General features: G+C 37.6%; 1 protein-coding gene across 6 annotated transcripts; it reads left to right on the top strand.

Moving 5' to 3' along the window:
- Positions 1 to 1121: 1121 nt before the first annotated feature.
- PAPOLA (poly(A) polymerase alpha) lies at positions 1122 to 59296 on the top strand. Of its 6 annotated transcripts, none has more exons than XM_004754724.2 (22): positions 1122 to 1362; positions 15228 to 15401; positions 15991 to 16057; positions 20172 to 20253; positions 22044 to 22153; positions 22600 to 22653; positions 25257 to 25368; positions 26046 to 26135; positions 26226 to 26364; positions 27909 to 27981; positions 29304 to 29424; positions 30347 to 30431; positions 35399 to 35452; positions 35968 to 36087; positions 37762 to 37871; positions 41838 to 41959; positions 45713 to 45855; positions 48689 to 48789; positions 49014 to 49234; positions 52863 to 52925; positions 54976 to 55050; positions 57118 to 59296. In XM_004754724.2, the coding sequence occupies exons 1-22, from the start codon at positions 1355 to 1357 to the stop codon at positions 57211 to 57213; spliced, it is 2220 nt and encodes a 739-aa protein (XP_004754781.1). In that variant the 5' UTR covers positions 1122 to 1354; the 3' UTR covers positions 57214 to 59296. The 6 variants fall into 6 exon arrangements, with proteins under 6 accessions (XP_004754781.1, XP_012912866.1, XP_012912867.1 ...); XM_013057412.2 differs by having other exon boundaries at positions 48692 to 48789; XM_013057413.2 differs by lacking the exon at positions 52863 to 52925.
- The last annotated feature ends 12793 nt before the right edge of the window (positions 59297 to 72089 follow it).

The raw sequence follows: 72089 nt of genomic DNA on the forward strand, positions 1-72089 counted from the left end.
TAGACGGGACAGTACAGGTTTAGGTCCTGTGCTTCCTCCACTCAGTCTTTATGCCTCCACCGCCTGTCAGACTAGATGTTCTGTGAAAGCAGGTAAGTCCTTTGCCCAATTTCCCGAGGTTATACAAGTCCATATTAACCTACTTAAATACTTTAGAACTTGATCCTTGCCGTGTTTATTTAATTCCTTCCCGCCCCTCCGTAAACCCTCCGTGTGACACTTTAGAACACGTTCTAATTAGCAGAGGGAAGGGCTGAGTGCCAGAGTCGGGCTCAGGCACCAACACTCCAGCTTTGGCTGGGGGTGGCGAATACGCTCCTAGGTCCCACCCCGGGGACGGATGAGGGCTGCAGGATGGTCTGGGCTAAACCCCCCAGGGTTCCTGCCCTCGGTCCTTCCACTTCAGGGCAGCTTTACCCGGAGGTTCCAGGACACCACCCGCTGGTAAAATCAGCTCGTGTTCCAGAACTCGGTGTCATCATAGCGCTGCCCCGCACATCCATTCATTCAACAAACACTTGTTGAGCGCCTGCGTACACACTTAGGCGGACAGGTCGGCCAACAGCCCGAGAGGGGTGGACCTCGCTCCAACAGGGGAGGGGGAGTCCCAACGACCAGCCCGTGCTAAGCGCTGCCCTGCATCAACCAACACATGCAGCAGTCCACACGGCCCCCGGAGGCGGGTCTTAGTCTCAGGACCCAGGACACTTCGCAGGACAACAGGAAGAGGCCGAGTAACTTGCGGCCCGGCAAGGCGCCGACCTGAGCGGCCGCGCCCCAAGCCCAGCGCTCGGGCGGCTCACCGGGCACGCATGGGCGCCTGGGTCCCCGCCGAGCGCCGCCGATGACGCCGTTCGAGGGGAGGTGCGGCAGCTGCGACCTCGGCCGCGACTCACTGTGAGGTGCCGCGTGGTGCTCCTCGGCGACAGGAGCGTCGCCGCTCGAGGAACGGACAGCCACCGGAGCCTCCCGCGCCTCTGCTAGCCGACACGTCACACCCACCGCGGAAGCGCGACGGCTTTGGGGCGGAAATTACCGGACCTCCGGCCGCCTCACGAACTACCATTCCCGTGAAGCTGCGCGGCGCCGGGTGGCCTTTGCGCAGGCGCGCGCACGGCGTGCGTGGCGGCGTCAGCGGTTCTAGAACGTTGCTGTGGTAGCGCTCGGGCGCCATGTTAGGACGAAGGGGAAGGAGGAGAAGCGCTTAAAGCGGCGGGAGCGGTGCGGGAGTGGGGTTGGACCCAGGGCTGAGGCAGGCCCCCCCCCTCCCTCCCGCCTCAGTGGATCATGCCCAGGGCGGCAGCGGCGGCGGTTGCGGGGGGGAAGTGACTGGGCGGTGCCGGCGCAGGAGACGATGCCGTTGTAAGTGATTTGTATTCTGTTTTCTCTCGCACGCCGGCGGGGCCTTGGGGGCGTCGGGGGAGGGGGGAAGGGGTGGCGCGAGAGCCGGGCCGTCGCCCCGTTGGGGAGGCAGGCGGGAACGGGGCTCTTCCTGTTTCCTCACCCGCTCGCCGCCGCACTTCCCCTTGTGCTCGGTTCCCGCTTCCCCCCACCCCTTCCTGGCTCCGCGGCCGTGGGGCCGGGGGCCTTCCCCTTCCGGAACGGGCGGGGGAACCCGAACCTGAGTGCCCTCGCTTCTCCGCCCCGTGCGGGGGGTGGGGGGGAAAAAAAAAAAAGAAAGAAAGAAAAAACAATGCCCGGCGGCGGGGAAGGCAGGCCCGGCCGGTTGCGGGGTCTGCACACAGCGCTCAGGTCCACTCTCGGCGTCTGTCCGGCTCCTTCCTGGTCTGCCTGCGCTGCGTCCCTCTCCCTCCCGTCTCCGGGATGCCCACCTCGTGCGCAGAGGGAACCCACTTCCACGCCCGAGCTCGCACGAGCACTAGCTAAAAGCCCAGTTGGGAGCGACGAGCCTCGCTCTCTGGAAGCCTCGCCGCCGCCCCCCCCGCCCGCCCCCGGAACCAGCCCAGTCCTCCCCAGGCTTCCCACCGTCGGCAAAGGGGCGCTTGCCGGGGGGTCCTCCGCAGCGCGCTGGGTTAGGTATTGCTGTTTCGGTGCTGCTTTGATAGGCTGGTCGGAGGGGTCCTGCCTGCTTCGCTCCCCGTCTCCAGTGGTGCTTGGGATTTTTCGGATGGTTAGACGGAAGGCTGGTCCGTGCTTGCCTTCTCATCCCACTCGGTGTGCGTCTTACACTTTGTTACTCTTGCAGCATTTTTTAAAAAGTTTCTGTTCTGTTTCAAAGAATGAGATGTAATCTGAGTACTCGTTGTTGGGATCGAAAGTAGATTACAGCTTTTTTTTTTTCCCTGCGTGTATCCAGCCGTGGAGAGGCCTAAATGTGAGACTGCATTTCTTCCATTTTTGAACATTCTGGTGTAAGCGTGCTCCTTGGAGACGAGGGACCGAATTTTCTTCTTTGTAGGCCCCAAATGAACCATGTAATTGACACTCCAAGTTTTCTTTATGTACAAAATAAAGGTTTTATGATTTCTAGACACCTAGCACAGCACCTCAGGTTTATCTGTTTTTTTAAAGTTTCATTTTTCGCATATATTACTGGTTATAGTTTTAGTTTTATTTATGTGTCTCTGTACGTGTACGTGTGTGCGCGCGCGTGCAGGTGAGGATCTAACTTCGACACAGGCTTTAAGATACCTATTGCTGTTTACACGGTATTTAAAAGAAGAATTTCATGCTCCTCCTTAACCACTCCTGTCATTTTTAAGAGGCCTGTCAACATATTTCTGTAAATGACAATATTGCTTAGTTTTAAATAAATATGCAGATATAAAATCTTATAATCTACAAGTTCCCTGTTAATTGATTCATTCATCCTTTTGTGAGTAGAAAGACACTGGGGATACTGATTTTTTTTGTGTGTGGCATTTTTCACTTCAGCTGAATTTAAAATAAATAAATGTTTTTTAGTGATGCCATGTGACTTCTTTGTGTTAGCTCACATTTTATGGCTGTGCTTGAAAAGCAACTTTGTGATGATCGTGTCAGTAGTAAAATGATCAGTGATAGGAAATATACAACTTAACAGTTGTATTTTAATTAGAGTTAAAAGATAATTATATCATTTTCTCTAGAAAATAAAAATACTTTTATATCTACCCTTTCCCAGCCTTCTTTGAGGAAGGGAGGTGTACATTTTCTATAAAGACCTAAGAGCATAAATTTTCTTGGAAGTTCAAATATATGGAATGGAAGACAGTTTAGACAGCACATTGACACATAGATAATTGGCTTTCCAGTGTGTTTTTTGAAATGTGAACAGTATGCCCAGTTTTTTGTTAGCTGTCCCTCTCATTTTTAACGCTAAGTATACTATATTTTTAAGTAAACAACAAAAAGACCACACTGCCTAGGTAAATAGGCCTTTTCCCTCATTAATCAGCTTTCTTTGTTTTTCATTTTCTGGTGTCACATTGCCTTTCCTTTCATTTCTTTGGAGTTTTGAATTTTGATTTCCAGGCTTATCGTGCTTGCTTTTTAGTATGCCTGTCCTGTTAAATTTGGGTGGGATTGTGGAGTTGGCCATAGTTGAGCTGTCAGAATGGGTTAAATCAAAATAGATTGTTGAAGTTCTGGTCATGACAATATTATGAACAAGTACTCATATTTTGTCTGAAACTCATATGTAATATGTATAATTTTGAAAGGCTGGTATGATTTAAGAGCCATGGTGATGAAACTTCCAAAAATTTGGGTAGTCTTTAGGATCCATTAATACAGGGCTTTTCTGGTAGGTACTGTTGACAGTTACGGCCAGATAATTCTTTGAAGGGGGGCGTTTCTGTGTTGTAAGGTGTTTATTAGCATTCCTGGCCTTTACCCACTAGATTTCAGGACCCCCACACCCCCATCTCTCCAGTAGTGACAACCAAAAAATGTCTCCAGATGTTGCCAGATGTATCCTGCCAAGATTATCCTTCTTGAGAGTCACATGGCATTGATAGAGTGTAAGGCCTTTCTGCTTTCTGCCCTACTGTGCTGGAGAGATCCATTATTTGCATCAGCTGAGTTCTGACTGTCACAAGTTGAAGTTAAAGATTTTGAGGAGAGTAACCATCCTCAGTGACCTAGTGCTTATACCACATTCATAGAATGTTTAAGTTACTAGAAGAGATATTTAGCAAGACTTGGGGGAGACAGTAGCTTTTCTCCCAAATATTTCAGGCTGTTAGGAAAAAAGAATCAGTTTCATGAAGTCATAGCAGGTAGAACTGGGACCTCTTGGTGGATGGTAATGGGTACCAGTGATTCCCACATTGTGATCTGTGGAACCCCGGGGATCTCAGATCGCTTTAAGGAGTACAAAAAAATGGAAACTGTTTTCATAGTAGTGCTGAAATGTTATGTCTTTTTTACTTGAATAACATTGCATCGATGGTGTGAAGGCAGTAGTAGATGATGGCTGTTCTTGCCTTAGGACAAATCAAGGCAGAAGCACCATATTGTACTAGTCATTGTCCTTGAGGGGCAAGGGCGATGTCGGAGGCAGGCCCCTGGCCAGGGCGGGCCTCCGCCAGTCATTGTATTTCTTCATTACACACATAACACACACTTTAAAAGTTTCTCGATGAAACAGTAAAACACATTAATTTTAATGAATCCTGACTCGAATTTATGTTTTACATAAGCCATGATAAAATGGGAAGTACACATAAAACTCTATACAAAGTACAGTGGTTGTTTTGAAAAAAGCACATGTCTGATTTGTGAGCTAAACTAGTATTTTTCTTGTGGAGTTCTTTCATCTAAAAAACAGATGATGTACCCACCGTGGGTATTGACACTTGGACCATTTATCAGTTTCCTGAAAATGACGTGAGCCTGTCTCTTTTTAAGGAAACAGCTGACAGCATTGGTGGCCAGTAAATTTGAAGATAAAAACTAAAAATTTGGAAGGCTTGTTTCTGCCAATTGTGGGCTTGATAGCTTCTTGGTAGTTAAAAAATGTTTCTGATTAGATTGGTAGTGTGATATTAATGATACCATTAAAAAAATATATTTTGTAATAATGTGTCAATATTTGGAAGATAAGCTTAATTTTTTTTTTAAAGATTTTATTTATTTATCAGAGAGAGGGGGGGAGAGAGCGAGCACAGGCAGGCAGAATGGCAGGCAGAAGCAGAGGGAGAAGCAGGCTCCCTGCCGAGCAAGGAGCCCGATGCGGGACTCGATCCCAGGACGCTGGGATCATGACCTGAGCTGAAGGCAGCTGCTTAACCAACTGAGTCACCCAGGCGTCCCGATAAGCTTAATTTTGATGAAATAAAAAAAAGTACATCGGTGAAATTTATATTCAAAGTGCAGTGTAGATCAGTGGATTTTTTTTTTTTTAATTTTAGTTTTAAGTAATCTGTACACCCAAAATGGGGCTCGAACCCACAACCCTGAGATCAAGAGTCACAGGCTCCACCTTTAAAGCGCCCCTAGACCAATGGATTTTCATGCAGCAGTATAAGGGATTTATTGATAGGGTTTCAACTTTGATACTGTAATTAATCTTCAAAAAAATACCACTTGTGGAGTTTTGGTGTAGCATCATAGAGGAATATCTACAGTTATTTGTACAGGTTATTGAACTACTCTTCCAGTTAGGAGGGTGGTCTGCCAGGTTTTCTTTCATACGTGTCTACCAAAACTACTTGTCAAAGGGATTAATTGCAGAAGCAGATAGAGAAATATAGCTGTCTTTGATTAAGTGATGATTAAAGAGATTTGCAAAAATGTAAAACAGGGAGATTAGTATCTAAATTTTTTGTTTTGGAAAACAGTCTTAAGTTATTTATGTTAACATGTAATAGAGTTCTTGTTACTTAAGTACATAAACATTTTAAGAATTTATTCCAGTTATAATTCCAATGCAGTAAATATTGGCAGATATAATCCATATAAGCAGAAGATCTTTGGGGTCCTCAATGAATCTTAAGAGTTGTAAAAGGAGTCTGTGACCAAAAAGTTTGAGACCTTGAGAATTGCTGCCTGACAGGAGCAGCTAACTGCTGCTCCAAGCCGCTGTTTGCAGTGGTGGTGTCACTGTAGCATTTCTGGGTGGCTTTTGGATAGTCTGGAGGGATGGACACACATGTGGTTTAAAGATTTATTTTGTTGTTGTTATCAATGCAAAATAATGCATTGGATAACCTTTAGGGAAGATAACTTCTAACAGCGATTTTGGTTTTCAGATTGCAGTATTAGAGATTTTGTAATGAATTGCTTGTTGCCAAATTAATGTTGGCTATGGTTTTGGAATATGTTCTATTACCTTAAGTCTGTTCTCAGTTCATGCTTTTTGATGGAGAAGTTAGGAGGTAGGTATTGGAATCGAATACATTTATGAACCTCTTCAGTTCCTGTTCCCTAGTCACGCCCATCCCCTGCCCCACCCCTCCCAGGTGAAAACGCTTTCTGGCCAGAATGAAGCCATTTGGATTCCTAGTATTTCCCGTTTTGGTGGGGTGGGAGGCATTTTTTGGTTTGTTTGTTCTGTATGTTCATTGTTCTGATTATTCAGCAGCTTTTAAATGATTGCACATTCTCAGTTTATTATTTACAGAACAGCATTGTAGGAGGTATTAGTTCCCTTTAAAGTTGGTTAAGTTGAGGGGTGCCTGGGTGGTTCAGTCTTTTAAGTGTCTGCCTTCAGCGCAGGTCATGATGAGCTTGGGGTTGAGCCCCGCATCTGGCTCCCTGCTAAGCGGGGAGTATGCTTCTCCCTCTGCTGTTCCCCCTGCTTGTGCTCGCTTGCTCTCTCCCTGCTGAATAAAATAAATAAAAATAAAGTTGGTTAAATTAAGGCTTGAAGTAGTCACCTGTCCATGGTCTTCAGTGTGCTTAAGTTGTAGATTACAACTTACTTCAGCTTACTTCAGCTAGGGTTCCATGTTCTGTTCTCATTCTAGTACTATACACCATCTCCTTTGCGCTTTATTGGGAACTATGTTTCATCAGCTCAGTTGGAGTCTGTTTAAATGTCTTAAGTAGAGGGGCACCTGGGTGGCTCAGGTGCCCCTGGGTTAAGCCTCTGCCTTTGGCTCAGGTCATGATCCCAGAGTCCTGGGATCAAGCCCCGCATCAGGCTCTCTGCTCAGCGGGGAGCCTAGTTCCCCCCCACCCCTGCCTCTCTGCCTACGTGTGATCTATCTCTCTCTCTGTCAAATAAATAAATAAAATCTTTAAAAAAAAATAAATCTTAAGTAGAATTAGTTTTTAAGATCACGTTTCTTGTGTGTAGAATATTTGAATCAGTTTTTTTTTAACTGGTGACATGTATCATATACATATAGTACATGTAAAGTGATAAGACTACAAAACCTAAAATCTTAGAATGTATTTTTAGCTTTATTTAAAGTCACATACAGATTTATCACTCTACACTCTCATTTTGTGACCACTGCCTTCTGTGGAATGTGATATTTTTTAATCTTTGTATGTTTGCAAAATTATATATTCTCATTTGTGGAAATTTAAGGATTTGGGAAAGGAAAAAAAACTAGGGGTTTTGCTGGATATCTTTATTTTCTACCTCTTACAGAATGGTCTTTCAAATTTGTATTCTATGTTTTGTCCAGAAACCAGCTTCTTGCATTCTCTGACGGCTTTTATAGTTTTGGGGTTGTTAAAGAATAGTATTTTTGTCATTTTGGTCATCAGAAACATCTTGCTTTTCCTGGAATTAATGTGTTACAGTACTATGACAACATATTTTTGACTATTCTGATACATCTTTGTGCTTTTTCAGATTCTCTTGGATTTTCTTCATTTTCAAGTTGTATTTGGCAAACTGATGCATGAGTACTGTGGTCTTGCTGGTTTTTTACTTCTTCTAGCCCCTTGGGAGAAAGAGGGCAAGGGGGCAGTTGGAAGTGCCCTTAGGAAGGAAGGAAGAATAACTTGGTCATTTTTATAACTGAATAAAAGTACGCTTTCCCTGCATAATCAATCAACCTTGCATTTCCAGAGTTCTGCCTTGGGAGTCACCATAATGTAGTCCCCTTGAGCATAAATTACTACTGCACCCTCTACTGCTGCCTACTAAATACTGGCTGATTGAACTGGAATACATATTTTAAGAATATAGTGAGGTTGTAGATATGTTTGGTATCACACAGAGCACGTGGCAGGTGAATTAGTGTTCTTTGTATATAATTCCTTAGTGATCAGATAGGTTGTTTTGGTTATAGCCTGGACTAAGCTACTAGTAAAATTAAAACATCCTATGTTAAACTTCTTGTGAAAGAGATATTATTTCTGTTAAGAATTAATGTCGAATACACATTCAGACCCTTAATCTTTTTCTGTCTTGTTGTCCCAGTGGGCACATTATGTTTAAGGTTAAAGCCTCTTTACAGCAAATTCTATTGTGGTGAATTGTTACATTAAATATGTTTTTGTGATTTATCTGATTTTTTCCAAAGAAGACCGTCAGACAGGTTAAGCTTTCAATTCTAACTTAAGTAAAACTGGAAAGAAATGATAAAAGTGTTTTCAGTTGGCTGGTAGCTATGAGTTTTCACTTTGTTGCTAGCTTTAGGCCAGAGCATATTCCATGTGCCTAATAATGGGAGACAGGGGTTCATTAGTAGTATGAGCTTTGTTTAAATTGGAATGCAAAGTCATTAAACATTAACTATTTGAGAAAACACCATTGGTGATTTGTTGTCCTTTCCTTTTCTGTGTTTGTCATCTGCCTAGACTGCCCTTCCTCCTACCCTTCATTAAAGCCGTTTGCAGTACACACCTCCTTACTGATTTTGTTTGGCATAGCCTTAATTCTTTGGTTCTGTAGTATTTATTTTAAGCTTTTACTTTGCACTTGTTTAAGGATCGGAATCTCAGACCAAATCTGAGATTGTCACTGAGAACAGAGACGGTCTTTGTATTCCTGATTTTAGTGTTGTCTTTCATATATATTTAGGAGTTCCGTAAATTTCAACCTAATAAATGCTATACTTTCTGGCAAAATTAAGTTATATGAGGCAAAGGTGCTTTGTGAAAAACTGGATTGATGCAGTTTTATAACCTTGATAACTGCCTTAGCAGTTTTCTGGAGCAATAAATAAAGCATGGTTTGCTTTGTATTTAATATTTCTCATTGCAGGATTGCATGGGGGAAAAAAATCCATTTTTTAAAGTCTTGTTTATTTCACTTTTAGATAATGTGCTTTGATTAGCATAAACTGATTTTTTTTTTTTAAAGATTTTATTTATTTGACAGAGATCACGAGTAGGCAGAGAGCCAGGCAGAGAGAGAGAGGAGGAAGCAGGCTCCTGCTGAGCAGACAGCCTGATGCGGGACTTGATCCCAGGACCCCGAGATCATGACCTGAGCCGAAGGCAGTGGCCTAACCCACTGAGCCACCCAGGCGCCCAGCATAAACTGATTTTTTAAGCCCAGTCATCAAAATGCTAATTACTGTTTTAAATTGAACATTTATTTGGTGTGACTTGCTGCCAGGGAGTAATTTTAGGGCATGATTTTGGGCTCCTTACTATCACTAACCTAATTTAATGGTGAATACATAGTAGAATTAGATGATGTTCACCTTTTGTACATCATCATTAATATTTAATTAAAAATAATTTAACAAGTTGAAACCTTTATAAAGTATGAAGTGGAAATTCTATCAGTTCTTCTTGGTGCATTTTTATGTAGGTATAAAAACAAATAATTTTTAAATATATAAAACTGTACATTGTGAAAGATGTATACAGGCACTTCAGCATAGAGGGTTAGGTGCCTGGGTTCTTACCCTGGCACAGGAAATTTAGATCAGCCATTGTTTCCCCACTTTGTTCATCTGTAATATGGTGACAGTTAATAGTACAGTTGTTACGAACAATTGGGACAGTTGTAAAGTGCTTGACATGCTACCTGGAATATTTTGAGGTTTCAGTAAATACTGTTATCATAATTATATTCCACAGCTTTTTTCAGCTGATATATTGTGTGCATCTTTCTTTGCTACTACATGTAATAATCACCTCATTCTTTTTATATGGCATAGTGTTATATTTCAAGAATTTACTGTAATTAACCAGTCACATTATATTAATGGATATTTAGGTGGCTTCCACTTAGTACATTGTATATAAGTGGTCCAGTGAACAACCTTGGACATCTTTTTGTGTTATTCCTAGGAGAAGGGTGAAATTCTAGAACCTGTGGAGTCAGAGATATTTACACATACCAAGCATGCTACTTGCCCCCCGCCCACACATAGGGGATAACCTTGGGATAGGCACTGCTCATTTCAAGTTTATTGTACATATTTGACTTGACTTAATTGTATCCCTGTCCCACAAGCATCTAAAAACTTGGATTTTTGTGTTACATTTCATGTATTGAAACTGTGTTGTGAATTAAAAAGATCATGTCTCCCAACTTCAGGGTTTTGGTTTGACTCCTGTGTCCTACTATTTCTGTAAGATAGATTGCTAGAGGTGAAGTCGTGGAACATAAACTTTTAAAATTGATACATGCATTTTTAAATTTTAATGAATATTGCCAGATTGCTTTTTAAAATTATGTTCATTTCCATTGTGATGGATAAGAGTGCTCATTTTCTTAAACCATTATCAATATTGTAGGTTTATAATCTTTTATTTTTACCATATGTATATCAGCTTTGTTTTTCTGCAGTCTGACAGGAAAATAGTTGTCCTAATTTGCTTGCATGATGTGCAAGGAAACTTTTTTTTTAGTTGGTTTAAGAACTCTATGCATTGAGACTATACTCTTTGGGATAGGTTGCATGTATTTTCTTCACTTGTTAATTTGTTTTAACTTCGCTTATGATATATTTTTATTATATAAAAGCTGGAATACTTTTATGTAGGTAAATTTTTTTCTGTATGGCTTTTGAGTTTTGTGTGTCTTAAATATGGTTCTGTAAATAGTGTTCAGTACCATGGCATCTGGAATTTAGATTTTGCAATGGATAACCAAATCTATTTGAGTGTTCTGTACTTTCCTCAATGACTTGAAATGGTTATTAGTATCATTTATCTGAAGATTGATCATACTTTGACTGGATATATGGCCACTAAACTGCAGTCAACAAATCATGGGAACTTACACTATACTATTTGAGTTAGCTTTAAATTACTGTACCAGAGTGGTTCTCGGTACTTCAGAGTACACTTTTACTAAGTTAGATGCCTAGACTTTTGAAATACATATATAGCTGAAATAAGCAACTGCAGTCATACACTAATTTCACAAAAATGTTGCTATTCTAAGTATCTTTATCCTAATTAGAGTCCTGTTATGCACATCGTAACATGGGGAAAGAGTGGACTTTTCTCTGAGCATTGGATTAAAGCTTCCTATGCTTGGAAACTGTTCTTCAGTGTTACAGATGTGCTAAAGTTTTTAGATTCCTAGTTTACCATCTGGTGTAGAGGAGAGAGATAAATTCTAAGGTAAATCCTTGGAGGTACAACTTAGAGATAATAATATAACAATAACAGAAGTGAAACCAGAGTGATATATAACTAGTAGTTGTGAAATCAGGCCCGCTTTCTGTCTGCTACTTTATCATGCTTCTGAATTGAGAGCAAGCTTTGTAGACAAGAGTTTTGAATTCCGCTACCAGAAATCATGGAGGTTTCTGTGCTTGGTAGCAGAATGAATGGTGGCACGGTAAGGGAGAAAGGAGGAGTGAGAACAAGGTGCCAGGAGTTAAAACTAGAGTAGTTGGAATGGAATTGTTACACAGAATGTTAAAACTTAAGAAAAAAAAAGTAAGAATAATAAAATTAAATTAAAAAAAAAAGGGAAAACGGGTATGTGTCTTGTGTAAGCCTTTCTGTAATGAAAATATTTTAAATATTTTAAATGTTGTAAAGAAAATATCCTGTGTTCCATGATTGAGAGAAGAATTCTGAAAATATTAAACATTGTGGGCCCCCAGGTGCCACTCTTCTACTCACCAAAACACTTGGGATGGGGGAAGTAATGTTTTGCTGTGGGGTTTTTTGGTGTGTGATTTTGAGAGGGGGGCAAAATTCATATATGTACTGTAATTGTAGTTATGTATTTACATCTTATTCCAATCCAGAAAGGATTAAGACAGAATGCTTTAGTCAGATGTTAGAAACCAGCAAAATATTTTGCCTTAAAGGTTGGGTGAAAAGGAAAAGTAAGGATAGAGATATAAAGCAGCAAGAAATTAGGGTACAAGTTCTTACATAGTGATAATTGCATTGTTGTAGAGTGGAGAACTTGCTGGATGGCCACCAGTTTCACCCAGAGAATTCATAGAGTATCCTGAAAGTAAAGATAAATCGTGTTCATGAGATGGAAAATCTCAGGCACAGGAAAAGCACACGTAGAACGTTCTTCATAGTAAAAGCCCCAAAAGAAATTTTAATAAATCACAAATACTGTAGCTCTGTATCTAGTCTGTTTTTTCTTTGTTTTGTTTAATTGTAGGATTTCATTGTTAAAATAGAGTCATGTCTAAAGAAAACTAAATGCTGGTTAAAAAATGACTGTAGAAAGTGATAGATAGGAAGGATATCTAATGTGTGTGAGAATGGGAGGAAGAAGGTGCATTCTTGGGGTTGATAGCTGTGTGGTGTATTGTTCTAGGAGAGGCTCTATAAAGCAGAATCCTTTAAATTACTCAGTATTGAATGTGTATTTTTGTTTTGTTAGAATAGCAAATAAAAGATCCTTAAATTGTTTTATCACTCCACTTGATTTCTAATACTAAAATTGAATGGAAAACTTCACTTTCTCCATTTACAGTCATGGTTAGCTTTTCTATTTGGGACATTTTGGACACTGACAGTGCATATGGTAGCTTGTAATTTCTAGTCCAGATATTTAAGTTAAAATTAAGCCATTTTTATTGGAGGCACAGCTATCTTGTGACTTTTAGAATATGTATTTCTTTCCTCTTACTTGATTTTGACTCATTTTTATTTTTTGATAAGTGTTCTTGAATTAGTGTATGTTTTATACATGTACTTGAGTTAGATACATGTTCTGTATGTATACATGTGTAGACATATGCTGTATATGTAATTCTTTCCTGAAATAGATGGGGCAAATAAATATGATTTTATTTTAGATTATGTGATGATATTTTGAATAAAGTAAATAAAAAGCTGTAATTTGCATCTAATTTGTTTCCCCATCAAAATGTTAATGTGGAAACTTCTAGAAATCAACATATTTTTCAAATTAGGGTGAACAGACTTGGTGTGGATTTAGAAATATGAGTTGGTATCCTAATATTCTGGTGATATTTTTGAAGTAGATAGGACCTTTCCAAGTATTGTTACTTTGTGTGACAGTGAAAGACCTGAATATTTGAGAAAGAAAAACTGGGAAAGAGAACTGAGCCTTAACCTCACAGAAAATGAGTACTCCTATTTTGTTGATGACCCAACTCAACTGGTAATAGATATAACCCCTTCAGAAAGGAATGAATGTAGAGAAATGTATTACTTGCTCAAAACAAAAACCATTCCACTAGAGTGGATTATTTTACCTGAAGTTAATGAAAACAAATCCAGTTCACACTTGACTTGAAATCTCGCCTTGCTTGAACCAAGTCTAGCTAGAATGAACTTGTATTTGTTTTCATTTCTGGCTCTACTCATGTTAAAATCATTTATTAAGGTATTCATAATCCTGTGGTAGTCACAAAGGGTTCTAGTTTACTTGGAGAAACTCATATGAAGCAGTGAAAAATATGAGAGAATATAATCACTTTGGGATATGTGGTAAGTGTGCTGTTTGCATTTAATACCTCATATATCTGAAATCAGTATGTATAGTGTGAAGAATTCTCAAATGGTTAGGCAGTTTTGAGGGCTACTTTTTTTTTTTTTTAAAGATTTTATTTAATAGAGCACAAGCAGCTGTAGCGGCAGGGAGAGGGAAAAGGGAGAAGCAGGCTCCCCCCTGAGCGGGGAGCCCAGTGCCATGCGGGATCATGACCTGAGCTGAAGGCAGAGGCTTAACCAGCTGAGCCATGCAGGTGCCCTGAGGGCTACCCCCCCCCCCTTTAAAAAAGATTTTATTTATTAGAGAGAGTGCATGAGAGGAGAGAGGTCAGCAGGACAAGCAGACTCCCCAAAGAGTAGGGAGCCCGATGTGGGATCCTGATGTGGGATCCTGGGACTTCAGAATCATGACCTGAGCTGAAGGTAGCCGCTTAACCAACTGAGCCACCCAGGCGCCCAAGAACTACCTTTTTGAGGTCACTTTTTTTTTTTTTAATTTTATTTATGTATTTGACAGACAGAGATCACAAGTAGGCAGAGAGGCAGGCGGGGGGGGGGGGGGGAAGTAGGCTCCTTGCGGAGCAGAGAGCCCAATGTGGGGCTTGATCCTAGGACCCTGGGAATCATTACCTGAGCTGAAGGCAGAGGCTTTAACCCACTGAGCCACCCAGGCGCCCCTGACTTGTTAGTTTTTAAATAATAATTGTGCTTCTTATCTATAGAGCTCTTGTCCATTGACTTACAATTATTTTAACAGAGAATAAGAGACAAGAATGAGTTTCATCAAAAAATACTCGAGTCTAATTTTCTAAAGCGTTTCAAGCATGCCATGCCTTTTTGTATTTAACTAGTTACAGTAAAATCCCACTGATTGTAAAAAATCTGGAATTTCTCTAAAAGTGGGGGAAAACTACTTCTAGATTAGCATCACTGTTAAGTGCCAGTCTGTCACCAGAAATGTGTAATAACTTTAAGTGTGTGACTACAGTGCCCCCCATTCCGCAAGTTATCTTTGTTATTTGCTCTGTATTTTATAAATTTTTTTCACTGTGAGTCAGATACTAAATTCTATTTGTGGGGGGTCTCTTGTATTGGTAAATAGTGTGTGTTTTTTTACTATATTAATTGTAGTGTGTTTATCATTGCTCTAGAAATAACAATACATCAGATTATGGCTCCTTTTCAAGAAGTAGTTTCTCAGTTCAACGTATTCTAGATTGTGTTTATTTAGGTATTTAGTCAATGACAAAGATAAAAGTCCTTGGAGTGGGAAGAGATAAAGAGTTTTCTCTTGGGTCACTTGCTTTTGGTTGGTTACTTTTTGTTCTAAGATGTCTTTTGAAAGGAGTCTTTTTGAGTATGGCAGGGAACCAACTGTGTTTAGAAATGCATTTTATTAAAGCAGTTTTTCTAGTCAAATGGTTTGTTTCAAATTGTAGAAATTCTTCGGCAGTAATTTTATCTAATTTTGTTTGTAGTCCAGTTACAACGCAGGGATCACAACAAACACAGCCGCCCCAGAAGCACTATGGCATCACCTCTCCTATCAGCTTAGCAGCCCCCAAGGAGACGGACTGCCTGCTTACACAGAAACTGATTGAGACTCTGAAGCCCTTTGGGGTTTTTGAAGAGGAAGAGGAACTGCAGCGCAGGTGAATACACACATATGTATTTTTCTTTTAATTTATAATTTTTCATCAGTGTAATAAACTAATTTTTTTAAGAGTTTACTTTATTAGAGCGAGAGATCACAAGTAGGCAGAGAAGCAGGCAGAGAGAGAGGGAAGCAGGCTCCCTGCTCAACAGAGAGCCCGATACCAGGGCTCGATCCCAGGACCCTGAGACCATGACCTGAGCTAAAGGCAGAGGCATAACCCACTGAGCCACCCAAGCACCTCAGTAAACTAATTTCTGAGGCATTATCTACTCAGTCAGAATATTCCCTGAAATCTGTCTTGTACAAGAGCAAAGCTTAGAAACTTTTTTCCTACAGTGAATTTTATTCCCTTTTGATTTTTTGATGCTTTTAGTTATTACAGTACAGAATTGTCAGAAGGAAAATTCTTACTCAGCTAAAAGAATGCTTTACCCAGTGTAATGGTGCCTGTAGTAAACTACTGTATACTTTCTGATAACTTAAAAACTGGTTAAAATTTAGGGATCCACCTATTGAAAACTGATTTTCATTTTAATTAGTAATGAAACAACTTGATACTTGATTGATATTTGCTCTATCAACAGGATTTTAATTTTGGGAAAATTAAATAACCTGGTAAAAGAGTGGATACGAGAAATCAGTGAAAGCAAGGTAAGGCGACTTATTTGTATATGAAATGATTTGTCAGCTGAGCAGCAGCAGTCTTAAGCTGTTCTTATTAGAGTGAATTTAGAGTCTTTAATGCAAAGTCTGTTTTAGACTATTTGATACCAGAATTAGATTGTTTCTAATTTGAAAGCAGGGAAATCTGAACTGAATTCAGTGATTTTGTAAATACTTTTTTGTTGCAGTATTTTAAGCTGAAACTCCATAATTACTTTTGCTTCACAGAAATAATAGATACTGCCTAAAGAGGTGCTTTAAAAATGTATATTAAATATTTGAGAATCTTGTTACCTTTTAAGCAACCTATGACATTGAACAATTTTTAGGTTTGCAGATATTAAGCTCTCAAACTCAGTATCTCCTTAGTTTTTTATAATATTCTCTGAGTTCCTAAAATTTATTATGAAAAATCATACATACAGTTGATGAATCCATGACTGGGCTTCTGGTAAAGGAAATGTATTCTTAGAGATGCGTATGGAATTCATTTGACCCATTTTTAAAAATTGCATAGGGATGTCTGGCTGGCTTAGTCTGTAGAGGGTGCAGCTCTTGATCTTGGGGTTGTAAGTTTGAGTCCCATGTTGGGGATAGAGTTTATATTAAAAAAACTGCTTACATAGTGGTAATTTTCTCAGGCAGTACAAAATGCATATTTAATCTATAATACATCTTGAAAAATTGATGGAAAGAGAACCAGGGATTGAAGAAAACTTGAGAGAGGGGTTTAACAAAGAAGAAAATCTTTCAGTTTTAGTCAAATTTATACTTTTTTTTTTTTTAAGATTTTTATGTGTTTATTTATTTGACAAAGAGACAGTGAGAAAGGGAACACAAGCAGGGGGAGTGGGAGAGGGAGAAGCAGGCTTCCTGCTGAGCAGGGAGCCTGATAACGGGGCCTGATCCTAGGACCCTGGGATCATGACCTGAACCAAAGGCAAATGCCTAACAACTGAGCCACCCTGGCATCCCAATATAATATGTCTTCTTGAAACAGCATATATATATTTTAAGCAACTGATTAAAATTTCAGCAGTGGGAGTGTTCTAAATGGGGGACTCCATGTATTATACAGTTTCTCACTGACAGAATTCCTGATATGAATGAGATTTTGTTTTTTATTTATTTTTAAAGATTTGTGGGGGTGGTGCAGAGGGGGAGAGAGAATCTTGGGCATACTCCCTTGGAGCCTGGATGTGGGGCTTGATCCCAGGTCCCTGAGATCATGACCTGAGCTGAAATCAAAAGTTGGACCCTTAACCAATTGTGCCAGCAGGTGCCCTATGAATGAGATTTTATAAAGGAAGGGTTTTTTTTGAGCTGAGCAGCAGATGTCCAAGTTAAAGTATTTTTTACTCATTTATTGAACTTAGTGTTTCCTTAACCTTCTGTAGGAAATCGTTTTTTTTTTTTTTTTAAAGATTTTATTTATTTATTTGTCAGTTTGAGAGAGAGAGAGAGAGAGAGAGAGAGAGTGCACAAGCAGTCAGAAGGGGAGAGAGAAGCAGGCTCCCTGCTGAGCAAGGAGCCCGAGGCAGGACTCGATGCAGACTCGTTCCAGGACTCTGGAATAATGACCTGAGCCTAAGGCATCAGCTTAACCGACTGAGCCACCCAGGCATCCTAGGAAATACAGCTTTGTTTTAATGGCATTTTTTAAATGTTTAAGTTTAAAGCCATAATCAAGTAGACAAAGCCAAAACTTAGATTTATTTAATGTGAAACATGAATACTGCCTCATGGATAGTTTGTTTCATGTATTTACTTCAGTAAGGTTTCTTTCATCAGTAATTCTTGGTAACAGTTCTTTCTGCTGGTTTTACTGCCCGTAAGAAAATGTGTTAGGATTAATGAAAGTAGTGCTTATTCCTGTTGGGTTTTATCAATGTCCTTTCCACTATAGCCTAACCATTAGTAGTGAGTTGGTTAGAGAAAGTTTTGATCTTTTGAATCTGCCTTTTGTAGAGAGAATTTCTTCTCCAGATGGTTAGTTTTAAGACTTGATACAGGATTTCTTGATGTTGACACTGTTGATATTTTGGGAGCAGATAATTCTTTTTTAGGGTGCTGTCATGTGCATCACAAGATGTTAAGCAAAACACATCCCTGACCCCTTTTTATTAGGTTTACTGTCCTGCCCTCTCTCTCTCCAGATGATGACTAAAAATGTCTCCAGACATTCCTTATGTTCCTGGAGGAGTGGAGTCATCCCTGGTTGAGAAGCGGTGATTAATGGATAGTTCCAGTTAATTTATTTATGGTATTGGGGGGGAGTTATGTAAGATTTGAATTTTTTTTTTTTTAAGATTTTATTTATTTATTTGACAGAGAAATCACAAGTAAGCAGAGAGGCAGGCAGAGAGAGAGGGGGAAGCAGGCTCCCATGCTGCACAGAGAGGCTGATGCGGGGCTGGATCCCAGAACCCTGAGATCTTGACTTGAGCCGAAGGCAGAGGCTTAACCCACTGAGCCACCCAGGTGCCCCTAAGATTTGATTTTTACTTTAGTTGTCTTGTTTGCTAATATTCTGAGACTAATAAAAAAGAAGATTTTACAGTTTATTTTTCTGTGACCAGAATTAAAGAATCTTAATTTTTTGGGTTAAAATTACTAAAATAGCTATAAGCATATAAATGTGTAAACGTGCTAATAACAGTAGCCATAAGTGACATGTGGCTGTTTCAGTTTAAATGAACTAAAATACCTACCTCCTCAGCCAAGCCAGCTTTATTTCACTATATACACATTACATATGTATTTCACACCATAGTGGCTGCTATATTGGACAGTTTAGAGTTCACTTATCCAAAAGATCTGTTTTACTAGAAAAGTTCATGGATCATTGTTCTCAGGTAGTTTCTTCCTAACTTCCCTTTGTAGGCCTATTCCGGCAACATCTTCCTGGCTTAATTTATATAACCGGGCCATCTTTGCAAGTGAGATTTTTAGATTTCTAAATGTAGGAAGACAAATGTAATATATCTACATGGTCCTTTTTCTGTAAGTGTTGATTAAATGTGCCCTCAAAAAACAAGGGAGTCCCTGAATCTTTACAGTTTATTTTTAAGATTTTTGTAGTATGAAGTAACACTTTCATTTATGTTACTTGAGGAGGAGTGATGGGTGTTTTGGTACTGAATAAGATGTTACTGAGGAATTAGAAAGTGAAGAGAAACATTGACCAAGCACACATTAAAATTTTTTGTTTGGACAGGTACCATCCTTAACCACCAGTGGTTTTAAGTACTCACCAAAGTACTTTAAAGTAGTACCAGGGCCAGGAAGATGATTTTTTTTTTTTTTTTAAGATTTTATTTATTTATTTGTCAGAAGAGCACAAGCAGGCAGAGTGGCAGGCAGAGACAGGCTCCCTGCTGGACAAGAAGCCCGATGTGGGACTCAATCCCAGGACCCTGGGATCATGACCTGAGCCGAAGGCAGTGGCTTAACCGACTGAGCTAACCAGGCGTCCTGGGAAGATGAGTTTTAAATGCTTGCCTTTATCCTTTATCCTTGTTCTTGGTGTTTTCTACTCTTAAGAAACTATCAGTAAGTTTTAGTTCTGTTCAAAGTAATCTCGCCAAAGCCTTTGGAAATCTCAACTATTATGTAGCAGTATTGGCTTTAAAGTCACTTTTGATATGGTAAAATTATGTCTAATTTACTATGGAATATTCAGTATAATCACTGAATGTAATTTTTTTAAGCCATCAAATATGTTTTTGTTTTATTCTAACATTCATGATATTTGCAGCATCTTGGTCATGAATAAAATCTGCTTCTAACATTGATCCAATGGAATCACATGTTCTCCTATACGATAGTCCTCTTTTATAGCAGTTTCCAGAAATGTGGCAAAATTGTAAAACGGTATGGGTCACTAAAGCACATTCACTAAAATTGGAATTTGCTTTTATTTCAGAATTGGTTGCTACCTGAAGACGTGGTATTTGGTAGAGCCGACAGAGTTTGTTTACCTTCCATGAATTTGCGCTGAATTTGAATTCTTGGGTTTTTAAAAATTATTATATAGTGCTGTTTAAAATAATTTCTTTTGTGCTCCACTGATAAACTGTCCCTTTTCTTGTTTGTTTAACAGAATCTTCCACAATCTGTAATTGAAAATGTTGGAGGAAAAATTTTTACGTTTGGATCTTACAGATTAGGAGTACATACAAAAGGTAAATACTGTTTTAATTGTCTTGAGAAGGAATACCCTTTTTAGTTCATAAAAATCATAATGACACATTCATCACAGTTACTTGAGTGAGTTTGCCTGGAAGATAGAGTACTTCAGGGAGCCTAATGTTAAGAAGATAAAAATAGATGCCTTCTAAACCTGCACTGACCAGTGTGGTACTAAGTAAATTTAAAAAATCAGTTTTGTACAGCACAGGAATATAGTCACTAGTATGGTAGCGATCTTGTATAGTAAGAGGTGGTAACTGTACTTGAGAGTGGTGAGCAGAGCATAGTGTATAGACTTGTGCAGTCACTGTGTTGTACATCTGAGGCTAACATAACACTGAACATCAACTAAAGCTGAAGAAGTTAAGTGCGTGCCTCAGTGGAAGTAGCCACGTTTTCAGTGTCCATTAGTAACTTGGTGGCTAGTGGCTACTGTGCTGCAAAGACGGAGAGAACTTACTTCCATTGGAGAGTTCTTTGGACAGTGTGCTGTTCTCTGTATCAGTTCCTCTACCTAAAGAATATCAGGTCAGGAAATTAGAAAAAAATGAATGCAGACCTTTTTTAAAAAGACCTGTGGATTTTCTTTTCCCCATGCTTTTTTTTTTTAATAGTTGTAAAATACATTTGAGCAAAAACCAGACCACAATAGTGTATCTGCAGCCATTGATGATTACTGTTAGTTTTCTTGCTTATGCTTGTACTTAGACAAATAAATACACAGTGAAAATGTTACCATGGCAGAGAACATTTATTGGACTTTTTTGCTGGGCACTGAGCTAATAGTAAGTTTTTGGTCTTCATTATCTTATTTATTCCTCAGTTCTCTTATTCTCATGTAATAAATAGATGTCTGAGGCTTACACAAAGAGTAGGCATGAACAGTTTCTCTCAGCCATCTCTTGGCAGAAGTAGCATTCTTCAACCATTAACCACTGGCTTCTTTGTTAAAAGTGTCTGCCAGGATAGTGTTCTCTTGGTCCTGGCACCCTTCCTTCTCCTGATCTCCCACTGCTCTATGCCAGTAGTAGTTAGGCATTTGCTTTTGATGTGTCCTGTGCACTGTACAGTTTCTTCCTCTCACATATATGCTAAATATACAGCCTTAAGAGTAGTGCCTTAGCTATTGAGTCTTCTAGGGGAGTGACTATGTTGACCTGATTGATCATTGATATCTCCCTTTTATGATTCCAGTTATTGATTTAAGTCATCTTTGTTGTGTTTCCTCTAATGCGCTGGAGGCTTGGCTCCTGTCAAGCACTAAATTAGTAACAGTATCTTACCATGATATGCCTTTATGCATTCTTGCCAGTGATCCTTTTGGGAGTTTATTCTGTAGGCCCCATTTAGGGGCCAGATAGAGGCTTACAAGCACTACTCACATAATGTGTGGGGGGAAAAATACTTTGTATTTATAAAATAGTTTTAGTTTTACAGTTTGCTAATGAATCTGTCTATGACTAGTAACATCAAAATGTTGGGTGTCTTCTTGAATAGTTCCCTCTCTTTAACATAAAAGTCCTATCTGAGTTACCTTCCTCTGACTCCTAGGTCATCTGGACCACTATGAAGAGAGGTTATTGCAGGAAAAAAGATAACCCCGTCAATTAGGATCCTGTTTTTCCTATACTGACCAGTAATGTTTTTTAAGGGGAAGGGCACATTTTCAGAGGCTCACCGGTATAATGTTAGCAGATTCTCAACATCAAGTACTGCCATGATAAGATGCGAAATAATTTTATCGTAATAGTAATTTGTGGTTGATGGGCTTAATTTTTTTTAGGTGCCGATATTGATGCGTTGTGTGTTGCACCAAGACATGTTGATCGAAGTGACTTTTTCACCTCATTCTATGATAAGTTGAAATTACAGGAAGAAGTAAAAGATTTAAGAGTGCGTAAATGTTTGGGGTGAGAGGGGAGGAGTTACAAAAATTAGTGAAATAGAGCAAATTTTGTGGGATAGCCGTCATTTATTGAACTCTTGCAGTTTGCCAGATCCTTTCAAGGGGCATAACGTGTATGCTTGAATTTTATTCTTTACAAGCCTAAAATAAATTTCATCTCATGTTCAGAGTAGGAAATCAGCGAAAAGAATAAATATTAAGCAGTGTTGCTATAATTTACATCTGAGTGGCAAAAATCAAGGCTTTGAACCTAGGTTTATCTGATTCAAGAGCCTAGTGTCTTAAAGCTAGTTGTTGAGAACCTAGTCTGTGTCAGGCATTATGCTAATATTTTTAAACAATTTCAAATGTCTCATTCACTTAAAAGAACTAAAACTAGTATAGGTCTGATATGTAGTTTCAGAGACACTGAACTCCCTTAATCTTCTTACAGGCTGTTGAAGAGGCATTTGTACCAGTTATCAAACTGTGTTTTGATGGGATAGAGGTAAGGTGTAATTCAAATAGACAGTTCTTGCTCTGTATAACGTTGATTGTTGTAGGTTAAAAATTATTTTAATTGGTAAGTTGCTGTGATACTATTTTTTATCTGTTTTTTAAAATCTATTTTTATCTGTTCTTTGTAGAAATCAGTTCTAGTCTTTTTTATTTTTTTAAATTTTTATTTATTTTTTTTAGAGGGAGTGGGAAGGGAGAGCGAGACTCCTGGGTGGCTCCACGCTGGGTTCAGTCTCATGACTCTGAGTTCATGACGTGGGCCGAAATCAAGAGTCGGGTGCTTAACTGACTGAGCCACCCAGACACCCCAGTTTTAGTGTTTTTGTTTTTTAAAGAGATTTATTAGAGAGAGAATGAGAGAGACACGCTGGAGGGGAAGGGGGGCAGGAGGGAATCTCAGACAGACTCCTTGCTGAGCACAGAGCCTAGTGTGGGGCTCGATCCCAAGATCCTGAGATCAAGAATCTGATGCTCAACCAACTGAGCCACTGAGGTGCCCCTTAATCTTTTCTCAAAGAATCTCATGAAATGAAGAGCTAAAATACAGGCAGAAATAACTAAACATTTACTATGAAATGCTTTTATAAAACTGTTCACTCAGCAGGTTTTCCATTTGCAAATTTAAATACTTTTAGTCTTATTAAGGTAGTAATATATTTTTGTAAATGGAACTTTGCCTTGACTTCATTTAAATTAAATATTTAAGAAGTTGAGAGAAAACTGACTTATAGTGTGTATGCTGAGATATTTTCTGGTGGGGGAGGATTTACAGAGTTCAGATTCTTTAGATGATACTCATTTCTGTCTGCTGTTCTCCACATTTGTAGAGAAGGCATTTGGAACAAGCTGTAAGACAGTGAAGCAACTTCAGTTACTTACATTATTTCTGTCATATATAATAGTTCTGGAAAGTCACTGGTAGTGAAGATTGTAAAACTTGGGGAACTGGGAGAATAATCCTTCATCGTTCTGCAAAAAAGGCGACTTCTAATTACTTGCTGCATAAAGATGGCCAGCTTCGTCTTCTTAAGTTGAATGATTAACCTTAAGTAGACGTAAAATGTTCAATTTAATGGAGGTTTGTTCAGGTAGATTTTGCTGTCACTGCTTAAATAAATATAAAACAATGTGTAAGGTAAGGCAGTTTCCTGTTTTCCTCAAAAGAACATTATCAAAGGGGGGGATTTTTTTTGTGAAAGACCCGACGCAATTGTGTGAACTTTTTAGGATGGAGAAGAAAGTCAGATGGTTACTTGAAATATTTAATGTGGTACTTTTCTGTCCATACATTGTATATAAAAATGACACTATTTTAGGGAATGTTTTTACATTAGAACATTTTAAAAATCACTTTATCCTAACTGAAAATGTCAGTATCTGTTGCCTTGCTTTTTGAGTTACATGTTTTTGTAGCACATAATCTTTATTTCTGTCTAAATTCGGGGAGCACCTGAACTTTGGAATCTCTTTCATTTGAACATTTATGCTATACCACAAGTTAATTATTTATAAAAGCATGTAGCTGTTTTTCTGTTCTGTAGGTGCATGTTTTAAATGATTTTTCACAATAAGCTCTTTTAAAATACTGCCTTCAAAAGTGATTTTCTAAAAAGGCTTATTTCTGGCAGCATCCGAGTTTTGGAACCATGAAATCATACCCTCAGGAGTAATGACCGAATCCATACTAAGTTTGTTCATACCCTCACCTTTCCTTGAAAAAAAGGGAGGGGTGCCTGTGTAGCTCTGTTGGTTAAGTGTCTGACTCTTCTCAGCTCTGGTCTTGACCTCAGGATCAGGAATTCTGGGCCCTGCATTGGGTTCCAGGCCCAGCGAGGAGTTGGGGAGGAGTTTGTCGGTTGCATCTATAAGCCTTCAAAATTAGCTAGTGTTTATTTTTGTCTTGTTTCTATTTAATCAAAAGTAAGTTGGGAAAATCTACTGTAATGGTAGATATGTGAGTTCTTAAATACAAGGAACCCTTTTTATTGGCAGGTATATTTGGGCTAAATAAAAGGATGTTGGCCTTACAGTTGGGCACCTTTTAATATATAATCCGTTCACAATTTATATATAGAGAGAACTAAACAGTTAATTTTAAATAGTCTGGTAGTAGATGCATTAACAAATGTAGTATATCCAGTAGATGCATTAGTAAGCATGATTAAAATGAGAAGTATTGGGCGCCTGGGTGGCTCAGTGGGTTAAGCCGCTGCCTTCAGCTCAGGTCATGATCTCAGGGTCCTGGGATCAAGTCCCGCATTGGGCTCTCTGCTCAGCAGGGAGCCTGCTTCCCTCTCTCTCTCTCTCTCTGCCTGCCTCTCTGTATACTTGTAATCTCTCTCTGTCAAATAAATAAATAAAATCTTAAAAAAAAAAATGAGAAGTATTTATTCAGGTTTTCTTTCATAATGCAGTGTTTTAACATCTGATTAAAATACCTTTGATAAAAATCAGTGGACTTTGGACTTTTGGAGGCACTGTCATATTCATAGTTGATGAGAAGATCCTAGATTTAAAGTGTTTTCTTTGTTAAAGAAATGCCTTAAAAATAGTCCAATAGGTATGGAATATTAAGTTTTGTTTTTGTTTTAGATTGATATTTTGTTTGCAAGATTAGCACTGCAGACTATTCCAGAAGACTTGGACTTACGAGATGACAGTCTGCTTAAGAATTTAGATATAAGATGCATAAGAAGTCTTAATGGTATGTTAAAACCTACTTCTGTTTGCATAGTAACAGTTTTTGTCAAATGCAAAATAGGTTTTACCTCAGATGTAAAATGGAACTTTTTATAGCCCTGCTGTTTACCCATAGTGAGTCGGATAAAATATGCTTTCCTTAATAGTTAAGACTGCAGAGGGGCTATGTGGTAATTTATTTTACTAGTATCTTGCACTGTTACTTCTTTTCTTCCTGGGGCATTTAAAGACAGACATTTGTACTCTATTACTAGTGGTTTAGGTTTCACTGCGTAACCCTAATTAATTGTGATCGTACACTCTTGATAACCTTTTCAGCTGTTGTGTTTCAAGGGGTTACTTTTGAACACTATTGTATTTACATTTCTATTACCCTGTTCTCAAAGAACAATTCCTGCAAACTTCAATGGATTAAACCCTTGTCCGTATATCTGGATGGGAACAAGTTTTAATTATACAGTCAAAGTTTGAGATTAGGCAGATTGGTTGGTTTATAGTAGTATTTGTGATAGGAGATTAAAGTTTTAGATTTTTTATTTGCCTTTTTATTCAGTTAACGTTACTGATTCAGTGAAATAGTTTTTATTTAAGTTTGACATCGGTCTTAGAAAATTGAAAAGAAACATCATCATTAAACTTTTGATGATTTAACGTTCTGTTTTTTCACTCCCTGTTAATCAGGTTGCAGGGTAACCGATGAAATTTTACATCTAGTACCAAACATTGACAACTTCAGGTTAACTCTGAGAGCTATCAAACTGTGGGCCAAACGTGAGTTCAGAATTTGTTGGCTAGCTTATTAAAAACGTTTCAACTGTTGTTCAACACTGACTTTTCTTTTTGCTTTTCCCTTATCAACAGGCCACAACATCTATTCCAATATATTAGGTTTCCTCGGTGGTGTTTCCTGGGCTATGCTAGTAGCAAGAACTTGCCAGCTTTATCCAAATGCAATAGCATCAACTCTTGTACATAAATTTTTCTTGGTATTTTCTAAATGGTATGTGTTTAGATTATATTAAAATAAAATTGATTGTAGACACTGAAGTTTAGTCTTATTTCTATGACATTTCTGCAGCTGGTTTCAGATTCAAATTTTAGTTCATGATGTAGCCATTTAGGTAGCCTTGGGGAGATCATGTTGTATATAAAATGGCAAACCTAAATTCCTTTCCTTTTCCCTAGCTTTCCCAGGATAGTAAGGCAGGTGCTTTTTTTGTGCTTCCGTTTCCTCTAAATAAACCCAGAATTTTAGCCGTCATGCCTGCTAAAAGCCAATTAATTTATATCAGTTTTAGGAAGTATGGATGAAATTACATATACCACTTCTTTTACTCTTCCGACTCTTCTGAGTCTGTAGCTCTTTTCTTGGAAATTTTATTTTTTTGCTTTCAGCTGCCCATTTATCTCTGGTAAAATATTATAAATGTATATAAAAAGCTTTTAAGAATAACTATAAATGTGTAAAAAATAGCAATTTCGTCATCCCTTTGAGATTAGCTGTTAAAGCAGGAGAGTTTGTTTTTTAAAGCGTCTTCATTTCACCATGTTCACATTTGTCAATCATTATTTCTTTTAAGAAAAGTAAGCTAAAAAAAGATTGCCAATTCATATTAGTTGCTTTGGCCTAAAAGATTAGGTTTCTTGGTTTTTAATCAAATTGATCTTTGAGATCTGTCTTCCCACTCAGTACTTGCCAAACCTTGTACCTCCTCCCTCTGCAAAAATAGTTCTTTTTTAGTTATTTTATACAAATTTAAGTTATTAGAGATTTATAATATAGAACTTTGCCCCACTTTTCAGTACACATTCTATTATATACAGATCTGATAGTGCTTAATCATATATCAGTTTTGATGAGATGGACTAAAGAGTGTCATAATTTCTGTAATGCTACACATACATAGTAAATAATATTTCTAAGAAGCTAAGCTTGCTACGAAGGATGGCAAATATTTTTGAATTTTTAATCTCTTCGCTAAAGAACTGAGGTAGCTAACTCGTAGAATGCATCTTGAAAACAAAGTTATTTGTATCACAAAGTTTCATCACACACATTCATGTTAGAGACTTTAGGTTGTGAGAGAAAATTTCCCTAATCCGTCTCTGTAATTATTCATATTCCTTTGCCGAAATGAGTTAACTTTTTCACCCTCACTTGACTTTGGATGTAGCCAGTATGAGGCTAGGACTTTTTTCTTCCAGGAGGGGTTTATCCTGTTGAAGGTTGAGGTGAACACATCAGATGTCTTGGGATAGTATTTTCTAATTTAAATAGTGCTTTTTCAGTTCTTTGAGAGTCAGAGAAGATGTATGACTTACCAGCCTGAGAAAGCTACCAGATGGTTTAAGTTGATTTCATAGTTAGAGGAAAAGTATTTGAAGTCGTCTTAACATCAACAGATTAAGAGTAAAAGATGATAAATATCAAGAGGGCAGAATGAATGAAGAAGGATCACCTTCACAAATGCTGTATGTTTAACAAAATACGTTTAGATGGTAATATCCAATAGTCTTATCAAGTGCTACAATCTTTTTAAACAGGGAATGGCCAAATCCAGTGCTATTGAAACAGCCTGAAGAATGCAATCTTAATTTGCCTGTATGGGACCCAAGGGTTAGTGTATTATTTTTTCCCCTACAAATTCGCACTGTGCAATAACGAGTAAAAATCACCTGCATAATCTTCAGGGAGACCTCCCGTCCTTTTATGTATGAGTGGACATGTCCGTATTACACTTTCTTTTAGATAACCTCAACTATAATTGTCCTCTGATGTGAGAAGCATAATTATGTACCCTGTAAACTCCTTTTAATTGTACATAGTTTATAATATCAAGTTCACTAACATTTTTAATTTATTCTATATAGAACTACCTTGTAAGTCAAAGTTTGTGTGGGCATTTGTGCTTAAAAAAAATAAAAGGATACTCAAAATCCCTGTATTTTTTTATTTGATCTAAATATTCTGTTAAAATTGGGTTGTGGTAGGAAAACTGTTTAACGTTTACATGTGGCAGATAACTTCTGAGCAGTATCACTCTAATTACTATGATGTAATTGTAAAAATTGGTTTGGATATTTCAGATTACAAAAACCTGGTTGGGATAAAAGAAGAGCTTCTGTTCTGCTTTTGGGGAACCGCTTATGCAGTTTAGATGTTAACAACATGCACTTTATTAATTGATAAAAGAAATAGAGGTTTCAGTAAGACTTTTAGGTCTATAAAATTCTATTTTTTCTCCAGTAATTTCCTATTTTATTACAGTATTGAAAATTATGACCGTTTTAAGTCTGTTAATTACATCAAGCTATCCGTTTTCAAGTTTTCCAAACCTCAGTCATTTAATTTTGGAAGGAAGTGAATTGATAGTTTCCTTTGTGGAAATATGTCAGTTATCATTAGTATACAGGTTAAGATAAGTTACTAAGTAATTTCATTTTTTCTTAAAATGATAACACAGATAGTACAGCCTCAGAATGTTTTAAGAAGCTTATACTTCCTATAAGTTAATGATGTATTAAAAATTATGTTTCCATTTTGTTTAAAATTTGTTTTGCACAGAACACTATTTAGTATGACCTTTTTAAAAAGTGTAATTGTGTGTGCATCCCCATTTCTGTTGTTGAAAAAAGAAAAACTAAACATCAGTAGATGCTCAACTAGAACCTTTTTTGCTTGGCAGGCACACTGTTTCTAGTAAGATTGCCAAAATAGTCATGCCCAAATGATCGAAGCAAACCTTTAGTTGAGACCAAATCTCAGATTCTGTGAAGAATTCCTATAAAAACAATGTCGCCTTCCATGGTTTTTCTTTCTCAACTCCAGCTATGAATGACGTAAAATGTAATCATTGGTTCAGTTTAACAAGGGGTAAAAAGTCCAAGTGTCTGTTGCATATGTACTTGAAGAAACTGATTGGCTGTTGTTGTATGTAGGTAAACCCCAGTGATAGGTACCATCTTATGCCTATAATTACACCAGCATACCCACAACAGAACTCCACGTACAATGTGTCCGTTTCAACACGGATGGTCATGGTTGAGGAGTTTAAACAAGGTAAGTGTTTATCCTTATGCTCTCCTTTGTACACGAAGGATCTACATACCATTGTAGACCCAGTAGTTGGCTATGCAGTTTAAAATGAAGAAAGCAGTCACTGAAGTGGGTTTTGGTGTTTATTGATTACAGTATGTATTTGAGAATTGACTTGAAAAACTCAGTTTTTATCCTTTGAGGCCAATTATTTTTGATTATAGACTAGAAAGTTAACCAGTTTAAAGCTCTCCCTTTAGGTGGCCCTTTAAGGGCTACTTTTAGTGCTGTGCGGTTGCCTTGTAAAGTTTTAAAATGATACCAGCTTGTCTCCACTGGTGACAAAAGAGATGCTTTTAGCAAGCTATATACTTTGAGTAGGATTGGGGCCAAAATGCCTGTTATTTGGAAGAACCTGTAAACTTTCTGAATCCCAGCAGTACAGTTCCAGTTTCATTGCCAAAAATGGTCTTTGAGGGAAGTAGCTGGAATAGGATTATTTGATTTGATTGATAATAGTCATGGAAAGAGAAGTAGCTGTACCACTACCAACTTCAAACTTAGGAGTGTAAAATTCTTTTCTCTTCATGGGAGAATGTTAGAAACATCAGGAAGCTTGTTTTTAGAGAGGCCAGAATCAGAGCTTATGGGAAGTTTTTCTTTCTTGGTTAACTACAGTGCTTCACTTTTTGGAGAGAGCCATCCTATGAGCATGGCATTTAGAGTAACGGTAATTTACCAAAAATTTGGCTCTCAAAAACTCCTCCACCTTCTTGAAAAGTGTTTATGTGAGAATCTCTGTCTTCTAAGGTCATAGACTGAAATTGCTGTTTGTTAAAGTTACGATTTTAGGATTATAGTGAATGCATGTGGTATGTTTAAGATCTTTAAAATTCTAGATTGTTAGACTGAAGCATGCCAACATTCTAATATGTTTTTAATTTAGGTCTTGCTATCACAGATGAAATTTTGCTGAGTAAGGCAGAGTGGTCCAAACTTTTTGAAGCTCCAAACTTCTTTCAAAAGTACAAGTATGTATTTTAAGGCATGTCAGACATGTTGCTCTCTTAAGTAATGGTTTAATGGTAGCGTATGTGACATCTCTTCTTGCTAGACTAACGTAGTTTTAAAATTTTCCTTTAAACATCTTCCGTAGAATTTTCCTTCCTGTCACAGAGGGTGTACTGTTTTTAGTAAACCCTTTATTTTTCCTTTGTTGAGGAGAAGTGTAGCCCCTATAGTTTGCTGCCTGGTGTAACCGAACTCCTACATTTGTAGCAACGCTAGTTCTGTAGGCGTCTTTAAGTCATCACCAGAACACTCAATCCATATGCCTTGGCAGAGGAGTGAGCAGTTAAAATCTGTAGTTACTGTTCTCTCTTAGGAAACGAAGTATTTTGCAAGTTCTGGAAACTTACCATTGAGATTCTATATAACCATAAGCAGAGCTAATAAAATGCGGACATAGAGTCAGTGAAGTGTTTCCATTAGTTATAGCACATGATTGGCCTACCATTTTCCCCTAATGTTAATAAAGCCCATCAGATATTTCTACAAATAATTTTCTTGGAATCTAAGTGGGTGTAATATTTTTTACGAATGGTTTTAATATAATGATTTAATACCTTAGTACAGGATAAAAGCCTGATTGTGTTGGTTTTGATGAAAATTGTAAGCTATAATAAATCTTACTTTTTAAAAAAACAATGGACTTGCACTTTTATTTGCCCTGAGCTGAAAACTTGCCAAAGTCCCACTTAAAATTTTTTTCTTTAATGCTTGAAACTTTCCTGACCATTTGATCTTGTGTTGGATTGTGTTTTGTAATAATCTAAGCAAGATTGCTTTATGCTCTTTCCCCAATTAAAAACAAGAATGATGACCTTCATGATGTCTCTGTGTTTTGTTTCTGTATCTTTTGCATGAAAAAGCAATATGGAGCCAGCTTAATTGTTGTGTTCTGGGAGCACTGCGTTGTCAGTAAATATTTAAATAGCATAACATTGAATGCTCTTGTTTATTACTTATTCCCCATAAGTTGTGCTTTTCCATTTGGCGGATAACTTTTTTTGTTGTTTTTTTTTATTTTAACTGATGTTGAGGAAGTACCTTTGAACATTTAAACTAATAAACACATATTCTGATATTTAAGACTACAACATCAAAGTATGTAATTGCTTGTATGGAGAATAAGGACGAAACTGGTTTTTTAGAAAAATACCAGCATCTTTTAATACCTGAGAATCAAAGACTAAGCTAGAATCATTCTTTTTCCTGTCTCACTTCCTCATAGGACTAAGGTGGGTAGAAAGAAGTTTTTGAAAGTACTCAAGTGGCTTCCTTTACTTGAAAGATTAATTGTTGAAATTGAAACCTTGATAGTGTCGTCTGTTTGAATACAATACATTTGCATTACCATAACTTCGAAGGTTTTTTTTTTTTTTTGAACCTTGTTTAATCTTTAGTCTTTTAGAAGTTTTAAGTTGTCCTATACGCCAAATAGTACTTAAAAAGTCTTCAGTGGACTGAATGAAGGATCATAGATTATTGTCTTTAGTGAGTTTTCTTGAAACAAATTATTTTAGGTGATCAAAAACAACTTCACAAGTATGATTAGGTTTGAGGAGGTAGCACCAAATAGAGGAAATTCTATCATAAAATTTAAGTTTTAGCTATGAGTCCCGAGAAAGCAAATTTGAAAACGTGACAGTAAGGCGCTAGTTTTATCTATATCAAATCCTGTTTGTATTTTAACTTCTCCAAAAATGTCATCTCTATAAATATCTAGTGCTTACTATCATTAGAATGTAGAGGTAGTCATTGATTTGAATTTTTCTTTTAACATATCAAATGTAATACCCCCCAGATCGGCTGTACATCTGAATTGAAATCCTTCGTTTTCTCTTGAGTCTGAGTTGGTTAAGCCTTGTTTGAAGTATATCCTGAAAGTAGTGCCATTTGTTAAATATTAGATTTTGAATTGTAATATACCTACCTATCATTCTCAGAAGGGAAGGAAGCATGGGAAAATTTCATTTTCTTAAAAAAGCAGACAAGTCATCTTCCAGAAGATCTCAGTGTTCCTTGAGAAAAAGGGGTAGTACTGCTTTGTGCAATTTTAAATAACTATAAGAAGACATTTTTCATGTTTTTCCTTTAAGATAATTCAGGTTGACACGTAGCAGTAAAATCATCATTCACATAGGAAATGTGAATACTTACTTCAGGTATTCCATTTCACTAGGAAAAAGAGGAAGGAAAGGTAATAGCAAGAGGCCAGCATGTTTCCTAAGGTATAAGATTATTCACGATTTCAAGGAGTGTGTGTGAATAGACAAATTTAGCCTTAAAATGTTTTAAAAACTTAAAATACTGAACTTTAATTCTTGGGTCCCGAGTTACTTAAAAGGATTTTTCTCTAAGATGATTAGATTTTTCAGTACACATATTTGAGCTATAATCTACCCAGGTAAAATATTAATGTGATGAAATGGCCAGGAAACCTGCTTACATATTGTTTTTTGGGTAAATAAGGTATTTGTTAGGTTATTAGGTAATAAAAGCTGCTAAATTGTTCTTAAGAATTTTTAAATAGGTTTTAATTCATTGGAGATGTATTTTTATAGTAAAATTTTTTACTGGAAACTGGAGATCTTTAAATTTGAGGGAAAGTTAATGACTTGCATTAAGACTTGAGAGTGTCTCCTGAAGGAATTTGAGTATCTTGAGCAAATAAATGATGGTGGCAGTTGGAAATTGGAGATCACGTTTTTTGGGACAGCAATAAAAAAAAAGTAGTCTAAATTTAGAAATAACTTCTTGGTCTCTCTGTTTTCTGATAGGGACCTTAGGAATTGAATACCAGTTCTGGTTTTTAAAACTTAACAAATTTGGTTGGTATTTTGGTTTCAGTTTCTTAGCCGGATGAGTATTTGTTTTATAAATGGATTCCTAATGGCAGGTTGTTTCTATTAAACTTAATTGTATTTTATATATCCTTTTTTGCTTAAAATTGCTTAGATGTGGCTGAGTAAAGGACATAACCACACTCCCCAGGCCTCCCTCATTACAATAAGTACCAAAGGTGAACTTTTTAAACTTCAAAATTTTAAACTTTGAATTCCACCAAAATTTTGTTCAAATGGATTGTATGTTTTGCCTTTGTAAATAGAGAATATTGTGCATCATTTGTTGAAGACTCAGGTGGTGATTAAGAACATCCATTTAAATAGTGTGGTAAGAGTAGTTTAGGGACTGAGAGACTTTTGTCCCTGTCCTAGGTGAATGCAGACAACTTTGCTTTTTGTGCACATGCCTGCTTTTTATAGTTTGTTTCTCATTGTAAGTTGTCGCGCTTCTGTCAGAGAGCTCTTCTCCATCTTCCTCCCCACACCCCACCTGCCCAATCTGCTCAGGTTGCTGACTGAGCTCGTGAGGATTTTAGTGCATTTAAGAGAACTTAAGGGCTCTGAAAGTGGGTTTCTGTGTTCGTAAAATGCATGAGCTTTTAGTGCTTTTATGTGACTTTTATTAACTTCTATTTATTTGAGCCGCCTGTGTTTGTTCTGTATATTTGGTTTGATCCAAATAATACTGAACAAATTTAAACTGGTGGTAAGGGAAGTATTGGTCTATATGGATTTGAGCTGCATATTCACATATATGTCTACATGTTTTCGTATTTATACATACTACCTCTGTTACCTTGTTGATAAATACTTGAAGTTAGATCATTTGAGCTTCACTTTTTTCCTGCCACTAAGAGGCATTACCCTATGTTACAGATGACGTACATAAACAAGTCTCACTTGGCTTACATAGTTAGGAAGAATCATAACTGTTTTTCAATTACTTAATGAGAGTAAATAATAAGTAATCAAATGGAGTATTTTAAGGAAGAATGGTTAAAAAATGCTTTAACTTGCCAAATTCCCACTGTCCCTAACCTAAACATCTCTCTCTTTCTTTCTCTCTTTCTTTTTTTTAATGGCTAATTTGAACTGGGGTTATTAGTCTTTTTCTGGCCTAGGTCAGACATTTGGTTTTGGTCCGAAACCTTATTTATAATATGTGAAAGATAAGGGTTTCAGCCTTTTTTAAAAAAAAGAATTAACTAATTAAAAAATTTCCATCCTACTCTGGTATTTCAGACTAGTGCCCATACTAGGTAATGTCAGTTTGCTTTTTTTGTGAGGTAGTTTCTAGTAAGAAGTTTGGCTTCTTGCACCTCTAAAATGGGTTCTGTGGAAGAGTACGTTGGACTGGACTTTTTTAATATCATAAAATTACATGAATTATACTTTAGTTCTAAATAGTTTGTTTTAAAAAGACTTAAATTTTTAGTATTTGGTTATGATGGCATTTTATAAAATGAAAACTTGCCTTTTCTCCAATTTAATGGGATTGGATTCTGCATAAAAATCAGATTTCTTCTTTGCTTTCATGTTAGTCATGTCTGCCTTTTAATAGAAATTTATGGTGTTATTTGAAAAAAATCACGAGGCCTGTCTTTAGTATTCAGTTTAATTTTTGCTATCTATTAATTTGAGTTAAAAAGCATGGTGTGTTTGAACTGTTTTTGAGCTTACTGATGTAATATGTATAATTAGTGATCTTGTTTTTGTGGCTAGAGGCTTGGTACATTATTTCTGTTAAAAAAACTTGGTTTTAATAGATTATATTTTAGTGAGCAGCTTATAGATATAAAGTATTCCACTGGAGTCTTTGAACCAGACTATCAGTTAATGTTTGTTTATTGTTCTTGAACTAAGCTGCTTTGGGATAATTTATAAAATCACTCTTTTTCAGAACAACTAAACCCACCAATAGTTAGAAACGAGGAATTGAGCTTCTAGGATTTTATGTATATCTTAAGATTGCAGTCCCCCTTGCTAAACTGATACTGATCTAGAACTGTCACAAAACTTACATTATGGTGTTAATATCCAGCACAAAGCAGTTAAATAAAATAAATAGCATGTTGTCTTTATCTCCAAAGGCATTATATTGTACTTCTAGCAAGTGCACCAACAGAAAAACAACGCCTAGAATGGTGAGTATAAGATTAGACTTTACAGAGAAAATAAGCAAAAATCAGATAGCTTCAGAACACAACAGATGGGAGAAAGCTTGTCCTCCCATTCAGTCTGGTTTTATCCAAAAATGGAACTTTCCTACTTGTAGCAAAGTGTAGGCACTTGGGGATTCATCCACAACTTTGTTTTTTGTTTCCCTTACGGACATCCATATATTATTAACTATATTTAAAGTTCTTTGTTTTAGCTTACTGATTTTTTTTTCTTTTAAATATTTGCAGGAATGTCTTTTGTAACCTTCTTAGTTTGAAATGTGGCTTGATAATCCTTCCTCAGTTTTGCTTCAGCATTTTTGTTTAGAGTCTAAGACTGGTTTTATCTATGCAAGTTCAGATGGTTGAACTGCCCTCACGTGTATTTAAGTATCATCTTCATTTTACTGCTTGGTGTAAACGTATTTGACTTTGTGCATTTTATTTTATTTTTTTAAATTAACCAGAACTTTCATTAATACTAAGTGACATTTGTTCAGGGTGGGCTTGGTGGAATCAAAAATCCGAATCCTGGTTGGCAGTTTGGAGAAGAATGAATTTATTACGCTGGCGCATGTGAATCCCCAGTCATTTCCAGCACCCAAAGAAAATCCTGACAAGTAAGCAGTCTTCTAATTTCATCTAGTTTCCTTCTCTCCTTTTTAACTTGTGCTCATAGAAGCTTAGGCAGTTTTTAATAACTAGAGTCACCATTCTGTTGATCATATATGGCACAAAACCAATTTGAGATTAGTAGATTAGGTTTTCCAGATTGGAAACAGGAGAAAAATTATTTCTTGAGAAAAATCAGTATTAAAATACTTTTCTTTGATAATAGTCTAATGATATACCTATTAATTAATTAGAGTTCAAATGATGCATATCTGCCTTTTAGCATTTCTTGAAACTTCTCACCCGTGGTATATAGTCATCAGAATAGCTGCTATCCCAAATATGTCTTGCTTTTCATCTTAATTTTTTGAAAGAGAGAACATGCTTTAAATTTACCTTGCAGGGGCGCCTGGGTGGCTCAGTGGTTTGGGCTGCTGCCTTTGGCTCGGGTCATGATCTCAGGGTCCTGGGATCGAGCCCTGCATCGGGCTCCCTGCTCCGCAGGAAGCCTGCTTCCCTCTCTCTCTCTCTCTGCCTGCCTCTCTGCCTACTTGTGATCTCTGTCTGTCAAATAAATAAATAAAATCTTTAAAAAAAAAAATTTAAAATAAATTTACCTTGCAAAAATCTGATTTGTGTTAGATTCTGAAACACTGGGAAGATTGGTTAATAAAAGGCTCCCATTATTCTTTTAAGGGTCTTTCAGTTTCTGGTTCAGTTCCTGTATTATTTACTTGAGATTCTACTTTGCCTATACTTCATTGCATTTGGAAGGTGAAGGAAGTTAAAAAAGATAAAGTAGCATTAAAGAAAGATTGAAAAGTATAGGGGAACCGATCGTTTGAGATTTTGTGACCGTGGTATGGCCATTACTCTTATTTGTTGATAGAGATTATTTTCTTTTGCAGTCCTGTGAAAGAATTGTTATGTGAGTTTTTTATCACTTTTTGTTGCTGCAGTCTTAATTTATTAAAAGACTGATCCATTCAGCACATAGATTATTGAATGTTCAAAAGTACCTGAATCACCCATTGTTCCTGCTGTTGTGCTGTAGTCAAATTACTTTCATGTCGTCTTTCTTCTTTCTCTTTTCTAAAAAACGATTTATTTGTTTTAGAGAGAGAAAGGGAGAGCAGGGGTCAGGGGAAAAGGAGCACAGGGAGAGGGAGAGAGAAACCCAAGCAGACTCTGTGCTGAGTGCAGAGCCCAGGGCAGGGCTCAGTCCCGTGACCCATGAGATCACAACCTGAGCCCAAACCAATGGTCAGATGCTCAAACCAACTGCACCATCCAGGTGCCCCTCATGCCACCTTTTCAACTGAGTTTAAAAATTTTAAGGATTATATGTTAAGTTCTAGTTAAAATTTTTGTCTAGAATACTCTCTCTCTCTTTTTAGATTTTTCTAAAATGCATTATTCCTTTTCCTTTGTTAGTTTGAACATAATTTTGTTGTGCCTTTCATACTTGGGATCATCATTAACATTGGCTCTTAGTACCCTGTGTATATAGTCATAGGAATATGAAGGACAGGCATTGGGGGGATAGTTTTGATGGAATTTTGGTTTAGAACTTCACTTAGTTTGCTGACACATTTGTATTCCACATACCTCAGGTTGTCAACCACATTGATAACATTTTCATGAAGTCTTGATAAAATAGTAACACTTTTCTTACTTTGCAGGGAAGAATTTCGCACCATGTGGGTGATTGGGTTAGTGTTTAAAAAAACAGAAAACTCAGAAAATCTCAGTGTTGATCTCACCTATGATATTCAGTCTTTCACAGATACAGGTATATCTCTCCTTGGATGATCCAAACACGTAACTTGCATATTTTAATTTGTCTTCATGTGTACCATAGTAATATTTGCAATAACTGTTAATTTACTTGGGAAAATTAAACAGTGATTATCAGAATAATCGTAATGTTTTGGCTTAGTTATTAGTTTCAGTAATGTCTAATGTATAAGGAGGGTTTTTTTTGCATTGTAGCTTTAAAGTTAAGTAGGACCATTTTAATGTATTAACAGTTATTTTTGAAGTTAGAAGAGAATTTGATTTTGTAGAAGACTGAGTCTGTGTCTGACTGCCTCAGTAATCTTGAACCTTAGCCATTGACAAGCTAGACTTCTGGTGATGTGAGGAAATTTTATTCTTTGTATCAAATATATAGTAGACTCAAGTGTTGATTCACAGGTAGAGTATCGGGTGATTAGAGCTACATTTCAGATTCACCCATACCCTGAGAGAGAGAACTGAGATAGAATAGTTTGTCTAAAGAACAAATGGGTGTAGTTCACAGAAGCAAAGGCTATACACAGATGTACAACTTTTCAAGGGAATGGTAAACATGTATAGAGACAGAGATGAATGTGCGAGTGTGGCGACTAGAAGGTGGTTGCACTGTGTGTGGGATCACTAGCAGTATGCTGTCCCGGAGCTGCTCCTGGAGGTGTGGTGCTGTCCGCTGTGATTCTGACCATCAACAGCCTTGCTGTTGGTGATACAGTAGCAGTTTAAGTTTTCAAATGAGACAAGATGAACTCTAAATGAGACCCATGGTAGTTGCCTCCTTGGAAAATTCAGATTAAAAAGACTCTGTTTTTATGAAAAATTGAGTTGATTTCTCTCAAATAATCGATAAGTAGGTTTTTCATTTTTAGGAATATAAGTGGCATATGGCACAATTCTTAGTGAGGAACACTGGGAACACTGAGGGATATTTAGTGTCCCTAGCAAGTAGTAACCCTTAATAACTGACAACAAAAACACTCATACACATTTTTTTAGGGTGAGATTTGGAGGGTGGTAACTCCATTGCTGAATAGCGCAGAAGTGTTTTTTTCCAGAGTAAAAATTCTGATGTCATCTTGAACTATAAACTAAGAAATTGTGTAGAGATACTTGAATTAGAAAATCTGTTTTGTGCATTTCATCCTCAATTATTTATCTAAGATTGTGCTAATGAACCATCAGGATTTTCAAGGAATTTTTATTTTGGGAGGGAAGTGTTCAGTTGTCCTGGATCTTGAAACATTTTAATGGAATACTTTGTGGGATTTTCTTTTTTCTTTTCTTTTTTTTTTTTAAGATTTTATTAGAGTGTGAGTGAGTATGCACAACCCCGCACAAGCAGGGGGTAGGGGCAAAGGGAGAGGGAGAAGCAGACTCCCCGCTGACCAGAGAGTCCCATGTGGGCCCCATCCCAGCACCCAAAGGTTACGAACTGAGTGGAAGGCAGATGCTTAAACGATTGAGCCACCCAGGCTCCCCCTTTGTGGGATTTTTTCTGTTTTTTATTTTTATTATTTTATTTATTTTTTATTTTTTAAATTCAATTAACATATAATGTATTTATTGGTTTCAGAGGTAGAGATTAAGTGATTTATCAGTCTTCCATCACACCCAGTGCTCATTACATCACATGCCCTCCTCAGTGTCCATCACCCAGTTAGCCCATCCCCCCACTTTTCTCCCCTCCAGCAATCCTGTTTGTTTCTTATTCTTAAGAGTTTCTTAGGTTTGTCTCCCTCTGTCATTTTGTCTTGTTTTATTTTTTCCTCTCTTCCTGCATGATTCTCTCTTTTGTTTCCTAAATTCCACATACCTGCGAGATCATATGATGACTGTCTTACTTTCAGATGATTGGCTTACTTTGCTTAGCATAACACCCTCTAGTTTCGTACACATTGTTGGAGATGGTGAGATTTCTTTTCTTTCTTTCTTTCTTTTTTTTTTTTGATGACCGAGTAGTATTCCATTGGATATACACACCACATCATCTTTATCCAATCATCTGTTGATGGACATCTGGGCTCTTTTCCATATTTTGGCTTGGCTCTTGTGGACTTTGCTGCTATACACACTGGGCTGTACATGCCCCTTCAGATCACTACATCTGTATCTTTTAGGAATACTCAGTAGTGCAATTGCTGGGTCTCGGGTAGCTCTGTTTTCAACCTTTTGAGGAACCTCCATGTTGTTTTTGGGAGTGGCTATACCAGCTTGCATTCTTTGTGGGATTTTCTAATAAAACATTTAATATGTTCGGTACTCAAATTCTTACTTCCAGTCTCTTCCAGCTTCTCTTCAGATCTTTTTGATCTCAGGTATTGGCAGCTATATCCCTGTAGTTGTTCAAGCTAAAAATCTTAGAGTCCTCCTTGACTCCTGTTTTTCTCATAATTTGATGAAGAATCCTTTTGTCTCTACTTTTAGTATCCGTTGAAATTCCTGCTACTAATTGCTGTCTGCTGCTTTCCCACTAGTCCAAGCCATTTATCATTGTTCTGTTGTATTACTCTCATTAACTATAGTTTCCTTGGTCTGTCCTAGCCCAGCTACTAATGGTATAATGGTTATTCTCAGCCAGCATACGAAATGATATTAAGCCAGATCATGTCTTGCCTGCTTAAAAACTGTAATGGCTACCATTCTCATTTGGAAAGAAGTTCAAGTCCTTCCTTACTGTGGTTTGCAAGCTTTTACCTAATCTGGACTACTCATTATGTCTCCGGCCTCATTTCCTGTTTTAAGTTTAAAATCCTTTATCCATATGTCTTGGGGCCAGAAAGGTAATAAAGGTAATATTCCTTGTAGGGCTTGGAGCAACATTTGGTAGTCAATGACAGCATTTCTTTAGGGAACTGTTCGGGATTCACATTAAGCAAAGGTAGAGACCATATAGCCACAAATAGGTTAGATCAGGGTTTGTTGTTACCAGATGAGTTTTGGTGCCAATTTTGGGAAGAACTTACGTTTTGGGAGCTTTGGGGATTTCTAGAATTGCTCTTAAGGGATTATGGGTTTTGATTTTTTTTCTTCTCTCCAAAGGCCTTTTTGTTGTTCTTCAAACATCCCAGACATGCTCTCAACTGAGGACATTTTGTCTTTGACCTTGGATCTCCCTGGAATGCGGTTCCATCAGTTATCTTTGCTTACTTCACTTTGATTTCAGTCTCTGCTCTGATGTCCTCTCAGTTTCTATGCTGAGCTTCTTCTTTTCTTCCCTACTCAGTTTTCTCCATAGCACTAGCATCATTTGATATGAATTTTTTTTTACTTTGTTGTTTCCTGTTTTTTGTATTGTCCCTACTAGAATGTAGACTTGAAGTTCTTTTGGTCTCTCGTTCTCTACTGTATCCCCCATGCCCGGAACAGTGCGAAACAGTATAAGTGCTCAATAAATAATTTGTCATATGACTGAATGAATTAATTTTTCCATTTGGGGATATTCTGGAACTAATTTGGATGAATTTATTTTTAGCATTTTCTTTTTGTGCCTGTGACCTCTGTTATTTGAGTTATTGTACAGTAGAAGATGGTGAATACTTAAAGTTTTATCCTGCACATTTTTGAAAAGGTATCTTTGGATTTAGTCAAGTTTGACTTTTGCTGCTTTTGTTACATAATTGGGCTAGAATTTTAAATAGTGGTAGCACAAAAGGGTATGAAGAAGGCCCCCCCCCCCAATTCTGCTGTTTTTTTAGAGTTCCTCTTTAAAGTTATTATTTTAAGAGTAATAAACTGGAAGAGTTAGTATACTTTGTGCTTTTATTCATTGTGTAGACCTCGTGGTATAAAAGGTACTTAAGAGTTTGATTAGGCAATGGATTATGTCAGATGAGAGGTAATTTTGGCCTGATAGTTTTATGCACAGGATTGATAGAAAGTGATCCTTACTTAGAATAGCTTATCCTGGTTTAACTGTCTTTGTTAAAATGTTTTCGTTTCTTGTAACAATTTCATAATTGTGTAGTTTATAGGCAAGCAATAAACAGCAAGATGTTTGAGGTGGACATGAAAATTGCAGCAATGCATGTAAAAAGAAAGCAACTCCATCAGCTACTACCTAGTCATGTTCTTCAGAAGAAGAAAAAGGTAAATTTAGAAAGTACTTACAAAAGCATTACTAGCATAATGTTTTTACTGTGTTCAGCCTATCCCTACTTAAGCATTTAGACTCCGTTTAAGTCATGCTTGAAGTAGATCACAGCATTTAAAAAATCTGTTCCAGGGAGCAAGTTCCAGTTTGTGAAACCTTGCTCCCAGGCGTGTTTCTTGCACATACTTGGAGACCTCAGACAGACTAGTGGCTATGCTTTCTGTCCTTATTTTACATAGACTTATAGTCTCTTTCAGAGTCTATTTAATACCCACATCGGTAGCTAATTTCCTTTCCTTTAAAAAGTAAATTATGTAACATGTGGATAAATTACATGACTTTTTATAAAATGGCTTTGTTTGATTAAGAGTATAGATGTGTATTATTAAAAAATTAAGTTATTGAATATAAAGATCACAAACAGAGGTGACCAGAGTTAATGTTTTGTAGCATGTCGTTCTGGTAATAGTGCTTCCTGTCAAATAACTTACAGCCTTATTTTTCTTTAATTTATTTATTTACTGACTTACTTATTACATTTTTTCTTTAAATAACTATAAAGGACATTTTTTTCTTATTAAAACTTACTGTAAAGGACATACTAGAATTTTAGTGCAGAGATGACAGTTACATTTTTACTTTATGTGATTTCAAGAATAAGTGGCTAATTTCTATAATGGATTATACATTGCAGTGAAAATGAATGGGTCAGAGCTACATATATTAGTATGTTCAATTAAAAGGTTCTGATGAATATGTATTATTTAATAATTTAATAATTTTAATTTTATAAGTTTAAAAAATGTAAAACAATATATTATTTAAGAGAATATGAAAGAAAAGTGTAGCATATAGTATGATATAAGCATCCAAATCAAGGCAAAGAACTTTGGAGTAGATAGGCTGGCTCAGTTTCAGTTCCACTGCTTCCCTGCTGTGACTTGTGCCACCTGTATAATGAACATCACATTCTGGATTTGCTTCTTCTCTAAAATTAAGATAATTTCCTCATTAGATATTTTGTGAGGATGAAATGAGTTAACACCTGTAGAAAGTGGTTTCGACTAGTGGTTTAGCACATAGCAAATGCTCGTATTTGTTTCTGTTGCCATCACCATAACTTGGGGGTAGAGGTACTTGCTTTTTGAGTCTGGTCTAAAATGCAGTTTTAAAAGGCACTTTTGTTTTTAAAGTAACTTGGTACATTAAAGCCTTTATGTGACTTGTTTTCTTCTCATCCTAATGCTTTTATGAGTTAACTAATCTAGAAAGTGGCAAAAAGTACTGTTCTTTTCTCAAGCCATTTTATTTATTTGTAATAAAATATACATAAAGTTTGCCATTGAATGATTTTATTTTTAAACTAAAATAATCAAACCAGACATTTGTCTTCTGATTGCTCCTTGGTGTTATTAATGAGTTTAAGCATCCATACTTAAATGTGTCTTTACTCCATGTAAAAACATATAAACATTTTGTGTGTTTTCAGAAGTCAATGTAAATAGATTGTTACGTTCTTTAACATTATTTAGCTATTTCTATTTTATTAAAACATCTATTTATATCTGAGGTAATTAGATTTTCCAGAACCCTTTATTCTCCAACTACCTTTTAAAACCCCTATTCACATGGTATTGTTGCTATTTGAAACAACAAAAGTATAATTTAAGTAAATTTTATTTTTATTCTATTTCTTAAGGTATTATCTATCTAAATATAATCATCTAGAAACAAAAAGGATTATTAGCATTCAGAAATAACTTACTTAGTCTAAATGTTGTTATTTATCAAATAAAGCTTAACCGTACTCTCATCACCCAGTAATAGCTACTTTTCGCATTCCAGTGTGTGTTTCTGCATAGTCTCTTGGTGCACATATGTAATCACATATCATGTATTTTTAAAAGGTTTTTGATGGTACATGCCCTTTTGTGACCTGCTTTTTGGGTGTTTATTATGTGTCCAAATTATATTACATTACAGATACAATGTGGCTGCTTAGTATTTCTTTGTGTGGCTATAGTATGACTATATCTTTACTTTATTTGACATCATTTGGATTATTTCTAAGTTGTAGTGAAAAAACACTTTCTTGTTTTTAGAAGTAGTATCTAGAAATCTAGATCCATGAATCTTTTCTTAGACTCTTCTTGATTTCTTCCTTTTATTAACTGCTGTTTATTTGCAAAGCACTGTATGAATGTTTTTCTATGTTTTTAATGATAAAACAACCCACAGGTATTGTCTAATAGAGGAAACCAAGTGGCTAATAAATTTGCCCATGGTTGTATAATAGGAGATGTGAATTCGACCTAGGTTTCAGTGTACGTGTGTTTATTTCTCTTTGTAGTATGTTCTGTCATTATTTATCTTTTATTAGAAAGTGTGGATAGAACATTTATGGTATCTTGGTACTGAAGTCTCTCGTGCCAAATTTGGTATAGACATAGGCAAAGCAGAGCAACTGTTTTGTGTTCAAACCAGCCAGTTAAAACCTTCAGGTTCATAGATCATCCTCAGCAGTGGCCTGTTGTTTCACAGATGTTTGATCACCTGGGCAGGAAGGTAACTATGTAGATTTCGTGTAATTTAGTTACTGTACACTGGTGGAGAATGAAATTGGTAGCATTTTTGCATAGGAAAGAAGCTCATTAGAAAATTCTTTTCACAACTGACTTCATAAACATGTGGCATTACCTTCTCTTCCTCTCCATTCTGCCAGGTCTCATCTTCCCCATTTGATTAATATTGATTTATGTACAAAAGTAATGTCTGTAGTGCTAGATCAAAGAATGTCTTGTCCTTTGGGGAACTGGAGCACACACATGCACACACAGACAGACACACGAATGGGAAGTGGGTTTTTGTCAGCAATGCAGTCATCTCCATTAAAATGTTTCTGTAGATAAGTGGAGCACCAAGGCTAAAAAGTATTCTGGAGAAAAAGTTGAAGAAATCAATTGATATTGCAATACTACTGATTGTAGAAACGGAAACTAAGTTCTTTAAAAATCATGCTTTATTTGGGTTTTCCTCTATTAAGTAACATGTTGAGTGCTTTGATTTTTGAGAAGCAGGACTAGCATTAGGACTTACATGTGGATATTAGGTTTCACTTTCAGGAAGTTATTTCTGCTGTTTCTATTTTCACAGGATAATTTATACTATTAGATGTACCGTGTTAAAATTCTAAGTTGGCAGTCAGAGCACCAGAAATTCTTTCTTTTGGGAGAGCCTCATTCATTTATAGATGTTTAGAAGTGGTACTGTGCTGTACTTATTTGATTATTTTTTTTGATATTACTCAATTTTGTGTTCATTGTAGAATAATTAGAAATTGGTCACAATCCCCAAAGCCAGAGATATTTATTGCTAGTATTGGGTTTATCGTTAAGACTTTTTCCCTTCTATGTGTATGTGTCTGTATATATTTATAGTTGTCTGAGTTAAGATTCATGTGTTTTCACATTATAGTGCTTTTTAGTGTGCGGTGTATCTTGTGGAGAATGTGTCCTTTTAATGTAGCATTCCTTTCTCCTATTTTCTCCCATGGAAGAATTGTAGAGTAGTCAGGCCTCTTAAAAGTCAGAAGGTGTGTATCTATGAAATCTTCACCTTATATTATAAGTCAGCATGACACTTCTGAGTTTTCATGCACTTACTGATTTATGCTGTGTAGTAGGAATCATTTTTCAAAGTAAAAGATGTGGGTGAAATATATATTTGACTAAATATTTTATTAATTGCAGCATTCAACAGAAGGTGTCAGATTGACGCCTCTGAATGACAGCAGCCTCGACTTGTCTATGGACAGTGATAACAGCATGTCTGTGCCTTCACCTACGAGTGCTATGAAGACCAGTCCATTGAACAGTTCTGGCAGCTCTCAGGGGTAAGGAAATTGAGGGAGGGAAGTGGACTGGCTGTTCGCTAAACGCATTTGATGAATCCTCTTTTTAGAGTCTTCTTTTTTTTTTTTTTTAAGATTTTATTTATTTATTTGACAGTAGAGGGAGAGGCAGGCAGAGAGAGAGAGAAAGAGGGAAGCAGGCTCCTTGCTGAGCAGAGAGCCCGATGCGGGACTCGATCCCAGGACCCTGAGATCATGACCTGAGCCGAAGGCAGCGGCTTAAACCACTGAGCCACCCAGGCACCCCAAGAGTCTTCTATTTAGCATATTATTTTTATTCCTTCTGATTCAAGATAGCAGTTGAACTTATTTTGGGGGGAAAGTAATTTTTTTTATCCTATTGTGTTGTACTTGTATTCTGTTTTTGAGACAGGTGTATCTTAATTCAAATGTGAATGAATGTTAGTGCTGTAATCCCTCAGATTTCACATATAGATGGTCCCTGACTAACATGGTTTGACTTAAGATGTTTTGACTTCACAGCGGTATAAAAGCAGTACACAGTCTGTAGAAACCATAATTTGAAGTCTGAATTTTGACCTTTCCTAGAGTAGCAGTACACCACCTTATGATAGTCTCCTGTGGTACCTGGCACAGCAGTGAGCCATAGCTACCAGTCAGCCCTTCGCTCCCAGGGTCAGCAGCCAGTACGCCCACAAGCATTCTGCACCCCTGCGGCCATTCTGGTTTTCCCTCTTAGTACAATATTCAGTAAATAACAGGAGATAGTTAACACTTTTTTATAAAACAGGCTTTGCGTTAGGTGGTTTTGCCCAGTTGTAGGCTAATGAGAGTGTCCAGAGCATGTTTAAGGTAGGCTACGCTAAGCTGTGATGGTTGGTGGTTATGGGTATTAAATCATCTTCGACTTAAGGTATTTTCAGTTTATGGTGGGTTTAACTGGACGTAACACCATCTTAAGAAAGATCTGTATTGAGGCTTCTCCTGCCTCCGGGGAGTATGGTGAATGGACAAGAGAATGGACAAGAGGGACAAAATCGCCTTTCTGTCCTGGGGCTGCTTACATCTGTATAGCTGGGGAGCAGATGTGTGGACATACTAGGGGTCTTCTAAGGAAGGTGAAGGTCTTTGTAGGCTGCTTTTATTTACAGGAATTTATTTATTTATTTTTTTTAAAGAATTAAGTGTCTTTAGAATCATTTAACACAGCTAAAACATTTTTGTTAACGAAAGAAATAAGATGGCTATGGTGGCAAGAACTAGAACACAAAAAGGCGTATTTAGGTTTAATCTTCTATAAATTTTTCCAGTGTATCCTTGTAGAGTCTTTTTTATTTTTAATGGAAATACGAGGTTACCTTCAAAGGGATTTGTATAAAAGCCTTTTGTATTTTGAATTCATGCACCTGTATGTAAAATAGTAACTTCAGAGTAACTGAAGTAAGTAAGTAACTTCAGAAGCTTAAACAACAGTTTCCCGTGTAATACTGAGTAACATCTGTAAATAAGACTTCTGGATTTTAAGTTTGTATATTTGCTTAGCATATTTTGAGTATTTACTATGCTCTAACCATTTTGCCAGCTCTTTCTGGTTTTCTTTCTGCATCTGTGGTGGTGCTCTGGCCAGCTCTTCCTTTCTGTTTAGATCATTAGATGTGTGTGCCTTTGAGGATGCTCTTGTCCTGGCTCAGTATTCTCCCTGGGGGAGTGGGATCATCTGCGCTTGTTGACTTCATTTACTTCTGTGTACCAGTGAACGCCAAAACTTTTTTTTTTAAGATTTATTTATTTGGGAAAGCATGAATGGGAGGGACAGAGAGAAAGGAAGAGTGAGAATCCAGCAGACCCTGTGCTGAGCACAGAGCCAGAAATAGGGCTCAATCTCAGGCCCCCAAGATCATGATCTGAGCTGAACCAAGTGATGGACACTTAATCGACTGAGCCATCCGGGCGCCCCCGAACTCCAAAGCTTTAATAAGCTGACGGCCCTGGTTAAATGCAAATGTCTTGTAGGCACCAAAAGTCGAAGTCCTTTCTTGCCGCCGCCACCTTGTCAGGATGTCAGTGTTCCACAGTTGCAGAGTGCCAGCTGTAGCCGAGGGAGTGAGAATAACCAAAGGACTTTGTGCTTTTATTTTTCTTGCAAGGGGTAATTAAAACGAGATTATTTAACTGCGATAGGATTTATTTGAGACAAAAAAGTTGAAGAGATAGAGTAAAGGATGGGTGATTTCAGTTTCCTGAAATGACAGGAGGGAGTAGGATCCAGAACATAGAAGAGGAGGGATGGCTTTGAAAGCCTTTGTTGTTTATCTGGGCCACCGGTTTGCTTTTAGGGTGTCACGAACCTTTAGGAATTTATTTCTGTTTCTTAGACCATCTTCTTATTCATAGCCTTTGACAGGATTTACTTAAACCTCAGATCCATTAAGTCTTCGCCCCTAAATCAGATACAGATTGTTTTTAAAACTGTCCTGTTTAATAGGCTAGTCACTAGCCACATGTGGTGATTTAAATTGATTAATATTAAATAAAATAAAATACTCAGTTTCTCACCAGCCATATATCAAGTGCAGAGTAGCTTCATCTGTATGGTGACTACCGTACTGGATAGCACAGCTGTGAGACATTGTTCCAGAGGGTTCTGTGGGATAGCACTGCTTTAGAGTAAGCGCTTTGGGTTGTTGGTCATATTTATCAAATAAAGTCAGTTACTGATGTATACACAGAAGTAAAATGAAAGAATCCTTTCCTTCAAATAATAATTTCCATATTAAATTTTGTTACGGAGTTTTATACTTTCCTGTTTGCGGTTTTCACCTTTTTTTTTTTTTTTTTTTAATTTTTCTTTTAGCAGAAACAGTCCTGCTCCAGCTGTAACAGCAGCATCTGTGACCAACATACAGGCTACTGAAGTTTCTGTGCCACAAGTAAATTCCAGTGAAAGCTCAGGGGGTAAGGAGATGGGGTTGACAGACTTGAGAATCCTTACACCGTGTTTGGTGTTAGCCTTCATTTTGAAGGGTAGCTTTATTTGTTAAGTGGTTCGAATTCAATTTTTTAATGTTACTGTGTTATTATCGATGAAAAAATAAAACTCAGACTAAAGCTTTACTTGTAACTTGCTGTTGACAGGATTTACTGTAATTTTTCTGGTGTTCATGTACTTCCCTACTTAGGTACATCGAGTGAAAGCATTCCTCAAACTGCCACACAGCCAGCCATTTCGCCACCACCAAAGCCTACGGTCTCCAGAGTTGTTTCTTCAACACGTCTGGTAAACCCACCACCTAGACCTTCAGGAAATGCAGCAACAAAAATACCTAACCCTATAGTAGGAGTCAAGAGGACGTCCTCACCTCATAAAGAAGAGAGTCCTAAGAAAACCAAAACAGAAGAGGTATCTATATTTTAGTTAGCCATGGGAATATCAGTCTGCCTATTTTAAAGTCCAATAGAAGAAAATCTTTGCGAGCCAAAATTAAGAGCAGCAAGGAAGAAAGCATTTAGAAAATGTTTAGGTAGTGCCTTAGGGCCATAGTGTCTCTTCACCCTTCTACCGTCTCAGTGCCTATCTCGTCCATAAAGCTGGGCCTCATTTAAACTGAGCTTGTTTAGTCTATAGCACAGTTTAGCATGTCATCTCAGTTTCTCTTTCTCTCATAGCTGTATCTTTTATGTGTACTGATTCTTTGATAGCCCCTTTGGATATAGTTCCAGGATCCAAGTAGAGTTTTAGAGTTTCTTACACTGTACTTGGTGTTACAGGGTTACTGAGAGGTTTTTAGGGAATTCTTACTGAATAACTGGCCAAAGTTTAAAGTCAGATTAATTTTGAGACCTTGAATAACTGCTTCCTCCAACCCTCCAGGAAAATTTTCTCACAATACTTTTCACTTTTTATAGTGGCCAATTTGCCTTGCCAAAGTCTCAGATAGTTTTAGGGAAACCATTAAAAGTGTATGTTGATTTTGGTGTGTGTTTTGAAATATAAAACAGAAGTAAGTAGGCTTGTCACACAATTTCATTGCTCCCTGGACTCACTCTCCTGTTTTTTTCCAGTTAGTAGGACAGTCACTGTTGTCTCAGAGATGACAGTCGAAAAACTAATTTCATTGTGATTTTTGGTTGAAATTTTGTTCCTTAGGAATTTACTTATTTCATCAAAGCTTCTTTAGAATGGGGAAAAAAAAATCTGGATTTTTCTCATGAGAGTGTTTTGCTCTGTAATAGTGAAATGTTATTGTCACTAATTTGTAAGTGTTCTATTCCCCAGCTTATTCTGAAGCATATTGGTTTAGGTTTTTTTTGAATATGGTCCCTATTAACTGAATATGAATAACTTGATGAATTTTATCACTCTAATGGTCCTGAATTAAGAATGATTATATCATATCATGCTTTACAACTCCTATCCTGAAAACCCATCTGTAGTTAATTCTTAAGGCAATGATTTTCAGCCTTGCTTGTATATCAGAATTTTTCAGAGTGATTTTTCCCTTCTTTCTAATAGAGATTTTACAGCCTCCTCCAGATACGCTGAATCAGAGACTCCAGAAGTTAGGCCTGGGAATCTTTTATTCAGACCCCCAATGCTGCATGACTGTGTAGTGCAGCAACCTAAAAGTGTGCTGGTTTTGGTGAAACTGCACATTTTGTGTGTCTCTTGATACTTGTTTGGAATTTGGCAGAGCATTGCAGAATTCAGAATTCACATTTCTTTTGATCTTAGTAAAGTACAGGTAAGGATAACTGGAGATGCCTATTCATTCTGTTTACTTCTGTTAATGGTTTAATCCCTTAATGGCTCCTGAGAGCTCTGACCCATGGAGTACTGGCATAATGTTGGTAGTTTCATTTGCACTTACCTTAGTAGAAAACACTCCTGTTTCCTGTCTAGATACGAAGGCAGTAGGATTATAGGATTTTTTAACTTACTATGGACAATTTTAAGTCTATACACAAGTAGAGAGTCATTTCCGCTGCAGCTTTGGGAACAGTGGGCTCTGTCACCTTCATTCTTTGGGCCTTTTCCATCTCCCTCTGTCTGTATTACAGAAATTAAAAATCCAGACCTCATATATCATCAGTATTTTTTAAATCATGTATCTAAAAGATAAGATTTACAAAAAAGAAAGCATAAACAAACTAAACTTACCCTGCTTAGAAAAATCAAATATCTAGTCAGTGCTCAACTGACCCCCATTGCATCATCAGTGATTTTTTTTTTTAAGTCTTTGTTCCATTCTGTAACTATATAAGATCCCTGTATAGCTGTTGATTGATTTCTCTTAAGTATTCTTTAAAACCGACTTCCCTCCCTTTTTTCCTTGCAATTTTTTTTTTTTTTTTAATGTTTTCTCAGAGTCTGGGTTTTGTTTCTGGCAGCCTCATGGAGTTGACTAACAAAAACAGCTTTATGATATACAAGAGACGTGAGGGTCTGAGGTATCTCACAGGCTGATCTCCTCATTGCCCAGAAGGAGGAGCTTGAGTTTCGGTGGTTTTTCTGTTTATAAAGCTAATTAAAGTCAGTCAGGATTAGAACCCAGGCCTAAATCTCATGGTGCTAAAGGAGAAGATTATTATGAATATCATCACTTTGGAGTTCTCCTCAACTGGATCTCTTATTCTCTGTTAATGAGTACTTGGTATTAGAAATTTTAACCAGAAAGAAACACTGGTCTTAATTAATCATGCGCTAACATGTGTACAGACAGGTTCAGGGTGCTTAGGAGGTGTACTGCCCCTTGATTTGCATCATAGGCGAAGGCTTTACAGATATGTAAAATAAAAATAGACTAATGTTTGCCCTGGATTGTATGGTTAAATGATGCTGCCTATGTATTTTTAAACTTTTTCTTATGGAAAATTTCAAACATGTACAAAATTTTAATGAACAGTCCTGTTTGTATCACTTCGCTTCCACATTTACCGGCCCACGGCCAGCCTCCTCCATCTCCACATCGACTTCCTTTCCCTTGTTATGAAGCAAATCCCAGGCATAGCATTTCAGCCCTAAATATTCTGTGTGTATCTAAAGATAAAGACTTCTGAAAACACAACTACAGTCTATTATCACCATATGTGTGTGTGTGTACATATCTATGTATGTATATGCCAGTATATTTACAAGTATTAGCAATAATTCTATAATGCTGCGTTTCCAGTCAGGTTTAGTATTTGCCTAGTTATGACAAATTTCTGTTCTTGAAGTTTGTACTGTTTTCAGGGTACAAATATAAGGCCCTTATTAGAATTTCTTAACTGTTAAATCTCTTCTACTCATAGAAACATAGTTTCTATGTCTTGTTATAAAGCTGCATTTAAAATTATAATTATGCCTAGTAAATACAGCAGAGAAATTAGGGTTAAAATAGTTATTCTTAAAGGGATGTTAATTGCAAATATGGGAAAGTGCAGCCATCTTTGGCCTCCCTTTTCCTTCCTTTATCAAATGAGTTGTTTTTTAATATAACTATAATAAATTAAAAAATTAAGACTGGGAAGAGAGCATTTCTCAAACCACCTGTTCTTCAGGATGTTACTAAGTTTTACTAAGCAAGGGGGATTCTGTGATTAATTAAGTTGGGGAAAGTTAAAGAGGTACTCTTTATAGAACTTCTTAGAACCTTTTATAAAAAGTGCTGATATGTATGTGAATTTCCCAGAATGGCGGTGATAGGATTCCAAGTTTCTAAATTGTTAGATCAAAGAACTCTTTTTTTTCCCTCTTTCTTACAAAAAATATTTTATGAACTTAGTGGTTTAGGAAAGTATTCAGGTGGTATTGATTAATAGTAACAGCTTTCTTCATATTCTTTGTTTGGAAGATATTGAAGCCAAATTAAATATGTTACATTAAAATTTTTTTTTCAAGTGAATGAGTAATCTACTTTAGGGCCATAGTTGATTTTACAGGTTAAATTATTTTATAATTTAAAATTTTTTTTATCAATTAAAGCATTGATTGGCAGATAATCTAAATTTTTCATTTTAGAGAATAAAGCTTTTCTTTTCAAAAACAGGATGAAACAAGCGAAGATGCTAACTGTCTTGCTTTGAGTGGACATGATAAAACAGAAACAAAGGTATACTAATTTAGCCTTGGAATACATACACAAGAGTACGGAAGATGTGATAGAAATGTCTCTAGAATATTGTATTGTCTTTTTGTTCTCTAGGTTGTAGGTTGCTTTTAGTATTCTTTTTAGAGAAGTGTTTGTCCCTTTTGAACGTTAATTTATAATGCTGAAATTGAATTTCTCAAATGTTTGAGGTCCTAATAAATGCAGGGTAATCTGGGTGGGTACTGAATGGCATAAAATGACAAGTGAGCCATGTTCCATGCCTTTAAAGGAACTTGTAATTAAGTAGAGAAGATAAGAGGTAGAAGCAACTAATTATATTATCAGAGAAGATCAGAGTAATTGAGGCTGCTGTGGTGGTGTGAAGGACAGGAGCAGTGGGATGTTATTTCTGACTGAAGAAGTATTAAGAGGCTTTGTAGGAAGACCTTGTAGTATTTGACGTAGTCCTTGAAGGATATGTAGGATTTGGGGCAGTCCAAGATGAGAAGGTCATCTCACTCTTGGTGCGAACGTAGGCTATGTTTTGAGAACCAGTTTTTGGCAGAAGGCTCTGGCAAGAGCCTTTTGGAGTGCATGGGGCCTGAGATGAGGTAGATGAGATGAGAGAGTGGTTTAGCCGAACCACATTAGACTCTGGACATCATTTTTTCAGAAATTGGAATGTACTGTAGGCTTTTAACTTTTTCTTCATATTGTAGAAAATTTGGAAATCCTCTTCCTCCCAAATTATTCCCATAATCGACATTTTAGGAAGTATTCTTTTGGTGTCTTGATAGATTTTATTTGGGCACACGTACTAATGCCTTTTGCTTTCAAATCTTTTTATTCACTCTGTAAACCAGGAAAAATTGTTCCTGTGATGATATAATTTACAAAATATTAATAGCTATCTTAAGGCCATAACCATATTGTATTCAAACAGTTCCAATTGTTGTAGTTATTTCTGTTAAAAAAAAGAGAGTTCTTCCTTACTGTAGTATTGACTGTGGGTAAATACCTGCCGTCCATTTATATTTATTAGACTAAATTTTTTTTTTTAAAGATTTTATTTATTTATTTGACAGAGAGATCACAAGTAGGCAGAGAGGCAGGCAGAGAGAGAGGAAAGCTGGCTCCCAACTGAGCAGAGCCTGATGCAGGGCTTGATCCCAGGACACTGAGATCATGACCTGAGCCGAAGGCAGAGGCTTAACCCACTGAGCCACTAAATTAATGAAAGAGGAGTTACTGAGGCAAATAATATGCTTACTTGTAAAACTCAGTAGATCACTCCAGTTTGTGCTTCAGAAAGCCTGTACTTCCATTTCTGTTACCTGCATCCTGTTTACCCTCTTTTGTTTCATAAGAGAAAATTGACATTTCATTGTTTTATTACTATCTATGTTGTTTTACAGAAATTCAGATTTTTACATGTTTATTTTCATCTGTTTCTGGGTATATGTAGTATTTTGTTTTGTGCACAGCTTTAAAAGCGTTGAGAGCAGTGGCATGACGTGGTTCTCCCTGTATTTTCAGATAGCACAGAGTAGATCAGGGCATTGATTATTGAGGAGGTGGGGGGAAAACAAACAAACAAACAAAAAGGAATATTTTAGGGACTTTTTTCTACTTTTAATCAAAGGTGTGGGAGCAGTTTTTATCCTTTTGAAAAGGTAGTTTTATTTAATAATATTAACCAGGTTTTGTTTTTTTCACATAAGCTAGGGCTTAGATTTCTAGTGTATTAATTATTGTCTGGGCAACATTTCATAATGTGCCTGTGTGTGTTTTTAATTATTATCTGCTCCAAATGTCTAAGTTGGAGGTAGTTGGAAAGTCAGGAGATATTCTGACTGTGCCCATGGAGTTAAAGTAGGCAAATAGAAATATAAGTGATGTGATGGGCGAGGCAGCCCACGCCAGGCTCACTACATGATCTTGTGATGTGGTCTCACCTCTCTCTTGATCCTCCTGTTTTCCAAGTTGTCTTCTTTATTAGCCACCAAACCCAGTCATGTTCTTTTATTCTTTTTTTAAGTCTCTTTCCTCCCCCGTCCTCTTTGTCTCACAGGAACAACTTGATACAGAGACAAGTACAACTCAATCAGAAACTATTCACACAGCGGCTTCTCTGTTGGCCTCTCAGGTACTAAGTGCAAAAAGCAAGAAGAGTTTTATAAATGTTAAGATTAGTGTGGTATAATGAATTAAAATGAGCTTATACAGAAGACTGTTAAAATTTTCACTGTAACAGTAATTAACTCACTAGCATATCAGTGTGTATCGTAGTTTCAAGGTAGGGCATCAGATTCGATAGAACCGTTGTTTTGCACTGTCAAGATGCTAACCCATCCCCTTATATGTTATTTGATAACTGTAAATTATTTAAATCCTCACTAGTCACAATATGCAGTAGTCATATAAAGGTTTTCTCTACAGATTAAAGAGTGAATTTTGAGTCATGACAGAATTAAAAAAACATTTCTTTGTAGATCTTTTTGTGAGGTTAAAATGATATTTTCTTTATAAAATGTGTTTCTGTCTTACATTTTACTCCTGATTTTCAATTATTAATGTAACCCATAATTATTTCAAATTATTTATTTGTCCTAGAAATTCTGTGATAGTCCCTTCTTACATACACTAGGCACCTAGAATCAATTTCTTTTTGAATACTGATTGGTGAACCTTCATTTTGTTTGTGAAACAATGGTTTTCTTTTTGAACCCTTTCAGTTTGAGTATATTTGGAATCTAGGGTATACTCTGACACAAAGTAAATACTTCTTTAAGTAGACATGGAGCTGGTGATGCTCTGCAGCCCCACTGAGATCATTGCTGCTCACGGTGAGGCTGCGGAACTGCCGCAGAGATATTTGCTGCTTTGTGGCTCAGAGTTATTTTAATGTGGTAATTTTAAGATGTGTTTTTGCTAACTATTAACCCTCATAGCCTCTAAAGGGAGAAATACATTTTGACTTTCTAGAATGTCTTTTATTTCCATAATTTTTATCTAATAAAAATTTGGGATAGAGGAAGTAACTAAAACAACACGAGGAAATGTGCTTGGCATTGATACCCGGACAAAGTAGTCTCTGTCAGTCTTAAGCTCCTGTGATGTGACTGCATGTCTTTTAGCCTGCCACATTACAATGGGGAACTGTTTTCAAAGTTTGTCTTATTAAATTCATCCCTATGGTGATGAGTACTCGTGGGTAATTTACCATTTTGTATTTTTATGGGGAGGTAGAAACTTAATTTCTAATGGAAAGATTTGTAGAGACATTAAGAGAAAAATGACCCAGTTAATAAAAAAAAATGATGATGTAGATTACAAAAAAAAAAAAAACCCTATATTTGGTGATATAAGGGGTATATTTCTTTCCGGGAGATAATTATACTATTGTGGCTGTGTGTAATAAAGAATCCTTACTGTTTTAAGAATGCTTGAAATACTTAAAACACATCTCTGGGATTTGCTTCAGAGTAAGCTTGGGAGTGAAGGCGGGGGGGGACAGTGGATGGTTCTGGTTGGGCTGCTGGCTAAGCTTGGTAATGGCTACATGGGATTCATCATAGAATGCTCTACTTGTGTGGATGCTTGGAATTTCCCATAATAAAACATTTAAAAATTTATCTCTCTGTTTTTGAATGGTAAAGAAGGCTTGTGATTTAATTGTTTTTTTTAACATGAAGTTTTCCTAAAATTTAGAATAACTAAATTATTGCTGAGTTGTATAGATTTAATTTAATAATGTGTAGGGTCAGAAAATAATGTCTTGGTAACTGCTTCTCCAGTGTGTGAGGTGAACTTTAAGTGTTCTCCCACACGGGGGTGCTCCAGCACCAGTTAACTTCACAACTGTTAGTGTTACTACAAGTAAACACAGTTTAACATGACTTTAATAATTATATGATAGGTCATTCTTAGAGGAGTGTGGCTGTAAAAGCTGTATTTTAAAATTAATTAAGAGTTTTCTGTGTATTGCTAAAATATTCATATTTTATTATCTTAAAATTACAAGTATAGAACAAATAATTTTATAGTAATAGCATATTTATTTGCACTTTATTCTTGTTTCTCTTTAAAATTTTTAGTACTTCTATGGTAAGGTTTCCATCCATTTCTTAGAGAGTCAAGCAGTGGAACGTAAATCTCCTTTTTAAGTTAACAGTGCTTTGAACAATATTGTGTTCTTTGCTTTCGTTCTCAGAAAACATCCAGTACAGACCTTTCTGATATCCCTGCTCTCCCTGCAAATCCTATTCCTGTTATCAAGAATTCAATAAAACTGAGATTGAATCGGTAAAAACAACCTCAGGGGTCCATAAACAATATCTGCCAACTCAACCTGTTGTCTTCAAATGCTAAAAAAGGAGAATGGAGGGTACAAGACTAGACATGACTGAAAATGGATTTAGGTTTTTTTTGTGACCTCCCTTACTGGGCTAATCAGCACTTGATCGGAAGTCCAGGTTAGTATGTGAAGCCAGGAGTACTATTATTATTGTGTTAGCAACAGTTGCATTAACTATTTCAAAAAATTACTGCCTTTAACAAAAAAACAAAAACAAACAAACAAAAAAAACCAACCTCAAGCTATATTTGTATCCATAATTTGACGTCTGGATTGGGTTTATGTTTGATGCATTGTTTGGAAAATTTGCAATACAAACTGGCATAAGAATTCCTTGTTCAATGATGCACTTTTATGTATTTCTTTATTAGAAAGTAGAACTAATTTTAGATTTTCAGCTTGATGGATTTTTATTTTTTCCTGAAAAATTTCCTTTACCATTAGTCTTCAAATTGGACAGCATTGTGCAGCGGCGCACTGTTCTGCTTCAGAGAAAGGACGGGAGGACATCTAGTTCAGTCCCTGTGCGGTAGCTGCGGCCCTTAACAATGAAATGTCAACTCGAAGGGTGTATATTTGACATTGAAATAATAATTAGGAAATAGTTGGTTTTGATGGGGTCATGATTAAGAAGTGATATATTAGTTTTATTTATAGAATTGTTTAGAGTGCATACAAATCAGCGATCAGCCAGCAGATATTTTTCTTTGAGCTTATTAAGCTCCATATTCTTTTGCCTTCAATCTGTTGTCTTTGAAACAAAGCTTTGTGCTCCTTCCCCCTTTTCTTTTTCCCTATTTGCTTATATGCAGAAGATAGAACTTAATTTCATAAGAAACAAAATGCCAGTATTTTCTTAAGCCATGATGTGAAACCAATGATCCTGTGGCCATGTGGCACAGAACACTAAATTTCGGTCTTGTGGCTGAAACTTTAGGGTGACTAAAAGAAATGCGAGTGGAACGTGATGCCCTATCTGGGACGGCCATTTGATCTCTGGACAGGCGGAATTTTGTACACTCCACAGAACTCCTCTCTGTAGTAAAGTTGATTTTCAATTTTAAACACGTGGGCAAAAGGCATTTTCTCCAAGAATTTTAAAGTAATTTTTATTTTTAAATGGTTGACCAAAATTTGTCAGTAAATTTTACATGTAGAAACATTTTAAAAATCATTTCTAGCAAGCACTTGGCATCTAGTCAGCTCTCGACTCCTTTTTCATTTTGTTTTATCCGATCAATAGATTAGGAACTCCTTTCTGCAAAGAAAAGAAGTCCTCATAATTAAGCAGCAGAGCATCCATCGTCATGAAGTATGAGGGGTGCCGGATGTTGAGAAACTTAGTTATTCTTTCCTAATCTGGACAAAGCAGACCTAACGCTTTCTGATGAGCATGTTTATGACTCTTCATCGTGCTCCGTCCTATCACATGTGCATTTTTCATGTTAAACTGCAGTTACTTAAACTCTTCCCCATCCTCCTAAATTAATTTTCCAAAATTGGAGTGTAGTTTTCCCCTTAGGCTATGCATTAATTGAGGCTTTCTTTTCAACGTACCTTATGATGTCGAGTAGGCAGTGTTTCCGCTTCCCACACCTTCGCTCCGCACACTCACCTTGCCCTTTCTCCCACCACCTAAGAAAAAAGATGGTCATGCTAACAGGTGAAGTGTACAAGGTGTGTGTGTGTGTTGTGTAGCTTCAGAGTTAGATTGAAATTGCCAGGCACAGATTTAGTCTTGTCATTTTGTTTACACATTGGGGGAAAAAATTCAGTTTATTAAACGTTTCATGTAACTGCACCCAAGTTTTGCCAAGCTGGAAACTTGGACCTTTTCTGTGTAGTGACTTTTTAATTCTAGTTTTCATAACCTGGAGATCAGACTGTTGCTTTCGCATGATGTATGTAGTGTCTCATGACTGGAGTTTGCTTTGTTTTATAGTATCTGTACTCCTTGTATTTTTCAAGAGCTATTTTGTAAACAGATGATGTATTTCTCCATTGAAAACACAATAAAAAAAAAAAAACAGCACAATCCCACAGTCGGCTGGTTTCTTTTGACTGACTTTATTTCTCTTGTTTTTCAGTGATAAATTGGTTCTGCTTTAAAAAGTTTATAGTGTGGCCGTAAGTGAAGATTTGCAAAAGAATGTACTTTGTTTACATTTAGAGACGATGTGCTTCTGGTTCTTTATGCTGTGGCAGCCTAGTATTAACCGATACCTTCCGTGATCACTGTTCTTCATAGAAATGATCATTGGGGAGGAAAACATGAATGTAGTCACTAATGATTCCCTCTCCACCGTCCCATTGCCCACAGAACTTATTTTGTGTATGTAGACTCTATGCCTTTTCTGTATATTTGTTTCGTGCATGTAGACCGTGTACTGCTGGTTCATTTCCTTTTCAGAACTGTTGGTTTTCAATGCAGTTGGTGATTATTTCTATGTCAGCAGGTGGCACTGTTGTTTTTCAGTGAATTTAGGATTATAGACCACAAACCGGCTAGGATCTTCTGTTTCTCATTTTACTAAACCCAAATCAGATACTGCTTTTTTTAAACCCCCAAATGCTCAATATTGGATATGAAATTCATGGATTAGGAGAGAACTGCTTTGAACGTTTGTAATGGCCAGCTCCTGACTCTGGTGATCTTAAGTGCTTCCAGTGGAGGGATGGACCTTCTGATGTCAAAGCCATTATTCTAATGAACATGCAGTTGTGTTTATTTTTTTTCTGAAATTCCAAATTCTGATACCTTTATTATACATAAAACAAGATATGACTGCAACATGGGATGACTTGTCATTAAGCTTTTGGGACTGTTTAGTAAAAGGGAAGATACTGTACAAATTACCCTTGACTCCATTGTTCACATCTACAGAGTTGAACTTGGGGGACTTACTCTACCTCGGTAGACACCTAAACATGGGACTGAATTGCCCACTTTCTGACTTTGATCCCCCACATGGTCTTTTCGATTTTTCGTGCAGCTTGCTGAGTTTGTAAAACAATTGAAAGTTGTGTGTTTTGTGGCTCTGGGTATAGTCTGCAATAAAATTTGTATTTTTCTAATTAACACCTGTTTTTTTCTCCACACAGAAAAAATGTTTTAGAGCTCTGCATAGTATTAATTCTGCCTGCACTCAAGGTGCCAATGAGTGATCAGCAGCTCCAATTAGTAATTTATGTAGGAAAGGGTAGATCGTTAACATCCATAAGCTTGCAGACCAGGCCCTGGGAATGCTCACTGTTCGTGCACTTAAATGCATTTAAGCAAAAAGAGAAACTGTTTATCTAAAAAGGTATTGCATAATCCTTTGGCTATACTTTTGCCTGTTTTAATTCTGATAAAAGAACAGCACAAGGAATATTAATTGCTTTTAGCCCGAATTATGTGTTTTTTGTTTTTGTTTTTAATTCTCTGCTTTATTCCTTTACTGTTTTTTTTCCCAAACCAGAATCCAAATGGATGCTGTCTTAACTTAGCCCTGAACTTCTTGGTACGTGAGCTGTTAAGTGTGTTCTGTAATAAACTTGACTTTCAGTCATACAGCGACAAGTGGTCTGTTTATTTCTGTGTAGTATCTGTTTTTCATATTTGTATAATCAATTTATTCATCCTTTCTCTATACTTACCAGTTTAAACATTCTTGTGACATCTTACATAGCTTTATTGGCATCAAGAAAGATAGCATCAGTATTTCTGAGCCATGAATTTTAGAAGTGGTTGCATATACTTCATCCTAGAACTGATTTCATGTACTTGGGAAGTCATTTCAGCTTCTGCTTCTCTTCCTCAGAGACATTTTTTTTTCTCCGTGTTCTGCGAACGTCATTGTAGCTGATCAGTGATCAATCATACATGGATTTTGCTGAAAGGTTAGAATTTTTTAAGTGCATTTTATTTCTTTCCTTATCTCCCAGTTCACAGGCCTTTCCTCAAAAGGATAGAATTATGCTATACTCGAGTTCACATTTCATAAAGCTCACATTTGTCTGAAAGGTTGTGATTGTAATTACTGTGCTTTTCTTCTGCATTTGCCTTTTTTTTTTTTTAATGTTCCACATTTACAGATAGCTAAAAATCGTATCTACAAAGGGAAGAGTATTGTTTAGATTTCATACCTTAACCACCAACTATTTAGAATGTTAACTTTGGGGGCACGTGGGTGGCTTGATGAATTAAGCTTTCCGCTCAGGTCATGATCCCAGGTCCTGCGATCAAGCCATGCATCAGCTTCCTGCCTGGTGTGGAGTCTGCTTCTCCCTCTGCTTCTGCTGCTTCTCCAGCTTGTGCTGTCTCCCTCTCGCTCTCTCAAGTGAAATAAATAAAATAATAAATAAATTAAAAATAATAAAATGTTAACTTTGAAAATATTTATACTTTAAGACAATGCATTAACTTTCCTTCTGTTTTGGATATCTTTAAATTGCATTAGTAGGATAGGAAATGGATCCTCTTATGAAAAATAGGAGTAGTCTGTTGTGTGTTTTCATCAAAGCTTTATATTTTTGCTGCGATATTTCTAAGGTACAGGATAATCCCTTAAATCAAAAATAGTTTCCTCCAGGTGCCTGGGTGGCTCAGTGAGTTAAAGCTCCCTTAGGCTTAGGTCATGATCCCAGGCTCCTGGGATCGGACCCCTCCCCCACCCCCTCACCTCTCTGCTCAGCAGGGAGCCTGCTCCCCCCTCTCTCTCTGCCAACTTAGGATCTCTCTCTCTGTCTCTCTTTCTCTGTGTAAAATAAATAAATTTTTAAAAATCTTTAAAAAAAAGTTTCCTCCTTGCCACCCAGCTTAGAGTTTTTGTTTAAGATACGTTCTTGTTTGTTTCGTACTGGTGACAATGGATTTATGTTACACCCTCCACACTCCCTCTTTCCTAGGTGCCAGAATCGACCAGGGAAAGCCTAAGAGCGTGTGGGTTTGGTTTTACATTATGGAATAATTATTATAATTGTGGACTTAATGTTGTGCAATAAATGGTGAGGGTCTGGGAGCTCCAGAGCTGATTGACCCTGGGCTCAAACTTGCCACTGACACTTAGTCTTAGCTGTAGAGTGCTTTTTTCTACTGGAGCACGGATCTCACAACCATAAGACCAGTGACCTGAGACATACTACAGTGAAAATACAGTATCTGGAACAGTATAAATTCAGTAACAAATATCATGGTCTTCAGTACATTATATAAAAATTGCTTTACCTGTAGTTGAATATTTTTCAAACCATTGCATCATTGGATGGAAATAAAACATCAGAAGGAAAACCATTAAGGTTTAAGTCGCAGGCTGAGTATAATGTCAATGACATTATGAGTAACAATGTCAGTGACAATGACAATGATAACAGACATACCGTGAGTCTCATGCATCTTGATGCTTGGAAATACTCAGACTGCATTCTGTTTGCACCTAATTGGGATGTTTTTAATTTCATATTAGGTGATTAGGACCTGATTTAAAAAGAAAAAAAAAAAAAGAAACCTAAGTCTCTTAAAAATACTTTGTAAGCCTTTTAGAAGCATTTCATTTAATTAATTTGTAAGATGCTATTTTCTGATTCAACAGATTTCAGTCTGAAAATATGTATTTTGAATAATTCAAGAATTTTAGTGTTATGGGTTTCTTACAGCTCCTTGCAGACAGTTCTCTCAGTCTTGTGTGTTTTCTAATAATGTCATATAGTCCTAAAATCGTTAAAAAAATTTTTTTTTAGTGTAATACAGTTTTTGCTTTAAGAAGACTTATGGAAATGCAAAACAGCAGTTATTTCTGGGGAGTAAAGTGATCTCGTGCCACTGCTGTTCCCCTCTGAGTTCTCGTATATACACACATATGTGGATATCTGGGTTCTTTTCAAATTTTAGGCATAAGAAAGTAGGTATATGTATTTTACTGTAATAATGCAAAATGTCCCAACTTTGTGCTTGTTCCTTGTGGATGCTGTCTCTCTCTTGGCACAACACCCTCCTTACAAACTTTCACACTGTGTGGTGCCTGGTGCTATGTGATTTCCAGAAATCTGGCACGAGAATTGGTCCTTGTTTGCGTATTCTGACTGCAGAGGAGCTGTTAATAAAGAGATTGATGATAAAGTTGTTGAAAAGAGACAGTTGGGCAGAACTGCTCCCCATGAGTGACAGAGGGCATGATCTGCCTTCACAGCCAAGAAAGCCGCCCCCAGCAGAGAACCGACCGTGCCTGGACACTGTGCCAAGACTGTTAGAAGGGGTTTTACTGCACTATTAGACTCCTACATCTCTTTAATTTAGACTTGCTTCCCATTCCCGTCTTTATGCTTACGTTCGTGGAATGAAGGCCCAGGACATATTATTTGCAAATGGGACACACACTTCCCAACTGTACAGTAATTATTCTTGCAGATTCTTAAAAACACTTATAATTCATCCTAATTTGGCTTGGTAAAATTAAGTTTTATTTAGAAAGTAGGACTACAGTTTTTATAGAAAGCCTGCTTTTCTAGATGGCAGCCTCAAAATCTTGAGTTAAGTTTGATAATCTCAAGAAGCAGCATTGGCTGAAGTAAATATTGGTTTATGGGTTGTTTAGTCACAATTACTCTAATTGTGTATATATTTTTTTAACCTATTGCTGATAGAAGCTTAGGCTGCTGGCATTCAGTTAAGCTTTTGTCTGTGTGGTCTCCTTGATGGTCCCCTAGAATTTTGCCACTCTAACACTGATTTTAAAGATAGAGATTTTGCCTAAATGTTTTTAACTGTCCTAGGTTATTTGAGAATTATGTTATTGGTCAGCTGTCTTTTAAGGACACTACTATGTCATTGTGGTTTTTTTTATAAAGTGACCCAGATGTGGATAATTTAGTTTCTTTTTTTTTTTTTTTAAAGATTTTATTTATTTATTTGACAGAGAGAAATCACAAGTAGATGGAGAGGCAGGCAGAGAGAGAGAGAGGGAAGCAGGCTCTCTGCTCAGCAGAGAGCCCGATGCGGGACTCGATCCCAGGACTCTGAGATCATGACCTGAGCCAAAGGCAGCGGCTTAACCCACTGAGCCACCCAGGCGCCCGATAATTTAGTTTCTTGACAATGAAAAGTCTTGTGTAATTTTGCAAGTATCATTTTTTCCATCTGCCAAAACTGTTGGGTGGATGTATACACGCCACACACAAACATAAACGTGTATTTCACGAGGTTTTTTTTTTTAAACTTTGAAAATATGTTCATAAGATCTCAAAGTTAGATGGAACCTAGTGAAGCGTCTAGTTCATTATTACCCATGACAGCCTCAACCTTTGCCATTGTGGTGGTGGTGGGGGGGTCCAGATTTCATCATTTCCATTGCTGGGCTATATTTAAAATGGCAGATTGAGCTCAAGGTGATTTCCTTCATTCCCAGTAGTCTTACTGTTCCTTTTAGAGGCAAGTTCTGACCAGTTTCTACTTCTTTAACAGGAAACCTTTGAAAGAGATTGCTGAGTTTTCACTGGTGGTTTTTCTTCCCTTCAAGTAAAATCAGGTGCTGGCAGGTGTTTTTTGGCCAGTGCATTAAGACTGTGAAGCCAGACCAGACCAGAGGACGTTAGCACATCACTCGTTCCATAAACTTTGAATCGTGGTGATCCAACCCTTCCCGTGCATTCTCCAGCAGCTGGACAACTGGAGGGGAATTAGTTCAAACTCCTACCTTTGAGTATATCATAATCAGGACAAGTCTTCCAAGTGGAGTAGTACTTCTGGGAGTAATGGGGCAACTTGTCCTTAGGGTTATATCAGATTCTTCTAGTAGACGTTCTTGAGGTTGATGTTAAGCATGAGCTGTCGCTAAGCTGGGGATACACTGATAGAGGAATAAAGAGTTTGGATATACACCAGTAATTTACAGTAGCTAAATAAGCTTAAGTAATGTGTCAAAGATTGTGTAACTTTTCTCCACGTCTGTTTGACTTTAAAGTTTTTTTTTCCCTCTGCCATTCTGCATTGTTCTTGACTTCCCTTTGATTTAGGAGGAAATAAAAGAGAACATTTGTAGGATCGTTGGTATAGTGAGCCTTCTTGGTGTCCTTGAATTGTATAGCACGTCTCACAAACTATTTTCTGAGGCCAGGTTGGTAGTGGTAGTCCTCTGGACCTCCCAAGAAGTTTTTATTGGACTGACTCCCCAGGTTGGTTTTGCAGAGTTGGTTTTGTTCTGTCACGGGCCTGTAAACCAATCCTTAGCAAAGTGGACTTGGGTGCTGGGGAGGGCAGCAGAAAGGGGCGCTTTGAGTCCCTCTTGCCCGGGTAGTGCTTTTAGTGAAGAGTTTTAGATTTGGCTGTTGTTAAGCAAATAGGCTATAGGAACACATGAAAGTTCTCCATTCCAGAAAGGTTTGAAATGGCTTGGACCTGACAAGGCTAAGAAATTAAAAAAAAAAAAGACCTTATAAAGTATGGTTAGCACAATGTTACATTAGTTTCAGATGGACAGCATAGTGAGTCAACTTCTCTGTGAGTTGGGTACTCACCACAAGTGTGACCACCATCTGTCATCATGCAGTGCTGCCTACGCTCTTGACTGTGTTCCTGTGCTGCGCCTTTTATCCCCCTGACGCTCGTTTCGTAGCTGGAAGCCCGCATCTCCCTCTCCCTTTCACCCATTTTGCTCATCTTTCTGACTTTGGCAATCGTTAGTTTGCGTTCTGCATGCATAGGTCTGCTTCTGCTTTTTGTGTATTCATCTGTTTTTTAGGTTCCACATAGGGATGAGATCATAGGGTGTTTGTCCTTCTCGGACTTCTTTCTCAGCATAATACCCTCCAGGCCCATCCATGTCCTCACCAACTCCAAGATCCCCCCCCTTTCCCATGGCTGTGTCATACTCCGGTGCCGTGCACAGCTTCGGGACATTTTTTAGTATATGTGCTGCTGAAGCAAATGTCACTCTTAGTGACATTTTTAAAAAGGGTAATGCATTTGGGATAAAGGGGGAAATAGCTGTTTTACAGTCAAGTGAGGCCAGAAACCTAGAGAAAATAATACGCCCCCTTGTTTACTCAGCAAGTATTTTCATGTCTGTGTCTATACTTGTCTGGTCGCGGGCTTCGTGGAATTTATATTCCAATGAAAGTTAATTTTTTTAACCTTTTTCTTAGTAATGGATGGTTACTAAGTCACAGAAATTATGAAAACTTTATTTAGAATTATTAGGGAATTCGTGTAATTTTTGGTCATCACACAAAATTGTAACATCTAAAGCAATGAAGTTTGCATTAATGACGGATCAGAAGTAGAAGCATTTAAGGGGCTCTCACTTGTGTGGTGTTTTACTTGAATCCTGCCATATTGGTTACCATGGGGAGATGGGAAGGAGAATCCCATCTGGGTGTTTCAGGCGTGAACAGACACAAGCCAACTGGAAGGTTAGGGCCCTATGGAGAATAAGAGATGAGGTCTAGGCTTTTTGTTCAGTGAAAGGCTTGAGCTGCCGCTTCAAGGGGAAGGTGGCATTGTGGTAGGGATGCCTAATCCCTAGCGTAAGAATTCCATAGGATACTGGATCTGTGTCAGGTTGGCACATGCTAGAAATGGTATTTAGCAAAATTGCCCATTAAGCCATCCATCCTGACTGCCATTTTATCACATGGGCTAACTTGAAACATTTAGCAGACAACTTTTTTGTGTGGCAGTGGAAGGAATGCTTATTTTTGAGTCAGAGGTGCATTCAGACCCAGCCTGAGCATTTCAGCCTTCACCTGGAAAGCTCATTAGCCTGAAAGTTTTGACTAACAATTTTAGTTCTTGGTTGTGTTAGCCCAAATGGTCTGTGGCGATTTGAGCTTTGGTCCAACCTAGGATTTAGGAAATCCAACACTGGAAAGAGGTTGTTTTATAGATATTGCCAGTTTAAAGTTTGTGTCAGATCACCTTGGTGAATTTTGTTTGTAAATAATTATTTTAGCCAGTTACTGTCACCAATTTCTTCAAATTTTGTATCCATGTGGTTGGTACAAGTAGCTTAACACCTGCCCCATGGAAGATTCCTGGGTAATAGTGGGGGGGGAGGGGACCCAAACTCTGCTAAGTAATTTCTTTCTGGTTAATAGGTTGGATATTGCCAAACCTTGGCCTTTAGGTTCAATTCTGTACTCCACTTTGCATCAAGTAGTGAGCCTTAATGCTTCTGAGGCCACCCCCGGTGTGTGTCATGCTTAATGAGCACTGAGAAGTGAAGCTAGTCCAGTGATTAGAGGCAAAAGCCCTGGTGGCAGGACAGACAAATCCTATCTTTATGTCCACCAGGGCCTGGTGATCACGAGCAAGTTTTTTAACACTGAATTTCTCAGTAAAAATGTAGTATTTAAATAAGATTTACTTATTTATTTATTTTTTAAATCATTGGTTCAGCTTTTAGTTTTGTATTCTTAAAATTTTGTTATGTGCATAGAAAATATTTTTGAGTCTCAACAAATTTATATTAAAATATATACTCAGAGGGGCGCCTGGGTGGCTCAGTGGGTTAAAGCCTCTGCCTTTGGCTAAGATCATGATCCCAGTGTCTTTGGATCAAGCCCCACATCAGGCTGTCTGCTCCGCAGAGAGCCTGCTTCCTCCTCTCTCTCTCTCTCTCTGCCTCCTTCTCTGCCTACTTGTGATCTCTGTCTGTCAAATAAATAAATAAAATCTTTAAAAAAACCAAAAAACAAAAATAACCCCTCATATGCCTTTCAAGTAAAGCAAAAAAAAAGAAAAGAAAAACAAAAGAAAAACCTATAAGAAAAAAAAATTCTATATATATATATATATATATACACACACACACACACACACACACACACACTCAGAGAATCACTACTCCAATTCTGCCTTATTTCCTGCTCCCAATCAGGAACCACTTGTATTTTTTTCAGTTTTATATTTCATTCTTATTTTATTTATTTAACATTCTTAATTTTTAAAAACGATTTTATTTATTTATTTAGCAGAGAGAGAGCACAAGCAGGGGATTGGGGTGGCAGGCAGAGGGAGAAGCAGACTTCCCGCAGAGCAGGGAGCCTGGCATGGGGCTCGATGCCAGGATGCTGAGATCATGACCTGAACTGAAATCAGATACTTAACAGCCTGAGCCACCCAGGTGCCCCTAACTTCCTAATTTTTAAAAAACATTCTGGCCTAGTTCACATACACTGCTATGTTAGTTTCAGGTGCACAATATGGTGATTGAGCACTTGCATATATTACTCAGTGCACATTGTAAGTGTGCTCCTAACCTTCTTCGCCTATTTTACCCATCCCCCCACCAGCCGCCCCTCTGGCAGCCATCAGTTTGGTCTCTACAGTAAAGAACCTGTTTTGGTTTATCTCTTTTTTCCCTTTGTTCCTTAAATTCCACATATGAGTGGGATCAATTGGTATTTGTCTTTCTCTGACTTATCTCACTTAGCATTATGCTTTATGAGTTCATGTTGTCGCAAATGGCAAGATTTCATTCTTTTTTCATGGCTGAGTAATACTGTGTGTGTGTGTGTGTGTGTGTGTTGCATCTTCTTTATCCATTCATCTTATCAATGGGCTGCTCCCATAATTTGGCTATTGTAAATAATGCTGTAATAAACATGGGGTTGCGTATATCTTTCTGAGTTAGCATTTTTGCATTCTTTGGGTAAATACCCAGTAGTGGAAATACTGGCTCATATAATAATCCTATTTTTAATATTTTGAGGAAAGTCTGTATTGTCTTCCACAGTGGCCGCACCAGCTCGCATTCCCACCCGCAGTGCGCGAGCGTTCCTCTTCCTCCGCATCCTCTCCAACACTTGTTATTTCTTGTGGTTTTGATTTTAGCCGTTCTGGCAGGTATGAGGTTATCTCTCACTGTGGTTTTGATTTACATTTCCCTGATGATGAGTGGCGTTGGGCATCTTTCCATGTGGCTGTTGGCCATCTGGATGTCTGCTTTGGAAAAACATCTTGGATTATTTGTTTTTTGGGTGTTGAGTTGTGTCCATTTTTTATATATTTTGGAAACTAACTCTGTCAGATATGTCATTTGCAAATATCTTCTCCCATTCAGTAAGTTGTCTTTTAGTTTTGTTCAGTGTTTCCTTTGTGTGCAGAAGCTTTTTATTTTGATGTAGTTCCAATAGTTTATTTTTTGCTTTTGTTTCCCTTCAGGAAACCTCTAGAAAAATGTTGCTATGGCTAATATCAGAGAAATTACTGCTTGTGCTCTCTTCTAGATTTTTATGATTTCAGGTCTCACACTTGGGTCCTTAATCCATTCTGAGTTTATTTTTGTGTGTGGTGTGAGAAAGTGTTCCAGCTGCGTTCTTCTGCATGGAGCTGTCCAGTATTCCCAGCACCGCTTGTGGAAGAGACATTTTCCCACTGCATGTGATTTCCTGCTTTGTTGCACAGTAATTGACCATATATAATCATGGGTTTATTTCTGGGGTTTCTGTCCTGTTCCTTTGATGTATGTGTCTGTTTTCATGCCAGTACCAGACTGTTTTGATCACTGCAGCTTTGTAGCATAACTTGAAATCTGGGATTGTGATGCCTCCAGTTTTTGTTCTTCATTTTCAAGATTGCTTTGGCTTTTCGGGGTCTTTTGTGGTTCCATACAAAGTCTAGGATTATTTATGTCTTTGTTTCTTATTGGAATTTTATGTAGATGAGCAAGCAAGCAATGTGTAAAGAGAATCCTAGATTTTTCTCTTCTAAGTGATAGGTTAAACATAATTTGAATTTGTGAAAGGGCAGACAGGCCAGTTGCAGACTGTGAAGGAGTGTCTGCAAACCATCCCTCCTGATTCCCAAACTGTCTGGTCATTACGAAATTTGGGCACGACCAGAATAAGGGGGAAAAAAAATGAGTCCGGCAAAGCCCTTTTAAATGTTCAGATTGCTGTGACCTCTAAATGAGAAAACCTTCTGTGCTCTGGTGCCAGGACAATGTAGTACGCAGTGAGTGGGCCTGTCTGCTTCTGCTGGGGGCTCCAGCCCCGAAAGGAGGGGGCGAGACTTCCTCACCGTGGCGGGTGTCAGGCCGTCAAGGGTCTCATTGCTGCGGCAGACCGTGAGGTTGGTCCCGACACGGTACGTGCCGTCCCCATTCACAGATGAGGAAACCAGGATTGGTTTGCGGCACACCTTGCCGATGGCAACACAGTAAATGGGAATTTGAACCTGCTTCCAAAACATAACCCTAAAACATCACCTTGTGTTTTCCTATTCTGCTCAGTTGCTTTTCAGTATTTCTCTTTGGAAATCCGCACTGGAAAGACAGAGTTACTCACTCTTTTTTGTGTAGCTTCTAGTTTGAGGACAGCTCAAAGTCCCTTCTGCCGTTTGAATGCCCTGGAGGCTGGCCCTGCGCAGGGGAGGAGCTGCGGAGACCTGTGAGGGTCTCTGTGTCTGAATGAGTAGGGGAAGGTTCAGGCTTTGGCTGGTTCATACCAACATTTCATCTGATCATTGGTTTGCCCTAAAATTTAGATTTGTAAAATATATTAATTTTTCATATCAGCTAGGATGCTTTTGTATCAATATTTTTTCTTTTATTTTTTTTAAGGATTTCTATTTATTTATTTGACAGAGATCACAAGTAGGCAGAAAGGCAGGTAGAGAGAGAGAGGAGGAAGCAGGCTCCCTGCTGGGCAGAGAGCCCCATGTAGGGCTTGATCCCAGGACCCTGGGATCATAACCTGAGCAGAAGGCAAAGGCTTCAACCCACTGAGCCACCTCAGTATTTTTCTTTTTAAACCAATGAAGATAAGAGTACCTAGAACAAAAGATGAAAACATTAAAACTCCTCAGGAGAGCAAATGGGAGTATTAACAGTGATAGTCTGTAGGTTTCCCAGGAGGTGCTGGAAATACTTACCTAATCTAAAGGTATTTGAGGGAAAAAATCTTACTGAAAACACAAAATTAAGGAAGAAGTACTCTTAAAGGGATTAGGTAAAAACAGTAGTTAATGTGTTTTTTTTTTTTTAAGTAAAAATAGAAATCATTATCTAAAAATGAATTTTTGTTGTTGTAGTACATAAAATGCCACAACTGTGGTAAACCCTGTCCACAGAGCAGATTATGGGTGAACATGTCATGTCGCAAATTCATTATCGGGTGAATTGAGTTTTGGGCAAATTTGATGCTATCTAGATATTGTTAATGTTTTTTTTCTGATCATAATAAGAATGCCTGCAATGCTCAAAAAAAACCAAAAGAAATGTACAGAAGAGAGTAAAAATCATCCACAACCCTACCTCTCAGTTTTTTTTAATCTCTTATGTATTTTCCTTCTTTTAGAGACTTTGTTTTGTTTTAACGGAGTCGAGCTCATGCTAGATAAACAGTTTAACGTGCTCAGCATCTTCCTACACACAGTCGCGCCTGTTGAACAGGCGGAGCAAAGAGTGCAGGACCAGGTCCCCGGGCATCCGAGAATCCACCCTTTGGAGTGTGGCCTTAAGGACTTTGGGTTAGAGGAGAGGGGGCAAGACTGTGCAGCGGTCAGGGCTCTGGAATTCCTCGGGGGAAGACTGGGTTCCCGCCGCTCCCCGTGGCGCTGGGCTTCCTGCTGCGATGATTACATCCCCATCACACGGTTGGCAAAAGCAAGTAAGTTCAGAAAGTCTTTACGTAGCCAGCTCTTCCCTCACAGCACCGCCCCCACCCCGCCGTGTCTTCGCTGGGTAACAAGTCCGTCTCGTGGATGCGGTTCTGCCTCCTGGAGGACTCATTCATCGGGAGAACGGTCACTGCTCCCTGCGCCCGGGGTGCTGCTACAGGAGGGACTCTGGCCAGCAGGGACTCTGCTGGGACTCACTGGATGTCCAGTGACCTCACACTTCACCGCTTTG

The sequence above is a fragment of the Mustela putorius genome, unplaced genomic scaffold (assembly GCF_011764305.1).
Source record: "Mustela putorius furo isolate JIRA1106 unplaced genomic scaffold, ASM1176430v1.1 tig00000129_pilon_pilon_pilon, whole genome shotgun sequence".
Lineage (NCBI taxonomy): Eukaryota > Metazoa > Chordata > Mammalia > Carnivora > Mustelidae > Mustela > Mustela putorius.

What these genes read in the sequence shown, in the direction of transcription:
- PAPOLA (XM_004754724.2), top strand. An exon ending in GAGAAATCAGTGAAAGCAAG is followed by an intron (nt 16,058 to 20,171) that starts GTAAGGCGACTT and finishes TTTGTTTAACAG; the next exon opens with AATCTTCCACAATCTGTAAT. An exon ending in ATGATAAAACAGAAACAAAG is followed by an intron (nt 52,926 to 54,975) that starts GTATACTAATTT and finishes TTTGTCTCACAG; the next exon opens with GAACAACTTGATACAGAGAC.